The following is a 72,089-nucleotide window of genomic DNA, read 5'->3' on the forward strand; positions in this document are numbered from 1 at the left end:
AAAATCTAAAAAAAAAAAAAGAAGAAAGAAACCAATCAGTCCCAAGAGAGTGCTGAATTGACACACTATGATGATCAGAGACAAGCCAGGAGACAGCACACAGGACATGATCACAGAGACATGTACCATGGCATCTAGTGCCACTGCTGGTCCAGCCTAAATAGGGCCTAAGCAGGAGGCAGGTCCAAAGGAAATTCCAGTCCCAGGCACTGGACTAACAGATTGAGTAACATATCAGCCAAATGCCCATGCCTGCTTCCAGGGAACCAGCCACAACCATCAGTTGGGAGGCAAGTGATGGATGGCGGCACTTCCTTCCCCCTGCATGAAGAACAGAGGCCAGACCCCACCATCCACCATGTGACCAATAGGGCACCAGTCATACCTGATCTCATTACTTAATATTACTGAATTATTAAATCTGTTTATAAAATGTTACAACCTCTTTACCATTTTGTAAACAGTTCAAGAATTTGCTTTTTGTAAAAGCCATTTTTCTTGAGCCCCACCTCTGAAAGAATAATTCTCACATTCACCAAAAATTAAACAATTTTTCTTTTGAATAGTTATTTCTTCCTTCTTCCTCATTCCTTCCCTGCCTCTTTCCCTTTCTTACTTCCCTCCTTCCTTCTTTCCTTCCTCTAAGGCCTACAAGTCATGCTGTAGCTCAAGAGGAAGATAGTATTTTTTTCTTTATTTCAATTTTTGTGAGAGATTAATCAATATCTTTGTGTGCTTGATTATTTCCCCTAATGTCATATCTACATTGGCCCTGTATGAGATAACACAGATGGGACTCATCATTCATAACGGTGTTTTATTATAGCTCACTCAGCAGAACAACTAAATGGGCTAAGAGTGAATCAATCACAAGTTGTTCATCACCAGTGATTAATTAAAGAAAAGAGGAAGAACTGAAGACATTTTGAGGTTCTCCCCCAAGGCAAAATCTTGAGACTCTTGTCTTTATTAATCCACCATATTTTTTAGAATATATATTTTACTGTAAAGATACTGTACAAATTGGTTATACTATTATATGAATTAGGTCATGAATACATTTCCTATCGAGCATTGTTACCCCACCAATATAGACTTTACTACTATGTATGTAGTGCAATAAGGACTAATATCTTCCACTAGATCTTCCATTCAAAAACTGAACTGGAATAAGTAAGTCATTTGTACTGTAATGCATGGATCACACATACTGAGGGGGACTTAAGGAAGCAATAGAAAAAAAGTTGTTCTCATGTTCTTGCCTCCTATCATAATAATCTTCACTCAACTATTGTTCCCCTAACCATGTTGGAGATTATCTGAATCCAGTCCCAAAGGGACAGACTTCATATTTCTAAGAAGAGTTTATCAAATTACCCTGACACACCATTCCTTAATATAAAAGACACAAGTTAATAACTTCAATCTCTGAATTACTTGTTATAACTGGTTGTTTCCACATGCTTTGGATAATATTGAATGACACCATCCCCACTCAACACGATGAAAGTATGAGAAATGTTGGCTCAAAGAGAGCTGAAGAATGAAGAATGGTTTCCCATCATACCTAGCTTACCTCTGCCATGAAGGATTTCTCGTATAATTTACAGAGGTTTTCTGACAAAGATTTTCCTACATTGGGCTTCTTTCCTGGGTGAATGTTCTAATACTTGCTGAAGGTTGGCTTCTGGTTGAAAGACTTCCTCTCATGTTTATATTTACAGAGATTCTGTCATGTGTCCAGGTCTCTGATACCTATACAGATGGGACTTCTGGCAAAATGTTTTCTATACTCATATTTTCTTTGTTTTTTTTGGGGGGGGGGTCCAGTCATGGGGCCTGCACTCTGGGCCTGGGTGCTGTCACTCAGCTCTTCTGCTCAAGGCTAGAACTCTACCACTTGAGCCACGGTGCCACTTCCGTATTTTTTCTTTTTGCTTATGTGGTGCTGAGGAATCAAACCCAGGGCCTCAGGCATGCAAGGCAAGCGCTCTACCACTGAGCCACCTTCTCAGCCCCTCTCTACTCATGATTTCTTTCCTGTCTCTGCTCTCACATATGCTGAGGACTCACTTCTGATTGAAAGTCATTTCACATATGTTCTATGCACTACTTTCTTTTCTCCTATGTGAGTCAGTTCTCTGATGAACATGAGGTATTCCTTTCAGATCAAAGGATTTCCATATTTGTAATATTTTTAAGATTACTCCGCTGTGTTCATCCTATGAACTTGGATCCATGACTACTTGGTAAAGGACTTTCCACAATTGTTACATTTGTATTTTCTCACCTGTGTCTGTTCTCTGATGCAAACTGAGTTAGGACTTTTCCTTGAAAACCTTTCCATTTATATTTCCTACATAGGATTTCTCTCCTCTTTGTGTGAGGGTGTGTGTGTGTGTGTGTGTGTGTGTGTGTGTGTGTGTGTTAGATGTTCTATGATGAACCCTGAGCTGTGTCTTGTAGTGGGAGGACTCCACATCTGCTATATCATAAGTTATCTATCGTGTATTGGTTGTGTATTGCAATTTCAATTTTCTTACAAATCAAAGACTTTCCCATTAGGTACAATCCTAAGTTATTTCATTTGTGTGATTCAACTTATGTGTGTTAAGCTGTGACCTCCAGGTCTTTCCACACTGGTTGCATTCATAAGATTTCTCTCCTTTTGTTCTGTGATGGATGTTAAGTTGTGCTTTCCCGGTGAAAGAATTTCCATGCCTGCTACATACATAACATTTCTCTCTGGTGGGTTTTTTTCTGATGGAGAGAAAGGTGTATGTTCTGGGTGAAAGACTTTCCACATAGCTTAATTCATAAAATTTCTCTCCTGTGTGTGGTCTCTGGTTGACAGTAACGTGTAGATCTTGGCTGAAATACTTTCAACACATATGACATTCATAAGGTTTCTTTCCTGTGTGTTTTCTGATGGACAGTAAGGTATGACTTCTTGGTGAAAGACTTTCCACACATGTTACATTCATAAGGTTTCTCTCCTGTGTGTGTTCTCTGGTGGACAGTAATGTCTAGCTTTTGGGTGAAAAACTTTCCACACACATTACATTCATAAGGTTTCTCTCTTGTGTGTGTTCTATGGTGGACAGTAAGGTTTTACTTCCAGATAAAAGACATTTCAAACATGTTACATTCAAAAGGTTTCTCGCCTGTATGCCTTCTCTGGTGGAGAGTAAGGTGAGACTTCTGGGTGAAAGACTTTCCACACACATTACATTCATAAGGTTTCTTTCCAGTGTGTCTTCTCTGGTGGACAGTAAGGTGTAATTTCTGGGTGAAAGACTTTCCACACAGGCTACATTCATAAGTCTTCTTTCCTGTGTGTGTTCTCTCGTGGACAGTGAGTTTTGACTTGTTGGTGAAAGAATTTCCACACACATTACATTCATAAGGTTTCTTTCCTGTGTGTCTTCTCTGATGGATAGTGAGAGCTGACTTCTGGGTAAAAGACTTTCCACACGTGTTACATTCATAAGGTTTCTTTCCTGTGTGTATTCTCTGATGGATAGTGAAAGTTGACTTCTGGGTGAAAGACTTTCCACACATATTACATTCATAAGGTTTCTCTCCTGTGTGTGTTCTCTGGTGGTCAGTAAGATATGCCTTGCAGGTGAAAGACTTTCCACAAATGTTACATTCAAAAGGTTTCTCTTTTGTGTGTGTTCTCTGGTGGACAGTAAGCTTTGATTTCTGGGTGAAAGACTTACCACACATGTTACATTCATAAGGTTTCTCTTCTGTGTGTGTTCTCTGGTGGACAGTGAGGTTTGACTTCCAATTGAAAGACTTTCCACAAATGTTACATTCATAAAGTTTCTTTCCTGTGTGTGTTCTCTGGTGGAGAGTAAGGTTTGACTTCAAGGTAAAAGACATTTCACACATGTTACATTCAAAAGGTTTCTCATTTGTGTGTCTTCTCTGGTGGACATTAAGGTATGCATTACTGGTGAAAATCTTTCCACACATTTTACTTTCATATGGTTTCTTTCCTGTGTGTGTTCTCTGAGGAACAATAGGATGTGTCTTCTCAGTGAAAGACCTTTTACATTGTTTATATTCTTCAACTACAGAAGACACATGAGGACCATAGGCAGCACACATCTTAACAGGTTCACTGAAAACACCCATGTTCTGACATTCAGTGACCTTTTCTTTCCTCATGCCTAAGGAGTTCCCATTATTCTTAATCAGTTCTGACTTCTGTTTTGAGCTCAAATTAAAACTTCTTATAAGTCTCACTTTTTCCTCCCCTGGGTTACTATTCATGACTGCTACTTCAGAGTGATATTTATTGTGACTTTTCTGACAGGTGCTAATCACATCCTCCATTTCTGGGACATCTACAATGAAAAACAGAAAAATAGAAAAAAACTAAAATGAGATCCATAAATTCCATACTGTAAAGGTATTTTCTCACATTTTAACTGTTACAAGATTTTCAAATATCAAAACATTGTTTTCTGCAGAATATAAACTTTTCTCTGCAACGTACTACCTATGAATATAGTACTGACATTTTACAATGGAAAATAATGTTTTTCTCTATTTCAGATTTTTCTAGGAAATATTTACTCAAATTATTCATCTATGTACTCTTAATGCTTCCATTCTGTATCTCACCCTATGCCCAGCAAAATTCACAAGATATTGTCCTGATCAGAGAATAGCAGCACTAACATTCTCCTATTTTCCTCCTACCTGCATAATACTAGTTTAAAAGAAAATGAGATCTCCTTTTGTACATTTCTTATTCTTTTTCTCTTAAAGAATGACTTCTCTACAGGCAAAGAGAATTGCTAACATTAACAACACTGGCACACCAAATTCAGTTTGTCTCCACGTGAATTTTGGATTAACAATTCCTTGAGACAAAGGATCATCTACTTCTCTGCCATACATGACTCAGGGGCATAGGAATACTATTGCTCTGTACAGCTCAAGATAAACAGACCAACTGGGCTCAGGACCCATCATCACCATTCAAGAAGCTTTAACTCACCTGTAAAATTCTTGTCTGAGGCTTCTCTTATCCATGGATCTGCACCTTGCTCCAGCATCACAATCAATTTAGGTTTAGAAACACAGTGCCCTGTGATTAAGAAATAGTGGAGAACTATTGCTCTTGCTGGGTCATCATTAATGTAAGTTCGCAGATATCCTGTTCACAAGGTTGCTCCTAAATCTAGTTTCTCAATTGTTTTTTTGGGGGTGGGGATCCAGTTGTGGGGCCTAAACTAGGCCTGGAAGCTGTCAGGCAAATCTTTAGCTCAAGGCTAGCACTATACCACATGAGTCACAACGCCAATTCCGGCTTTTTTTTTCTACTTATGTGGTGCTGAGGATTCGAACACAGGGCCTCATGCATGGAAGGCAATTCCTCTACCACTGAGCCACCTTCCCAGCCCATGGTTTCTCAATTCTTAATAGCTCCATGGTGGAGTAGCATCCAGCTTTGGGTTTATTTTGCCAACTGTGTGGCGTGAACTCAACTCTTTTCTAAGAGCTAGCATTCTACTAGTTTGAGTCTTGGCTACATTTCTAGTTTTTGAATGGTTAACAGGAGATAAGAGTCTCATGGTCATTTTTCTACAGCTGCTGGTTTCAAACTGAAACCTGCAGATGTCAGCCTCTGGATTATCTAGGATTCGTAGCTTGAAGCACTAAACCCTGTATAAGGTTTGGCTTACAAATACACACTTTCACCTACTGATTTCCAGAGCATACTGTCAGTAGTAATGTATGTTCTATTCTAGACTGTAGATCCACCTATAATAATTACCCAAGTCTGGGAAGTCAGTCTCCTATTAGTGGATCATAGCTTAGAACTTCTGTCCAACTACAGATTTGCCTTCTTAAAGAATGAGAATAAAATTAGCTCTTGAGTTACATATGATGAAGTTGAAGTTTCCCTTAGAAAAAAATGACACTTTCCATGGCCTGGAATCTTTTTTTTTTTTTTTAAATGTAAAGGTTCAAAGGCTTACACCTGTAATCCTACATTTAGGAGGTGAGATCAGAAGAAGCCGGATTGAAACCAACCTGAGCACAGAAACACAGAATATACCCCAAAACAAAAGTTAAAATTGAATTGTGGCTCAAGCGCTAGTGTCAAAGACAAAAAACACCAAGCTCTGACACTCAAATTTGACTGCCTTTTATACTAGCAGTTTTTTACCTGGGAATGGACTGGAATCTTCTCCCTAAATAACATAAATAGTCTAATGTCTACTAAAATAAAAGCACTTGATCTTCCAAGTAAAAATAACCTTTGCTCACCCAAGGACATGAGGTTGCTATAGGTCTCCAGCATTACATCTCTATGAAGGGTCCTCTGACCAGGATCCAGATCCTGCCACTCCTTCCAGGTGAAGTTCACAGCCACATCATCAAATGACATCAGCTTCTGTAATGACACATTTCCATCAAGAAATTATACCTGGGTTATGAGAATTCCAACTTGGAATTTCATTATGCTGCAGGTATGCTTTTGTCTTACATAAAATGTTTGCAGCTAGCTTTTTTATTTATTCACTGGGAGAATTCAACACCAAACTAGAAATATTTGACAATACATAAACCTGGTCATTAAAATACACAGATTTGCAGGGCGCTGGTCGCTTATGCCTGTAATCCTAGTTATTCAGGAGGCTGAGGTCTGAGGATCAAGTCTCAAGGCCAGCGAGGCAGGAAAGTCCATGAGACACTTATCTCCAATAAACACTAGAAAATGAAAGTAGCACTGTCACTCAAGTGGTAGTAGACCACTCTCCTTGACCTGAAGAGCTGAGGGAAAACAACCAGACCCAGAATTCAAGCCCCAAGACCAATCAAAATTTACAGTTTCCATAATGCATGAAATCACATTTCTGCTGATAGCAATAGAGACAAAATAAAAACTCTAAGGAGACAATAATCTGGCATGATAACATTAAGTCTCAGGAGGTGTCTGAAAAATTATACTTTCATTTTTGATAAAATTTTAGTATAATACAATGGTAATAATGAATTAAACCAATAATTTTCCTGCATTTACAAATACTGCTTCACCATAAATCCTATTTAGACCTTCTATTAACAAGTACTCTCAAAAGCAAGCAGCACACATTCAGGATATCACGTGGAATACAGAACATAGAACATTGCTAGATGTATGAAAAGCAGTGTCCATATGAATATTAAAAAATACAGTAAAAGTACTCCAGAAAGTAACTAATGATTGATTAGGCCCTTATAAGATTTAATTGAGTTCCCACATAAAAATATCCGTGGTTTACCATGGCTGGTTTAAATACTAAATATTGAAATGTGGTCATAGATACCCTGATATTTCTTCCTATGTAAAAACGAACTGCTACCAGGAAATTTTGTAAACTTTGTCTACATTCTACAATACAAAATATAGGTGAGGGAAAAAAATGTTCTTTGAGAAGGTTTTCATTTTAATAGGCCTTCATGGAAGGTGGAGACAAATATAGAGAAGCTGAAGGAACACTCAAGATGACAAAAATGATTAATATGATCAAATGCTCAATTGCATCACATATTCCTGAGTCCTTTCTCCAGTAGATCTCTAAGGATATATATTCACTTGTGTTAGTTAATAGTGAAATTCCTCAGAGATCAAAATCAATTAGTGAGCAAACATCAGTGAGATTTTGCTACAAGTGATATTTATAATTGAGAACATCTCGTCACTGTATTATTTTTATTTCAACACTATTTCCTATCTTACACTGGCAGTTAATTAAAATATTCAAAAGTAGTTGGAAGGAAAAACAAACCTGAATAGCAAATCAAATGAAGTTAGACCAACACAAAATCAGGAGGAAACAGATTTTCTTGTAGTGTATCAATTGGTAGAAGGAAGTACTTTTCTGTAGGGAACTCTAAAGTTGAGCTGAAGGGGAAAAGGTTTGAGAGGTTGGAATTCCAGCCTGACAGCACTGAGAGAACTGAGAGCTGGCTGCAGAAGGGTTAAAAGAGAATTCTGGAGAGGGTTAAGAGACTGGAGTGCAGGCCATTTCCTTACTGTTGGAAAGATAGCATCTGAAACTGAGGTGCTGTTGACCTTTATGGCTAGGTAAGGTGAACTCCATGTCTGGATTTTCTCTGGGCCACAGTCTTCTATCTCAGGAGAATAAGGAAACATGTTTTCCTCACAACCTGTTATGGCTCTGAGTGTACTATTAATATAGATACTTCAATTTTGCATGTTATCAATGGTAATCTTTCCTGTGTGCACTCAAGGAACTATGCTGGCTTGTTGGCGCCCAGGGATAAAGTGCCAGAGAGCCTTCAGAACCCTGGTTTCCCCAAAGTCTATCTGTTTATATTTTTATGTTTCTCTAATTTTCTTTGTTTCTGGAATCCTGTAGAACTCTCTAGGAAACAATTTTCCTGTACTACGGGTAAGAAAAATGTCAATCCTAAAAGCCATGTCATCAACATAAAGTTGATCACTAAGAAAATCTTGTTCCAGAAAGATCATTTGAAGAAAAGAAACAACTGAGACACATATGGAGGAAAGAGGGAATGAAAAAAGAAAAAGATAGAAAGATAGATACAAAGAGAGAGAAAGAGAAAAATAACCAACACTAGCGAGTAGAAAATCAAAAATAGAGAGAGAAAATAGAGGAAAGAAATCTTGTGAGAATACTTTAGAAAACAAACAGGAATTTGTAGAAAGACCATACAGCTTAGCAACAAATACAGGCAAAGTTTCAAGGAAGACCAAGACCATGAAGCAGTCCAAGAAGTATATTTGGAGAGTAATTTAAGTACATATAGGTTAATCATTCCTTAAGAAGGTGTGTATGACCACACTATTTCAGCAATTCCAGGAAAATTTCATTGAGATAGGTTAATGTTACTCATGAGGATGTGATCTGGTGGCAATCTATCCTTCACCTTCCATGAGAAGTAAACTGCTTGGTGTCATTATATCACATAACAGGTGTGACTACATTTTATGACAAGATGAAACCTAGACATTCTGAAGCCAATCTGAATTCAATTTAGAAAGAATATAACCATTTAATCTGCTAAACCTACAAGCAATCTTTACCTGCTAATTTACAAGCCATCTTTACCTGATTTATGAATATGTTCCTGAGGTTGAATCTGTGTGGTTGGTATTGTTTCTAATTCTTGGACATCTTTAGGTTCATATAATGGTATGGAAAACAAATGAAAACTAAAAAAATCAACTCACCAGAGATCCATTCATTCTGTCTCGCTGGTGACAATGAGTAGAAGATTCTGGAAACATGGCTGGGATATAAGGGAAATGATGCATTCAGAAATGAATCTGTGAGATTTTGGGCCCAGAATTTCCTCTTGCAAACATGATACATGGGCGGGAAAACCGTAAAGCCTTCTCTTTTTTTAAATTTTTATTAATTTTTTTTTATTGTGAAAATGTAAAGCCTTCTTATAAGAGAAGAATCTTTAATGTCTCAAGAAGAGCATTAAAGTGTCCAATAAACACAAATCCAGTCCATTTCATGATAGATAGATATTATTAAACCAACTAATTTCTATGTTTATGTACACACTAAATTGGAAACAATGAATGTTCCAACGGAAATTATTGAATAATTGAAAGCAAAAACATATCATATGTCCACTAAAAGTAGTTATTACTGAATATACTTCGGGATGTAGGAACTGCTTTTTTTTTTCCTTTTTTTTTTTTTTTTTGCCAGTCATGGTGCCTGAACTCTTGGCTTGGGCGCTGTCCCTCAGCTCTTCAGCTCAAGGCTAGTGCTCTACCACTTGAGCCACAGCACCACTTCCAGCATTTTCTGCTTATATAGTACTGAGGAATCGAACCCAGGGCCTCATGCTTGCAAGGCAAGCACTCTAACACTGAGCCACCTTTCCAGCCCGTGAACTGCTTTTTAATGAAAAAGTATCCTAGGAATCCATTGGATTTTGTGTTCTACCTCATTCATTTACATATTTAAACACTGTGGAAAGCATGTATGATGTAACACAGTAATTTTCACCCAAAGGTAGATAGAAAAATGTATATAGAATATATTTCTTATGTTATCCTATTTCAATAATGGGTGTCAAATGGCACATTTCACTCTACCCATTGGACACATATGCAATAATTAGCAATTTGCAATTTAAAATGCTTTGGCCAAAGGGACATGAATAAAGATGAGGTAACCCAGGTTTGAGAAGTCCCTAACGTTCATTTCCCTAAATAGTCATGCGAAGAACCTTGGCCATCCTAAAGATACAATATAAAATAATCGATATAGGTGTGACACACCTGAAGATAAGTAACACCTACAAAACATACAACCTTGAGTAAGACATATTACCTCAAGTTTTCTTCTGTGAATTTTCTTTTTAGGCCACATGTCCCAGACCAACACTTTCTGTACTACCAGGCACAACCAACTGATTAGAGCTAGCATTAGCAAATCCATAGATGGCACACTTAATGTAAGTTTGCATGATGACGTACTAAAAATAATAGTGGTAACAGGCTGAATCAATTACCAGAGTATTAGGGATTACTGCAGGAATAGATATTTTCAGTCATAACAATTATTCCAACATCCCAAACCACAGCCTCAGATATCCTTTGATAACTATGCTCTGGCTTATTCCTCAATCCAGCTCATCACGCCTCCTAGAAATTTGTTTAAATCTTGCAACAACACAAAGTGATTGAGAGTGGTGTAGGAAAGAATACCACGTGAATCTTGTGCTCAGGGAAGTAGCAACTATTTTTCATAAGGCAAAGGAAGCTAGGAACATCTTCCCCTTCCTTGCTTGTTTTTCTGCTTCTTCCCTTTAGGGCTTCTCAGAATTGACAGGGTCTGTCCATTTATGATGGAGATTCCTATTCATAGGATGCTCTGCTTCAAACATTGCTAGGCTTCATTCCTAAAAATACAGGACCAATATCCAATATTCCATGTACAACTGTCTCTAGAAACAGAGTCGAATACAAACACTTGTGAACTCAAGCCAGGAGATTAGAAACTCAAGCCAAACACATTAAAATATCTCTAGGAGAAACAACACAGAAGCTCCAAATACACCTTCAATGTAAGAGGACTCAAGGCAGGCACACACCTCACAATTTCACTAGAATTCTTTCTGTACTCCTCTTACACCTAGGCAAAGCAAATAAAGTCATATGGGTTAATAGAAGAATCTCTTGGTCTTGGAGGACAAATGCACAGCTATTGGGCTCTCCTTATCTGCAGAATCACCCAGCTTGCTCTCAGATATTTGGGAACCAGGTTCTTGAGCCTCAGGGCCCAGAGCCTAATGACAGCACAAACTCCTGAACTTCAAGCAAATTATCAACTCCAAACTGCAGAAAAGTCTGGAGGGGGAAGTAGGAGCTTTAACTGAAGCATAATGCTCTCCCTTTGAGCTGACGAACTCAGGAATGGTGATTGCAGGCCCAGAGTTTAAGCCTCACTAATGACCAAACAGAAACAGAAAAAGAAAAAGAAATCCGTGGAATGGAGACTCCGGCAGCAATCCCACAGTTCCTACCTGACATCAGTTCCAAAGCCTGAGATTCCTTCAAGGTATAGCTCCCAAGCTCCACTGCACAGAGCTGGGCGCCGGCCTCGTGGCTGCCACCTATGGAAGCCCAAACTTTACTTCAGGGCACTTCCAGCAGCAAGGCAAAGGGAAAGAACCCAGAAGAAGCCGTCTTAAAATGCCCACGGTGGGCGGGGAGACGCATGCGCAAAAGGGTCTTCTGCCCCATCCTTGCCCTCCAAACAGCAAATAGAACCCAGGACTTTCAAAGAAAATGTCCTTCTTGAAGACTACAATTCCCACAATGCTCGGCACCATCCTGGTCACAAGAGGGCATGGATGTATTGGGACTTTTCTCTCCCTGCTGTAGGAGCTAAGTTGAATTTTACTTGAAAAACAATATTTCCTTCCTGAAACCAGCCACAAAATGTAAATATATGGGGACAAGTGCATGCATTGACTGTTTGGTTCTTTGTTCTAATAATGAAATTGAGTTTATGTGACTGTTGCTCATACATTCCTTTTTGTTCCATTCCTGTGTTCTGCTGAATGTAAATTATATCTCTGTTTTGTCTTAAATTGTTTAATACCTCTCCTCTCATCTTACAAAGGTACTCACAGACACTCAACTTATACCAGGTCAATTCCCATTGCTGTAACGTACACAAAGGCTTAGAATAGGAAGATTGAGAGTGGATATGCAGTATAATCCGTGCGTTGATTTGCCTTTCTAAAAAATCTATCAATTAATTTTCCAGAAAATCCCCAATTCTATCTATTAAATCAAAAGGACTTTTAGATTGTTTCTGAAGTTTGCTTTTCATCTAAGGGTGTTATGATTGTTGTTTTTGCTATTGGTCCTGTGGCTTGAACTCAGAGCTTGTGCACTATCTGTGTGAATTTGCTGTGCTCTATTTGCATGTCCTTTAATAATTTCTTCAGGTAAGTAGTGAAAAGTTTCCTCACAGGGATTCTTAAGTACATGGCACATTACCCTGATTTTCCTACAAAGAGAGTGATTTGTGGGTCAGAATGAATGCAGGTGTGTAGAAGAGTGAAGTTTAGGGTAGGTCTATGTTGATGTGAAGCTTAATCACTTGCAAACCAGTCTGATTTTGTCTTTTCATTTTTGCATGTGAAAATCTCTTTAATATTCTTACCTCCTCTCTGAAACTTAAAATTCCTCTCAGTAGCTTTAGGCTACATATCTAGGGGACCTCAGACTTGTCTTCTAAGACCTTATCCATTAATCTGTGGAATAAATCTTTTGTCTCCTGCCACAGTCTCATCAGAGCCAAAGCAAGACTTCTGTGGGCCAATGGGATGATAATTAAGGAGACAGAGAGTGGGCTGATGGCACAATTCTGCTATGTCTCTCAAATGCTTGTGTAATATTGGTCTAAGCCCACTCTGCCAAAAAGGGCAAACAGCACACTTCTTTCCTCATTCTATTTCAATCTATGTTTTCCACCAAAGCTTCCCTTCACTTAAAGCTCCAGGCCAATCAGCTAGAACACACACTTCCTCAGACCATAAAGGGCAAGGACTTGCAGTCCTGAGGGTGGGAGTCAATGGCCCTGAAGCCTTTGCTCACATTTTGCCTGCTCCTGCAGGCACCCCAGAGTCTGCAACAGTCTCTCTCTCTCTCTCTCTCTCTCTCTCTCTCATGATCAGAGATCCTATACTTGTCTCCTAAAGTTTATTGTGATTTTTGATGATCCTTTACATACAACATAATTGGGATGGATTGGATGGGAAACTTTCCTACCTAATTTTATTTCTCCAGTGTATGGGTTTTACATTTCCTTTTTGTGGAGCTGAACTATTCCTCATGAAAAATGGAAATCAAAGGGCATATTTGGATGTATAGAATTCAATGTAAAAGCACCTCTATTAATATAAAGAAAACCTAATTTCATTCTGTAAAAGTAAATTCCTAAGAGGCAAGGAGAAAAGGATTAGGAAAAACTGGAGTGCTTCCAAGACTACCTGTGAAGTGTAGTCTTCATTTTTCAAGCCTATATTTCTGATGCATTTATTTATACTTTTATCATTTTTTTGTTTGTTGTTTGGTCATGGCACTTGTACTCTGAGCCTGGGAACCATCATTGAGCTCAAGTGCTCTACCGTATGAGCCATAACACACTTCCAGATTTTTAGCGATCACTGGAGATAAGTGTCTCACACATATTGCTGGCCAGTCTGACTTTGAACCGAGATCCTCAGTTTCAGCCTATTGAAAAGCAAGGATTACAGACATGAGGGACCAGCACCCAGCTTACATTTCTTGTGTTTTATGTCCCAACCCTGGAGCTTGAACTCAGTGCATGGACACTGCCACTGAACTTCTTTTGCTCAAGACCAGCACCCTACTACATGAGCCACATTTCCACATTCTGTTTTTTCTCTGTATGTGTTAGTGAGGAGTTGAACCAGGGCTTCATGCATGCTAGGTAAGCATACCACCACTGCTTGGGCCAGCCACAACACCAGCAGTGCTCCAGAAGAACAAGGGGATAATAATGGAAGAGACAGAGACAAGGCTAATGATGAATCTCTCTTTATTTGAGCGACAACCTTAGCTATAGACACTTTCTATATCTGTCCAGTGATTGCATCACTTTATTCTAGGACTCAACCTGGCAACAACTGCAGATTATATGCATTCTTCCTCATTCTACTTCAACCTTTGTCCACCAAACTCCTACGTAAGGCCCCAGGCCCAGAAGCTAAAAGGAACACTCCCAGAATCAATCAGTTAAGTATCTGTAAATACCTGATCCTATGGTTTGAACTCTGGGCCTGAACACTAACCCTGAGCTCTTCCCCCCAAGTTGAGCTCTCCACAACTTGAGCCACAAGGTCACTTCCATTTTTCTGGTGGTTAATTGGAGTTAGAGCTCATGAACTCTCCTGCCAGAGCTGGCTTTAGACCAGCATCCTCAGATCTCAGCCGCCTGAGTACCTAGGATTACAGGCATGAGCCACTGGGACCCAGCTGCAAATACCTTTTTAAACTGAGAGGAGAGATATTCAAATTTTTAAGCCAAAATTTATGTTCAGAGGAACATACACTTTGAATAAACACAAAATCAATAACCATGGAGTCTTATAACATCAATTACATTAATAAACTAAGAATTAAAAAGCCAAATTATCTAATGCTCCTAATACAATTCTTTGTTTTGGTTGATCTCACAATGTTTCAAGAGGTAAATGGATTTTTCAAGAGGAAACTCACCTTAGTTTCCCGCAGTTTGCAGAGAAAAGTCCCCATGAAACCAAGCACACTTAGGACCAAGTCTCTGGCGCCAGTCCAAACCCTGTAACAAGCCCACTTCCTCTAGTTGAATGCCTGGTATTATGGGAATTGTAGTTTCTATTGGGGCACAGATCCTTTGAAAGTGTGGAGGGGGGCTGGGGTAAGGCATTTGAGTCTCCTTGGTGTTGGTGTTTTTAGTTTGCAAATTCGGGTTTCTTTCCTTTTACCTTGCTGCTGGAAGAGCTCTGAAGTACAGCTTTGCACTCCATAGTTAGAGCCAAGAGGTAGAAGCCCAGTGCCTCTTCTTCATGGGAACTTGGGAGCTGTAACTTGAAGCAATCTGAGTCGCCAGCCAGAGTCTGCCCTTAGCATCTTTCCCTAGTCTGGGGTTGATGATATTTTATGGGCTCTTGGGTTTGTGCTGCCATTAGCACTTGTTCCTCCAGCTGTCAGAAATTGGCTCACAAACCTCTGGTCCTGTAGACATGGAGAGTCAGGAGTTGTGCGTTTATACTACTGAACCTAGAGATTCTGGTACTAACCCATGTGACTTCATAAACTCGCTTTTTGTGAATTGAAGCCTATGAATAGTAAATATTCCTTGAAAAAATATCTTATATAAACACATTGATCCTCTTTTCACCCTGTGCACTTCCTATGGCTTTTGAAACTTTCAAAATGCTGCTGGCACATATATACTCCAATGATTGTGTCTGTTCTTAACAAATTACAATTTCTCCACTAATATAATTAGCCTATTTTACATCACTTAAATTGAGAGAGACTGGCTGGGCAGGTGGTTCAGTGGTAGTGTGCTTGCCTTGCATGAATAAGTCCATGGGTTTGATTCCTCAGAACCACATAAGTAGAAAAAACTCACATTGCACTGTGGCTCAAGTGGTAGAGTGCTAGCTTTGAGTTTAGGAGCTGAGGAACAGTTCCCAGGCTCAGAGTTCAGACCCAATGACAGCCAAAATGAATGAGAGAGACTTTCTATATATGTATTCCAAATCAATTGTTAAAATATAATTTGAATATAATACAATGACCTTGATATATGTGCTTGTCCTGATTCTAGAACTCAAGGTCTGGAAACTGACTATGAAATTATTTGGCTACTTTATTGGAGATAAGTCTCTCAGACACTCTTGTACCCATGACTTCAATTTGTCATCCTTGTAGTGATCCTTTAGGTCCATCCCAGGGGACCACAAGCAAGCACAGGAGAAAGATTATTATAAGGTTTACTAGAAAGACAGTATTTCCCAGGAGAGGGAGCACATGCATCTGTCTCTCTTCAGGTAGCAACAGGAGCTGGGGGGCAAGAAGTTAGGTAGGTGCATGCTCAGGTAGGTGTGGGTAGAGAGAGGGAGTGGTCAACAGTATGGAGGGAACTCTCGGTCTGGGAGGAGCTCAGGTCTGGGTGGAGCTGAGGAGCAAAGGTGGGGATAATACTAACTTTCCTCAGATCTCAGCCTTCTGAGTAGCTAAGATTACAGCCATTAGACATGAGAGTGCAGTTACAATGTCCTCTTTTAAATTCAGATTCTATTCTAATAAAATAATATGAAATAGAAAACTTGAAAATTTTAAGGCAGGATGTTCAGTCACTAATGTGGATGAAGTCGGTCCAAATCCCAAAACAAACAGCAAATACCCCACCATGAAATTTGTAACACTCCTCACCTTAAGTATCGTGAATGTGAACACTTAGCCTATAATAAATTCACTTTAAGTTTTTCAAAGTAAGAAAACATTCTTGTGATGTAGGAAAACCCAGTACTAATGTGCAAAACCTGCTTTTAAAGGATTCATATGGTCTTTCCTATCAAAACCTACCTCACTGAAGTAAACAGAATAGATTTTCTCTTTTTGTAAATGTCACTGCAAAGTTTATGTATTTTTTGTTATCAATTACCATTGTGGGTAAGTGTAAGAAACAGAATGCTGGATAAAAGAATTTCCTGTATACCAACAATTATGAGCAAAAGCACATCCCTATATAAGTTGTTTCTTTTAAATTTTATGGATCTACATATTGGGGTGTACTTTCTGTTAATATTGTTTAGTAACACATAAGACTTCACTCTTCTGTGGATTTGTCTTTAGTGGAGACTTTAGTGCTCTACTTGATTCAGGAATGTTTCTTCTCTCATAAGAAGGCTTTATGCTTTTCCAGTCCACTATCATGTTCTGACCAGAAACTTCGAGGGTAAAATCACACAGGTTCTTTTCTGACTCTCTCATTTGGCTTCTCTCCAAGACATGGCTCCAGAATCTTTACTCATTGTCAACAGCAAGAAAGAATGAAAGGATCTCTGATGAGATTCTTTCATTTCTCACTCTTTGACATTCCATGTTATGAATCTAACTGTGTCCAAAATTGAAAAACAGAAAGAAAAAAAAAGATTCAGCTTTAGGAACAGGTTTCTAAAAAAGCTAAGGATGGCTTGTAGATTTAGTAGATGATCAAATCTTGCCTTCTAAGTTAAGTGCAGATTTGCTTTAGTTTGTTTCTCATTTTTTCATGTGAGGACAAAGTTACTTCACTTTTTTGTGATTCAATGACACCTAGAAGGTAACTTCTCATGGAAGGTAAAGGTTGTCTAGAATCTGGTCAGGCATCACATCCACAAAAATAACATTAGACTATCCTAATGAAGTTTTAATGGATTTGCTGAAAAAGTGTGGTCAAACATAATTTTGACTGCTGTACAGGACTGAGTGTGTTATAAGTAGTTCAATTAATCTCTGTAAATACTCTTGGACTTCTTTGTGGTATTTGTCTTTCTTGAAACTTAGTCCGTATTTGATGGTATTTATAGAAATCTTTATTTTTCTCTAAGTTACATACAAGTGTAGAAGTTCTGGACCATATTTCTATGTAATTCTATATTCAGTTCTTTTTAGGACTTTTTGTCCCATCTTTGATAGTTTTACATACCTGAGAGAAATGCACCAAGTTCATATTGTTGTCACATCTCTCTTAGCTTTTGTTAGACTTTGGAAGGATTTTTTTGTTTTGTTAAAAACTATGGCCACACTAACATGTATAAAATGGTTATTTTATTGTACTTTAGATTGGAATTTTCTCATGACTATTGATACTACTTTTATATTTTAATCTTCAGAATAATTTTTTTAAATGCAAAAACGAGAGAAACATAGAATAAGTTTTCCAGTACATGTAGGCAGCAGTTGGAGCAGGGAGGGAAAGCAGACATGGTAAAGGAGAGGAATATGGTTTGATAAAAGTATATTTGTGTGTGCGTCTATATGTGTGTTTGTGTGTTGTGTTTATCAATGAAACTTGCTGATAGTGGGTTTCTTGTTTTCATTTGCTCATTTCATCTTGTTTTTGTTGTTTTTGTTTGAGATTCCTGGGGCTAGAACTCAGGGCTTGAAAACTGTTCCTGAATTACATTATGCTGAAGGCTACCACTCTACCATTTGAGCTACAGCACCATTGCTTTTAGGGGTGTTTGGGGGCTGTTGTTGTTTATTAGGTACTGAGATATCAAACTTAATGTTCCATGCATGCTAGGCAAGTACTTTATCACTAAGCCACATTGCCAGCCCCAACCACACTGTTTTAAGAAAGGAGGCAGGGCTGGGAGTGCGGCTCAGTGGTAGAGTGCTTGCCTTGCTACATGAGGCACTGGGTTCCATTCCTCAGCACCACATCAGCAGAAAATTCATTGTGACTTATCACCAATGAAATGCCAGAAAACTAGAAGTGACATTCTGGCTGGAAGTGGTAGCATGCCAGCCTTTAGTGAAAAGCCTAGCGAATATGCCAGGCCCTCCCTGAGTTTAAATCCCACAGCTAACAATTGAAAGAAAAAAGAAACAATCCCAAACGAACAAAAACCTAATTACTTGCTCATGGCGTTTGTTCTTCTATTTTTCTTTGTAGTTGTCACTGAATACTTCCTGTCACTCCATTTTCTACTTTCTTCCTTTCACTTTGAGGGGTTGAACCTTTGGACTTGCACATGGAGAGTGGATACTACATACCAACCTATTCTTTCTTCTTTTAACATAAAAAGTGTGCTTATAGGACAGGGAAGGTAGCTAAGTGGTACAGTGCTTGCATCGCAGGAATGAGGAGCTGGGTTCTATTCCTCAGGTTCTCATACACAGAAAAAGCCAGAAGTGGTGCTGTGGCTCAAGTGCTACCCTTGAGCAAAAGCAGTTCAGGAACAGCACCTGACCCTTGAGTTCAAGCCTAAAGACCAGCAAAACAAAAAGTCTGCTCATTTAAATTAATCAATGCTTCCTCTGGAATTTAAATGACAAACTTACAAGTGAGATAAGTTCACTTTCAATAGTATTGTCCTTCTGTGCAGAGAGTTCAGGGACAGCACATAGAAGAGAACCTAGGCCTCTGCTGTCATTTATAAACTAGCTGTTGTACAACATTAAGCATCAACACATACATTTCTGTTCTTATTATTTTGAACACAATGGAATTTGTAGGGGTAGATAAAAATAAGTGAAGGAAACCCTTCCTTTTCACCTATTTGTTGTGATAATAATGGATCTATTTTGCTGTGCACTCAAGTCCCATACTTGTCATTTAAGTTCTCTCAGAACTACTTTTCAATTTCTTTTCTTCTTAGGAAATACACATTCACACACATCCTGAAGAATTTTTACTAGTTCATCTAACAATGTTTTACTACCAATTCTTCTAGTCCACAAGTAATTGTATCATCTACATAGGACAAGACTATTATATTAGGCCACTGACTTCTCTGACAGGTCCCTGTGTCAACAGTCAGCCCTGCAGGAAACACGTGTGCACCTTGGCCCATGCTGCAGGTGCCATGCTGTGCTGGTGGTGGACTGATGGGTAGCACATACCCTGCTCTGGGCTTCTCACTCCTGTCCCAAGGGGCTTGCCAGGTTTGCCTATTGCATGAAGACTTTGCACGGCCCTCCTCTCCTCAGCTGGCTCCTTACCAAACTTTTCTTTCCTATACCTTCCATTTTGAGTTCAGGCATAGACCGTGAGCCAAACCAACTTCCACCACATCAGATGAAGTCTCCACATCAAACGTTTGGTAACAAACATTTAAGTTAAAATGCACATATAAAGTTTTGGCTGGGTTTTTCTCAGGTCCCATACACAAATGAGGCAAAGATGGTTGGCTGTGGATGCTCCAGGTAGTCATCTACTCAAAGTACTGAGACCTGTATAACAGGGTCTTCATACAAGGGTGTAAGTGATCAAGAAAAATGAAAGAAAAAAATTTAAAGGAACTTCTCAATTCATTGAGGGAACAGAAAAAAATATACACTTAATAAGCTAAATATGGGAGGAAAAATGACCTAGAGCTGGACAAACATAAAGATATAAGTGCTCAAGGTAATGCAAGAGGACTTTGGGTGGTCCCTGAAGGCCTAGTGAAAATCCTATGATAGCCTTGATCAGTACCCAGTGTGTTCTGTATCCCAGCTTCTGTCCCTTCCAGTCACTCTGAGGTGCATCATTCCAGGTTAACCTGAGGAAGAAACAAGGGCTCTCCTAACATCTTGTTCTGTTTTTGGGATCAAGATTGCTTGGGAATTGGAGGTTCTTGGTTAAATACTGAGATCTCTGGAGAGCAAACTCTTCAGGGTCCTGACTTTGAGTCATATTACCTGACCCTGCTGATGATATCAGAATTTTCTCTAAAATAAATATGACTTCATTTGTATACTTTATCCAGTAACATTCACTGAATGGCTATTGAAAATAATCTAATTTAGAGCTGAAATCTTCATACAAAGGCAGAACTCTTCTAAAGCCTAATTTTGAAAAGGGCCACAGGATGAACCATGTGGTAGGACCCTTGACATTCTGAAAACTTATGTAAATTAACCCACTCTTCGTGATTGTGTCTAGGGTGAATATGTACCTAAGTCATGGTTCACCACTTCTCTTCTGAGGACATAGCTTTTAGAATGAGCTGAAACTAAATATCCTGTCATTCACTCCTGGGAGTGGCCTTGAAATAAAGTGCAATCAGAAAGAGAAAACAACAAAAATGCTTAAACACATCTGAAGAGCTCAGATTGAAAAGAGGTTTTCTCCTACATCTATGTGCACACATCACAAGATCACAGTCTTCTCGTTCAAACATATTGGTATTCTGGGACCTTAAATCATCACTACTTGATACTTCTTTTCTTATGTTGCTGGTTCAAGGATACTGAAATATGTGGCCACATTTTATATGTTGAGATCTCTCTTTGAAAGTCTCATTCCCTTTACAGACGTGGACCACATTGTCCTGCATAGTATCTTGAACCTCTACAAGGACTTATGAACTAGTCAGAAACATAAAGGTATGTGCTTGTGGATTCACTTGACAAAAGAAACCAAAATATTCGTACAATCTATCATTCCCCTGGCTTATAAGACATTTCAATATCAACCTCAATTGAGGACAATGACTATACACTATCGAGGACTTTAGGCTTAAACAAGAATGGTAACTTTTTTGCACGAGTGCCAACAACCCATTTTCCAAAATATCTTCCCTGGCCCTGGAGTTCTTTCTACTCAGGGCCCGGGTACTGTCCCTGAGCTTTGGTAATAAAGGAACAAAATTGTTGACAGTCTATCAACTTCATTCACAGCACTACTTGTGGGAAATTTGGTGATAATTGGCCATAACACTTTTACAGCTATTCCTACCTAGTTTGCCTTTCAACTGTGATCTTTAAACCTCATACTCTTGAGCAAGTAAGAATCCCGATGTGAAGCACCAGTGCCCTGTTAGATTAGGAGATCTTAATTACTTGATCCAAACAGGACTCATGGTGTCCACATAACAGGATATAAAATTCATAACATCATATAGCCATATGCAAAGGTCCTTTTACAATCACTTGGTAAAGGTCTGTTTACCTATCATTGGCTAAACCACACCCAAATTCTTCCACTAAATATTTGGAAGAATGTATTGGTTACACGTACCTCATTATTGGTCCTCAGGTTGAATTCTGGGGCAAAAATTTGTGAGGCTTCCTTTACCTTCTATACAAGATGACCTTTTGTATCACTGATTTTTCACCTTAGGGTCTTGCTTCTCTGCCTGGACCTTTCAATACACTAATTTTATAATTACATATCAGAAGTAGTAAAAAGATAGGAACATATAACCAGAGCCATGCTTTTATTGGCTAAGATACCATTTTCATGGAGCTTTTGCATGGGATGGCCTACAAAACTATCTAATTTCAGCTTCCTGAGTAGTTAGGATTCCACACATGAGGGAGTGTAATTGCTCATTTTTAATTGTTGGTCTGAAATTAAAAGAGGAAAGGGTACTTTACCAATTCAGTGAGCATTAAGTCCCTTTACTTCTGAATTCAAGCAAAGTGTTGGCCAAATGATAATAACAAAAATAATACAAAACATTAATAAAATATGTTATCATCAGGCATACTTTTAATGAATGTGGTATTTTGGTTCATAATTTGAGGTATATAACAGGCCTAGGTAGGACTCCAGTCTGTGAACCATCCCTTCTCAGAAAGCATACAGTTTGTAAACATGGGAGAATGAGCGATTTCCAAATGGATAGTGTGTGTGTGTGTGTGTATGTGTGTGTGTGTGTGTGTGTGTGTGTGTGTGTGTGTCTGGTACAAATAGGAAGGCCAAGGGCACAGGTTCCTCCCAATCCCATTTTTTTTACTAGGCCTCTGTAGATAAGCAGAAGGGTTTGCCTGGGAATGTAGCTCAGTGTCAGAGCACTTGCCATGCATGCATGAGGTCCTGGGTTCAATTACCCAGCACCACATAAGCAAAAAAAAGAAAAAAAAAGCTGGAAGTGGCACAATGGCTCAAGTGGTAGAGTGCAAGCCTTGAGCTGAAGAGCTGAGGGACAGCACCTAGGCGCAGAGTTCAGGCCACAAGACCGGACCCCCCACCCCAAAAAAGTAGAAGGGTGAACAGTGTGATGGAAGGGGTTAAGTGAGCACCTAGCTAAATCTTGCAATGTGAATTCCACTGTCCTTATCTTGTAAATGGAATCATAGGCAGGATTTAAGGATTCCTTCTTTTTATTGTGAAAATACTGTAAAGAAGAGTTATTATTTTTGAACAATTGAAATAAATACTGAAATTGTTGAAGCCACAGGAAGCCTGAGCTGAAGCACTGAAGGAAACCTCATGTTCCCAGAGAGAGATTTCTTCAGAACAGTCCACAGGGCTAGCTTTTATGGAGGCCAAGATGAGAGAATCTCCTTTGAAGCCAGCTCTGGCTGGCTTCAACTCAGTTCCTGAGTTCAAAACCTCATATTGGCACAAAAACATTCCTTCATGAATGTGTGAAAGTGTTGCTCTTCATGTAACCAAACAGCTCTAGACATATCTAGAATGACTGGCTTATATAGGATCAGGAGCCTTGGTCTTGGTTTATTAATTAAGCTCTTTCTGATGTAACAGAAATTGTTTCTTAATGCCTCCAGGATATCTTTAATTACATAACTATACAGTGGCATCGATCTTGGCTCTAGAAATTCTAAATTTAGGTCAACCTTTCTGTTTCTGTAAAAGAAGACACTATATTTGTTCGAAGCCACATTATGGTAGATGGAATACTGGAGTCTATTTCACAGCTAGCAGTCTGCAAGCAGCCTGAGGTAACAAAGACTTGTAGTCCACAAATACACTTAGACAGCTTGGAAATAGGACAGAAGGGGGGGGGAGAGAGAATAAAAACAGCACCGCAAAACCAATCAGCACCAAGAAAGTGATGAATTGGGACACTAGATGACGAGAGACAAGCCAGGAGAAAGCACACAGGACATGATCACAGAGACATGTGGCATGGCATCTGGTGCCACTGCTGGGCCAGCCTAAATAGGGCCTAAGCAGGAGGCAGATCTACAGGAACTTTCTAGTCCAGGCACTGGACTATCAGATTGAGTAACATCATCCAAATGCCCCTGCCTGCTTCCAGGGATCCAGCCACACCCATCAGTTGGGAGGTAAGTGATGGATGGGGCATTTCCTTCCCACTGCATGAAAACAAGATGCCAGACCCCACCATCTACCATGTGGCCAATAGGGCACCAGCCACACCTGACCTCCTTACTTAATATTACTGTATTATTAAATCAATTTATAAAATGTTACATCCTCTTTATCGTTTGTAAACATTCAAAAATTTGCTTTTTGTAAAAGCCATATTTCTTGAGCTCTACCTCTGAAACAATAATTCTCACATTCACCAAAAATTAAACATTCTTCTTTTGAATAGTTTATTTCTTCCTTCTTCCTCATTCCTTCCCTTCCTCTTTCCATCTCTTACTTCCTTACTCCTTCCTTCCTTCCTCTCAGGGTTTAGAAGTGATGCTGTAGCTCAAGTGGCAGGTGGTTTTATTTCTTTAACTTCAATTTTTGTGAGAGATTGATCAATATCATTGTGTGCTTGATTATTTCCCCTAATGTCATATCTACTTTGGCCATCTATGAGGTAACACAGGTGCGACACATCGTCCACACTGGTCTTTTATTATAGCTCACTCAGCAGAACATCTAAATGGGCTAAAACTGAAACAATCACAAGTTTTTCATCACCAGTGATTAATTAAAGAAAAGTGCAAGCACTGAAGACACTTTGGGGTTCTCCCCCAAGACAAAATGCAGGGCTGCGAAGGTTGGTCAGTGGTAGAGCGCTTGCCTTGCATTCTGGAGGCCCTGGGTTCAATTCCTCAGCACCACATAAGCAAAAAGAAAAAAAAAGCCAGAAGTGGTGCTGTGGATCAAGTGGTAGAGCGCTAGCCTTGAGCTGAAGAGCTGAGGGACAGCGCCCAGGGCCAGAGTTCAGGCCCCACGACCGGACCCCCCCCCCCAAAAAAATGCAGAGATTCTAGTCTTTATTAATCCATCATATTTTTAAAATATATATTTTATTGTAAAGATACTGTATCGATTGGTTATACCATTATATGAGTTAGGTCATTAATACATTTTCTATCGAGCATTGTTACCCCTCCAAGAAAGACTTTACTACTGTTTTGACTTTTTCTAGAAAACCTTTCCAATTTTTCTACATATGATTTTTCTCCTCTTTGTGTGTGAGGGTGTATGTGTGTCTGTGTGTTTTGTGTGTTCTGTGATGAACCCTGAGCTGTGTCGTGTAGTTCGAGGACTCCACATCTGCTGTATCATAAGGTCTGTATCCTGTATAGGTTCTGTATTGCAATTTCAATTTTCTTACAGATCAAAGACTTTCCCATTTGGTACAATCCTAAGTTATTTCATTTGTGTGAATCAACTTATGTGTGTTAAGCTGTCTTTCCACATTGGTTACATTCATTAGGTTTCTCTCCTTGTGTCTGTGATGGATGTTAAGTTGTGCCTTCCAGGTGAAAGAATTTCCATGCCTGCTACATACATAACATTTCTCTCTGGTTGGTTTTTCTCTGATGGACAGAAAGGTGTATGTTCTGCATGAAAGATTTTCCACATAGGTCACATTCATAATATTTCTCTCCTCTGTGTGCTCTCTGGTAAGTTGTAGCTTCTGGCTGAAAGTCTTTCTGCAAATATGACATTCACAAGGTTTCTTTCCTGTGTTTTTTCTGATGGACAGTGAGGTTTGACTTCCAGGTGAAAGTCATTCCACACAGGTTACATTCATAAGGTTTCTTTCCTGTGTATATTATCTGATGGACATTGATGCTTGACTTCCAAGAGAAGGACTTTCCCCACATGTTACATTCATGAGGTCTCTCTAATGTGTGTGTTTTCTGGTGCATAGTAAGGTTACCTTTATGGGTGAAAGAATTTCGACACAAGTTATATTCATAAGTTTTCTCTCTAGTATGTGTTCTCTGATGGAGATTAAGAGTTGATTTCTTGGTGAAAGATTTTCCACACATCTTACATTCATAAGGTTTCTCTCCTGTGTGTGTTCTCTGGTGCAGAGTAAGATATGCCTTGCAGGAGAAAGACTTTGCACACATGTTACATTCAAAAGGTTTCTCTCTAGTATGTGTTCTCTGATGGAGATTAAGATTTGATTTCCTGGTGAAAGATTTTCCACACATCTTACATTCATAAGGTTTCTCTCCTGTGTGTGTTCTCTGGTGCAGAGTAAGATATTCCTTGCAGGAGAAAGACTTTCCACAAATGTTACATTCAAAAGGTTTCTCTTTTGTGTGTGTTCTCTGGTGGCGAGTAAGGTTTGATTTCGCGGTGAAAGACTTTCGACACACGTTACATTCATAAGATTTCTCTCTATTATGTGTTCTCTGGTGGCGAGTAAGCATTGATTTATGGATGAAAGACTTTCCACACTTGTTACATTCATAAGGTTTCTCTCCTGTGTGTGTTCTCTGTTGGAGAGTAAGACATGCCTTCCAGGAGAAAGACTTTCCACAAATGTTACATTCAAAAGGTTTCTCTTTTGTGTGTGTTCTCTGGTGGACAGTAAGGTATGTCTTCCAGGTGAAAGACTTTCCATGCTTGTTACATTCATAAGGTTTCTCTCCTGTGTGTGTTCTCTGGTGGTGAGTAAGCATCGATTTCTGGGTGAAAGACTTTCCACACATGTTACATTCATAAGGTTTCTCTCCTATGTGTGTTCTCTGGTGTCTAGTAAGATATGTCTTGCATATGAAAGATTTTCCACAAATGTTACATTGAAAAGGTTTCTCTTTTCTGTGTGTTCTCTGGTGGACAGTAAGGTATGTCTTCCAGGTGAAAGACTTTCCACACATATTACATTCATAAGATTTCTCTCCTGTGTGTGTTCTCTGGTGTCTAGTAAGATATGCCTTCCAGAAGAAAGACTTTCCACACATGTTATATTCATAAGGATTCTCTCCTGTGTGTGTTCTCTGGTGTCTAGTAAGATATGCCTTCCAGGTGAAAGATTTTCCACACATGTTACATTCATAAGGTTTCTCTCCTGTGTGTGTTCTCTGGTGTCTAGTAAGATATGCCTTCCAGGAGAAAGACTTTCCACAAATGTTACATTCAAAAGGTTTCTCTTTTGTGTGTGTTCTCTGGTGAACAGTAAGCTTTGATTTCTGGATGAAAGACTTTCCACAAACGTTACATTCATAAGGTTTCTCTCTAGTATGTGTTCTCTGGTGGACAGTAAGCTTTGATTTCTCGGTGAAAGACTATCCACACTTGTTACATTCATAAGGTTTCTCTCCTGTGTGTGTTCTCTGGTGTCTAGTAAGATATGTCTTGCATATGAAAGATTTTCCACAAATGTTACATTGAAAAGTTTTCTCTTTTGTGTGTGTTCTCTGGTGGACAGTAAGCTTTGATTACTCATTGAAAGACTTTTGACACATGTTACATTCATAAGGTTTCTCTCCTGTGTGTTTTCTCTGAGGGACAACAGGGTGTTTCTTCTCAGTGAAAGACTTTTCACACTATTTACATTCGTAAACTACAGGAGACACATGAGTACTATATGCAGCACACATCTTACCAGGTTCACTGAAAATACCTATGCTCTGACAGCCAGTGACCTTTTCTATCCTCATCCCTAAGGAGTTTCCATTATTCTTAATCAGTTCTAACATCTGTATGGAGCTCAAATGAAAACTTCTTATAAGTCTCACTTTTTCCTCCCCTGGGTTACTATTCATGATTGCTACTTCAGAGAGATATTTATTGTGACGTTCCTGGCAGGTGCTAATCACATCCTCCATTTCTGGGACATCTAAAATGAATAATAGAACAATAAACAAAAACATAAATGCGATCCATATATTCCTTAAAGTAAAGATATTTCCTCACATTCTGTTACAATATTTTCAAATATCAAAGCATTGCTTTATGCAGAATGTATATATTTCTCTGCAGTGTAGTAATTCAGAAAGTAGTACTGACATTTTACAATGGAAAATAATGTTTTTCTGTATTTCAGATTTTTATATTTTTTAAAGGAAATATTTACTCAAATTATTCATCTCTGTACTCTTAATGCTTCCATTCTGAATCTCCCTCTATGCCCAGCACCACTGATAAGAAATTGTCCTGATCCTATTTTCCTCCTACCTGCAAAATACTAGTTTAAAATGAGATCTCCTTACTACATTTTTTATTGTCTTTTTCTCTTTATGAATGACTTCTCTACAGACAAAGGGAATTGCTAACATGAACTACACTAGAACATCAAATTCAGTTTCTCTCCACGAGAATTCTGGATTGACAATTCCTTGAGACAAAGGATCACCTAGTTCTCTTCCATACATGACTCAAGGGCACTAGGAATACTATTGCTCTGTACAGCTCAAGAGAAACAGACCCACTGGGCTCTGGACCCAACATCACTATTCAAGATGCTTTAACTCACCTGTGAAATTCTCTTCTGAGTCTTCTCTCATCCATGGTTCTGCACCTTGCTCCAGCTTCACAATCAATATAGGTTTAGGAACACAGTGCCCTGTGAGTAAGAAAGAGTGGAGAACTATTGCTCTTGCTGGGTCATCATTAATGTAATGTTGCAGACATCCTGTTCACTGGGTTGCTCCTAAATCTGGTTTCTCAATTGTTTTATTTTTTGGGAAGTGGGATCGGTTTTGGGGCATGAACTATGAGCCTGGGAGCTGTATCATACCTCCTAAGCTCAAGGCTAGCACTCTACCACTTGAGCCACAATGCCAATTCTGGCTTTTTTTTTCTGCTTTTTTGGTGCTGAGGAATCGAACACAGGGCCGCAAGCATGCAAGGCACGGGCTCCACCACTGAGCCACTTTCCCAGTCCATGGTTTCTCAATTCTTAACAGCTCCATGGTGTACTTTCCCCCAGCTTTGGGTTTATTTTCCCAATGTGTGGCTTGGACTCAGCTCTTTTGCTCAAATCTAGCATTCTACTACTTTGTGTCTTGGCTACATTTCTAGTTTTTGAATGGTTAATTGGAGATAAGAGTCTCATGTTCATTTTTCTACAGTTGCTGGCTTTAAACCAAAATCCTCAGATTTCAGCCTACAGAGTATCTAGGATTCCAAGCTTGAAGCAATGCAACCTATGTCAGGTTTGGCTTACAAATACACACTTTCACACTTTCACCTACTGATTTCCAGATCATACTGACAGTAGTAATGTATATTCTATCTAGAGTGTAGATCCACCTATAATAATCACCCCAAGTCTGGAAAGTCAGTCTCCTATTAGTGGATCATAGTTTAGAACTTTTGTCCAACTACTGATTAGAAATCTTAAAGACTGAGAATAAAATTAGCTCATGAGTTACACATAATGAAGTTGAAGTTTCCCTTAGGAAGAAATGACACTTCCCATGGACTGGAACCTTTTTTTTTTATTAAACAAAATGTAATGGTCCAAAGGCTTACATTTCTAACCCTACATTTAGGAGGTAAGATCAGAAGAGGCAGGCTTGAAACCAACCTGGGCATGGAAACTCAGAATATACCCCAAAACAAAAGCCAAAATAGAGTTGTGGCTCAAGCAGTAGTGTGAAAGGCAAACAACATCAATCTCCCAGACCTGAATTTGGCTGGCTTTTATACTAGCAGTTTTTTTACAAGGGAATGGACTGGAATCTTATACCTAAATAACATAGTCAAATGTCTACTAAAATAAAAGCACTTGATCTTCCAAATAAAAGTGACCTTTGCTCACCCAAGGACATTAGGTTGTTATAAGTTTCCAGCATTACTTCTCTATGAAGGGTCCTCTGACCAGGATCCAGATCCTGCCACTCCTTCCAGGTAAAGTACACAGCCACATCATCAAATGACATCAGCTTCTGTAATGGCACATTTCCATCAAGAAATTAGATCTGGGTCATGAGAATTCCAATCTGGAATGTCATTATCCTGCAGGTAGGCTTTTGTCTTACATAAAATGTTTGCAGCTGGCTATGTTATCTTTTCACTGGGAAAATTAAATAGCAAATTAGAAATATTTGACAATACATAAAACTGGCCATTAAAATACACAGATTTGCAGGGCACTGGTAGCTTATGCCTGTAATCCTAGCTATTCAGGAGGCTGAGGTCTGAGGATCAAGGTTCATGGCCAGCCCAGGCAGGAAAGCCCATGAGACACTTATCTCCAATAAACTACCAGAAAACTGAAAGTAGCACTGTGACTCAAGTGGTGGAACACTCACCTTGACCTGAAGAGCTGACGAACAATAACCAGGCCGAGAATTCAGGCCAGAAGACCAATACAAAGTTACAGATTCCCTAATGCATGCAAACACATTTCTGCTGCTAGTAATAGAGACAAGATAAAAATTCTAAGGAGACAATAATCTGGCATGATAACATTAAGTCTAAGGTGGTGTCTAAAAAATTATATTTTTTTTGATAAAATTTTAGTATATATCAGTAGGTAACAATGAATTAAACAAATATTTTCTCTGCATTTACATTTATTGCTTCACCATAAATCCTATTTAGACCTTCTATTAACAAGTACTCTCATAAGCAAGCAGAACACATTCAGGATATCACATGGCATACAAAACATAGAACATTACTAGATCAAAGAAAAGCAGTGTCAACATGAATGTTAAAAAACAGTAACAGTACTCCAGAAAGTAGCTAATGATTTATTGGGCCCTTATAAGACTTGATTTAGTTCCCACATAAAAATATCCAAGGTTAACCATGTTTGGTTTAAGTACTAAATATTGAAGTGTGGTCTTAGATACCCTGATATTTCCTTTCTATGTAAAAAAGAATTGGTACCATGAAGTTTTGTAAAATTTGCCTACATTCTACAACACAAAATATAGGTGGGAGGGGAATAAAATATTCCTTGAGAAGATTTTCATTTTAATAGGCCTTCATGGAAGGTGGAGGCAAATAGATAGACGACTCAAGGAACACTCAAGATGACAAAAATGATAAATATGACCAAATGCTCAAATGTGTTAAATATTCCTGAGTCATATCTCCAGTCGATCCCTAAAGATATATTTCCACTTTTGTTAGTTAATAGTGAAATTCCTCAGAGATAAAAACAATTCCTAGCAAATATCTGTGAGATTATGCAACAAATAATATTTCTAATAGAGAATACCTCATCACTGTATTATTTTTTTTTTATCAAAACTACCTATCTTATACTGGCAGTGAATGAAAATATTTAAAAGTAGTGGGATGGAAAAACAAAACTGAATACCACAACAAATGAAGTTAGACCAAAGATAACAGAAATAGGTGAAATCAAATTTTCTTGTAGTTTATCAGTTGGAGGAAGGACGTACTTTTCTGTATGGAACTCTGAAGTTGAGCTGAAGGGGAAAAAGTTTTGAGAGGTTGGAATTCCAGCCGGACAGCACTGAGAGAACTGAGAGCTGGCCACAGAAGGGTTAAAAGAGAATTCTGGAGATGGTTAAGACACTGGAATGCAGGCCTTTTCCATACTGTTGGAAAGACAGCATCTGAAACTGAGCTGCTGTTCACCTTGAAGGCTAGGTAAGGTGAACTTCATGTCTGCATTTTCTCTGGGCGCCAGTCTTCTGTCTCAGAGAATAAAGAAACATTTTTTCCTCACAACGTGTTGTGGCTCAGATTGTAATATTAATATAGATACTTCAGTTTTGCATGTTATCAATGGTAATCTTCCCTGTGTGAACTCAAGGAACTTTGCTTGCTTGCTGGCAACCACAGACCAAGTGCCAGAGAGGCTTCAGAACCCTGGTTTCCCCTAAGTCTATCTGTTTATGTTTTTGTGTTTCTCTAATTTTCTTTGTTTCTGGAATCCTGTAGAACTCTCTAGGCAACAATTTTCCTATACAGTGGGTAAGAAAAATGTCAATCTTAAGAGCCATGTCAGCAACATAAAGCTGATCACTAAGAAAAACTAGTTCCCAGATAGATCATTGAAGAAAAGAAAAAACTGAGAGACATATGGAGGAAAGAGAGAATGAGTAAAGTAAGAAAAAATGATTCAAAGATAGATACAAAGAGAGAGAAAGAGAAAAATAACCAACCCAATTGAGTAGAAAACCAAAAGTATAGAGAGATTACAGAGGAAAGAAATCTTGTGAGGATACTTTAGAAAACAAACAAGATTTTGAAAAAAGACCATAAAGTTTAGCAACAAATATAGCCTCAGCTTCAAGTAAGACCAAGACCATGAAGTAGTCCTAGAAGTATGTATGGAGAGTAATTTAAGTACATATAGGTTAATCATTCCTTAAGAACACACCAAGGTGCATATGACCACACTATTTCAGCAATTCCAGCAAAATTTCATTGAGATAGTTTAATGTTACTCATGAGAATGAGATCTGGTTGCAATCTACCCTTCTCCTTCCACGAGATGTAACCTGCTCCGGGGCACTACATCAGGTAACAGGTATGACTACATGTTATGACAAGATGAAACCTAGACATTCTGAAGCCAGTCTGAATTCAACTTAGAAAGAATATAACCATTTAATCTGCTAAACCTACAAGTAGTCTTTATCTCCTAATCTACAAGCAAACTTTTTCTGCTTTATGAATACATTCCTGAGGGTGAATCTGTGTGGTTGGTATTGTTTGTAATTCTTGGACATCTTTAGGTTCATATAATGGAATGGAAAACAAATGAGAAATAAAAAAGAAACTCACCAGAGATCCATTCATTCTGTCTTGCTGCTGACAATGAACAGAAGACTCTAGAAGCACGGCTGGGATATAAGGCAAATGACACATTCAGAAATGAATCTGTGAGATTTGGGGTCCAGACTTTTCTCTTGCAAATATGATACATGGGCTGCAAAACCATAAAGCTGTCTTAGAAGAATCTTTAATGTCTCAGGCAGAGCATTAAAGTTTCCAAGAAACACAAATGCAGTCCATTTCCTGAAAGATAGATATTATTAAACCAACTAATTTCTATGTTTATGTACACATTAAATTCGAAAAAATGAATGTTCCCACAAATATTATTGAATACTTGAAAGCAAAAACATATCACATTTCCACTAAAAGTATTTATTACTGAATATACTTCGGTATGTAGGAACTGCTTTTTTTAATGCAAAGGTACCCTAGGAATCCATTGGAATTTGTGTTCTACCTCATTCATTTACATATTTTAACACCAGGGAAAGCATGTAAGATGTAGCACAGTAGTTTTCACACAATTTAGAGAAAAAATGTCTACAGAACATATTTCTTGTGTTATAATATTTCAACAATGGTTGTCAAATGGCACATTTTACTGTACCCATTGCACACCTATGCAATGACTTGCAATTTCCATTTAACATGCTTTGGCCAAAGGGACATGAGTAAAGATGAGGTAAACCCAGGTTTGAGAAGTCCCTAATGTTCATTTCCCTAAACAGTCTTGGAAAGAACCTTGACCATCCTAAAGATACAACATAAAATACTCTATGTAGGAGTGACACACCTGAAGATAAGCAACACCTACAAAGCATACAACCTTGAGTAAGACATATTACCTCAAGTTTTCTTCTGTGATTTTTCTTTTAAGGCCAAATTTCCCTGACCAATACTTTCTTTACTACCAGGCAAAACCAACCAATAAGAGCTAGCATTAGCAAATCCTTAGATGGGACATTTAACATAAGTTTGCATGATTACATACTAAAAATCATAGTGGTAACAGGCTGAATAAATTAGCAAGAAGAGGATTAGGGATTACTACATTAATAGATACTTTGTCATAACAATTACCCCACCATCCCAAACCACAGCCTCAGGTATCCTCTCATAACTTGGCTCTGGCTTATTCCCCAGTCCAGTGCATCACAATTCCTGCAAATTAGTTTAAATCTTGCAACAACACAAAGTGATTGACAGTGGTATAGGAAAGAGTACCATGGGAATCTGGTGCTAAGGGAAGTAGCAACAATTTTTTAATAGGCAAGGGAAGCTAGCAACATCTTCCTCTTGCTGTGCTTTTCTTCTTCTTCCCTTTAGGGCCTCTCAGAATTGACAAGGTCTGTCCATTTAGGATGGAAATTCCTATTCATAGGGTGCTCTGCTTCAAACATTGCTAGGCTTCATTCCTAAAAATACAGGACCAGCACTCACTACTCCAATATCCCATGTACAACTGTCTCTAGAAACAGGGTCATGTACAAATACTTGTGAGCACAACCCAGGAGATTAAAAACTCAAGCCAAACAGATTAAATTATCTCTAGGAGAAACAACACAGAAGCCCCAAATACAACTGCAATGTAAGAGGACTGAAGGCAGGCATACATCTCACAATTTCACTAGAATACTTCCTGTACTCCTCTTACACCTGGGCAAAGCAAATAAAGTCACATGGGTTAATAGACGAATCCCTTGGTCTTGGAGTACAAATGCATGGCTCTTGGGCTCTCCTCGTCTGGACAATGACCCAGCTTGCTCTCAGACATTTGGAAACCAGGTTCTTGCATCTGAAGGCCCAGAGGCTAATGGCAACACATACTCCTGAACCTCAAGCAAATTATCAACTCTAGATTGGAGATAATTGTGGAGAAGGAAGTAGGCGCTTTGGCTCAAGTATAAAGCTCTCCCTCTGAGCTGAGGAGCTCAGGAATATTGCTTGCAGGCCCAAAGTTCACGCCCCAACAAAGAAACGGAAACAGAAAAACAAACAGAAACCAGTGGAGGGGAGACTCCCGCGGCAATCACACAGTTCCTACCTGACATCAGTTCCAAAGCCTGAGATTCCTTCAAGTTACAGCTCCCAAGCTCCACTGCACAGAGCTGGGCGCCAGCCTCCTGACTTCCACCTGTGGAAGGCCAAACTGTACTTCAGGGCACTTCCAGCAGCCAGGCAAAGGAAAAGAATCTGGAAGAGGCAGACTTAAAACGCCCGTGGTGGGCGGGGAGACAAATAAGCAAGAGCATCTTCTGCCCCACCTCCACCCTGCAAAAAACAAAAACAACCCAGGACTTTCTAAGAAAATATCCTCCATGGAGACTACAATTCCCACAATGCTCAGTGCCACCCTGCTACACACCTAGGAACAAGTGTGCTCTTGTGCATTGGGACTTTTCTCTCCCTGCTGTGGGAGTTAAGCTCAGTTTCTTCTTGAAAACCACTGTTTCCTCTTGAAATACATAAGACCAACCAGAAAATGGATATATATGGGGAGAATTGGATACATTGGCTTTTTGATTCTTAGTTCTAATAATGAAATTGAGGTTGTTAGGTTTTTAAAAAGAGATAACCGAGTAAAAACTGCACCAGCACGCACGTGGTATTCAGGTAAGGGGTAGGTTTATTCAGTAGACCTGCTGGGACCAGGCAAGGTTGGCACTCCACGTGGCTGAGAAAGGCCTGGCAATGAGAGAGAGCTGGGAAAGAGAGGAAAGAGCTAGAAAAGAGCAGAGAGAGGGGTAAGAACAGTAGCACTCACGTGGTATTCAGGTAAGGGGTAGGTTTATTCAGTAGACCTGCTGGGACCAGGCATGGTTGGCACTCCACGTGGCTGGGAAAGAGAGAGGAAAGAGCTAGAGCAGACAGAGAGCAGAGAGAGCTGGAAAAGAAGAGCAAGAGCAAAAGAGCTAGAAGAGCAAGAGCAAGAGCAAGAGCTAGAAAAGAAGAGCAAGAGCAAGAGCTAGAAACGAACAGAGAGAGAAAAGAGAGAGTCTGGGCCTGGGCTAGGCCTTATCTATGGTATGGGCGGGGAAAGGTGTGGCCACATCAAATTCAGATGTGACCTCAGCGGATGCAGATGTGACCTCTTCCAGGTGTCCCAGTTGCCTAGGTAACGCAGGTACTGGGTGGAGACTTTGCTGCGAGGAGGGTGGAGTCTGCTAGCCATCCAGGAGCGGACCTTACATTGGTTATGAGACTGCGTTGCTTATACCTTTCTGTTTATTCAATGCCTGCATTCTGCTGAATGTAAATTATCTCTGTTTTGTCTTAAATTTTTTTAATATATCCCCTCCTACTTTACAAAGATATTGCCGGGCGCCTGTGGCTCAAGTCTGTAATCCTAGCTACTCAGGAGGCTGAGATCTGAGGATCACGGTTCAAAGCAAGCCCGCACAGGAGAGACCATGAGACTCCTATATCCAATAAACCACTAGAAAACCGGAAGTGGTGCTGTAGCTCAAGTGGTAGCCGCAGGCCTTGCTTGAACTGAAGAGCTGAGGGACAAGTGCCCGGGCCCAGAGTTCAAGCTCCACAACCACCAAAAAAAAAAAAAAAGATATTCACAAGGATAAACTTATACCTGTGTCATTTCCCATTGCTGTAATGAAAACACTGGCATAAAATAGTGAGATTGTTAGGTAAGTATGCAGGATAATACTTCTGGTGATTTGGATTTCACAAAATCTAACAATTAATTTTCCAGAAACTCCCCAATTCTATCGATTAAATCAAATGAATTTTTGTTTTTGTCTGAATTTTGCATTTCATTTAAGGATTTTATGTTTTGTTTTGTTGGTGGTCCTATGGCTTGAACTCAGAACTTGGGCACTGTCTGTGAGCATTTGCTGTGCTCTATTTGCATTTCCTTTAAGAATTTGTTGAAGTAACTAGTGAAAAGTTTCCTCACGGGATTCTTATGAACATGGCACATCACCTCCATTTCCCTTCAAAGAGATAGTGGTTAGGGGGGTCAGGGATGAATGCAGGAGGGATAGAAGAGTGAAGTTTAGGCTAGGCTATGTTGATGTGAACCTTAATCACTTGCAAAACAGTCTGCTTTTGTCTTTTCCTTTTGCATGTGAAAATCTCTTTAGACTTCTTACCTCTTCTCTGATCCCAACAGTTCCTCTCAGTTGCTTTAGGCTACATATCTAAGGGACCTCAGACTTGTCTTCTCAGACCTTATCCATTAAAATGTGCAATAAATCTTTTGTCTCCTGCTGCAATCCCATCAGAGCACAAGCAAGGCTCTGAGAGCCAATGGGATGATAATTAAGGAGACAGAGAGATGGCTGATGACACAGTTCAGCTATATTTCTCAAATGCTTGAGTAATATTGGTCCAGACCCACTTTGCCCAAAAGTGCAAACAGCACACATCTTTCCTCATTCTATTTCAATAGATCTTTTCCACCCAAGCCTCCAGACAGTTAAAGCCCCAGGCCAAAAAGCTAGAACACACACTTCCTCAAACCAACAAATGGCAAGGACTTGCAGTGCTGAGGGTGGAAGTCAATGGCCCTGAAGCCTTTGCTCACATTTTGTCTGCTCCTGGCAGGCACCCCAGGGTCTACAACAGTCTCCCTCTCTCTTATCAAAGAACCTACCCTTGTCTCTTACATGTTTATTGTGATTTTTTGTAATCCCTTCCATAAAAAATAATTGGAAAAGATTAGATTGGAAACTTTCGCTTTTGATTTTAGTTCTCCAGTGAATGGGTTCAACATGTCTCTATTGTAGACCAGAACTATTCCTCATGAAAATGGGAATCAAAGAGCATATTTGAATGTATAGACTTCAACTTAAAAGCACCTCTAACAATATAAAGAAAAAATAATTTCATTCTTTAAAACTAAATTCCTGGGAAGTGGCACTGTGGCTCAAGAGGTCGACAGCTCACCTTGTGATGAAGAGTTGAGGGACAAGTGCTCACGCCCAGAGTTCAAGCCCCACAACCAAACAAAAAAATCCTCCCTAAAACTAAATTCCTGAGAGACAAAGAGATAAAACTGGGGTGCTTCCAACAGTACCTGTGAAATGTAGTTTTCTTTTCTTTTCTTTTCTTTTCTTTTCTTTTCTTTTCTTTTTGTTGGTCATGGGACCTGAACTCTGGGCCTTGGTACTGTTCCTCGGCTCTTCAGCTCAATGCTAGTGCTCTACCACTTAAGCCACAGTGCCACTTCTGGCTTATTCTGCTTATCTGGTGCTGAAGAATCGAACACAGGGCCTCATGCATGCAAGGCAAGCACTCTACCACTGAACCATCTTACCATCCCTGAAATATAGTTTTCATTGTTCAAGCCTACATTTGTGATGAATTTCTTTATTCCTTTATCCTTTTGTTTTGTTTGGTTTGGTTTTTGGTTATGCTACTTGAACTGTGAGCCTAGGAACCATCCTTTAGCCCTTCAGCTCAAGCCAAGTGCTCTACATTGTGAGCTAAAGCACCAATTCTGGTTTTCTGGTTTTTATTGGAGATAAGTGTCTCACAGACATTGCTGCCCAGGCTGACTTTGGACTGCGATCCTCAGGTTTCAGCCTTTTGAATAGATAGGATTAAAGACATGAGGTACCAGCACCCAGCTTGCATTTCTTTTCTTTTATGTCCTAGCCTTGGGGCTTGAAGTCAGTGCGTGGACACTGTCCCTAAATTTTTGCTCCAAACTAGCACCCTAGTACTGGAGCCACAATTCCACATTCGGCTTTTTCTATGTATGTGATACTGAGGACTTGAACCAGAGCTTCATACATGTTAGGTAAGTACTCTACCACTGTTGCAGGACAGCCACAACACCAACAGTGCTCTGGAAGGGCAATGGGATGACAATGGAACAGACTGAGAGAAGGCCAATGATGAATCTCTCTTTATTCCAGCAATAACCTTAGCTATAGACACTTTCCAGATTGGTCCAGTGCTTGCATCACATTGTTCTAGTACTCACTGAGTCAACAAGTGCATACCATATGCATCTTTCCTCATTCTAGTTCAACCTTTGTCCAACAAACTCCTAGAGGTAAGCCCCTAGGCCCAGAAGCTAAAAGGAACACTCCCTCCTACAAAAAGGGCAAGTACTTATAGCCCTGAAGGTTGGAGTCCATGGTTGTGGAGCTTTTGCTCACACCTTGCCAGCTCCTGGCACCTCAGGGTCTGCACCACTTCCCCCTTTTCCATTTTGTAAATTGAGCAAGTGTCTATCAGCCTGAACCTGGAAAATCAGCAAATCATTCATCTGAGGAAGAATGGAAGAAAAAAGAAATACCAAAACAATTAACAGGAAAATGCCTAAGAAATAGCAAAAAGAGGGCTATTTCCCCAGGCGAATCCCTGCAGGTAATGGAGAACTGTTACAGCTAAGCCTGCATGGTGGAGTGACCAATACCAGATATCTGACCCTGAAGCTCGTAATGCCTAAGCTTAAATTATCAGAGGGCAAACATTCCTCAAATATGTCACTGGATATTGGTACAAGTCATATTTCCATCATATTTAAGAGGGAAAACACAGATGTACTGACAATTAGCATGACACATAATCTTTAACTGGCTCTTTAGCAGGTCTATGTGATCATCAACATACATCATTGCTGTTTCCAAATCATAAAATATATCACAATCATTTTATCTACTCCCACCTGAATATCAAGCGTCCAAAAACATTTCAAACTAAAGTATTAACATGTTTTTCTGTATATATGGTTTCTACAAGGATCACAGGAGAAGCAGTATCACTAGCCATAAGAGTCTGGGTAGCAATCATGTGGGCAACCAATATTCCCCAAAATCGGCAGCAATGGCTAAGAGTCCCCTGAACCTCAATAGCAAACCAACACCCAAACTTATTATAGGATGGTTCTATCAACATGCAATGTAAGTTAAGGGGATTGCATAGTAAGCTAGGATTACTCATGCAGTTAGTGAGAACATAATTGTTCCTGCAAGAGGCATGAAACAACACCCCACCCTTGAAAACCATACCCAGCCCAACTACTAGCATGTATGGATACATAACACAAGCTTGCACAGTAAATGATACAAAACCATGAAACAGGACAGGTCTCTGAAACAGAGGTATGGGATGGTGAGAGGCATTAGTTCAAATAGGCCTCATGGCAGCAGTCAGGCTCAAGTTGTCAGGGTGAGCTTGTCCATACAAACTGACAAACATGGGAGCCAGCAAGCTACCACTGATCGCATCACTCCTCTGAGACCAGTCCTACCTTACATACTGGGAGACTCCTACCAGCAGACCAGTGGACAAGATGTGAATTCCACAGGCCCTCCAGGGTGATGGATCATCACAACCATGGGAATCGCTGGGCATAGTGGAACCCAAGAGGGATGCACCACATCTCCTGCCAAAGGAACTCTACAAGTTTTATGCATAAGCTCCATCTTTTTCCATTGGTTCACCTTTTCCTCCAGATAAATCAGAACCATAATCTATCCCTGAATACCTTACCATACTAGTACCTTCTACATCAGGATCTGCAATAGTCAAAAACTGTGATCAAAGAAGTAAAGGATATATTATTTTTATAATAATGAGACTAATGTCTGTGAGGAATGAACAATTCAAAAATAATGTAGGAAGTAAATTGTATTTATACTAGTACAATAAACATAAAACTTAGAAATGAATGTCTGAAAAATGTAACCAAGAACAATGACAACTATGGGACACAGCTAGTCTAGGAAGCAGCCATTTTTACCTGATCCTTATGTCCTTGCCTCTCAGGAACTTACTTTTAACTTTTACAGAAATAAAGAATTATTTTTCCTTCATATTTTATAGGTGCTCCATAGTTGCCATCTATACATCCAAATGTGCCTCACAATCTCCATTTTCATGAGGAATAGCTAAGGCCCAATAAAATAGGGATGGAAAACGCTTACACTGGAGGACTGAATATCAGGCCTGAAAATTTCCTACACAATCCTTCCCAGTCATGATGTAGGGAAAGGATCATCAACAATCACAACAAATCATTCAGAGACAGCTTAGGATGTCTGATATGAGGGAAGGAGGCAAAAGATTTATTCCACAGTGTAATGGATGCAGCCTGGGAAGACAAGTCTGAGGTCCCCTAGATATGTGGGTTAGTCTTGCTGACAGGAACTTTTAGGTTCATAGAAGAGGTAGAAAATCAAAACAAAATAGGATATGCAAAACAGAAAAGTAAAAACAGACTGGTTTGGAGCAAGTAATGAAGCTTCACATGAACCTGGACATGCCCTGACCTCTACCTCCTCCCTCATTCATCCTGATCTACCTACAGAACCTTTTTTTTTTGAAGAGTCTTGGAGGAGGAGTACCATTTTCTAAGAAACCCCTGGGAGGAAACTTTTCACGAGTCCCCTGAAGCAATTAATAAAAGAAAGGCAAGTAGAGCACAGCAAATGCTCACAGACAGTGCCCAAGCTCTGAGCTCAAACCACAGGACCAACAACAAAACGAGGGAAAAAAAACTTTTTAAGGAAAGGCAAATTTCAGACACAAATAAGCAAAAACTCCTTAAAATTTCATAGATGGAATTTGGGAGTGTCTGGGAAAGTCATGAGTAGATTTTGAGAACTGTATTTAATTCAAAGATTATAAAGTATATCTGTCTTTAAATTCTGTTTTTTTATTCCAAAATATATATAATAATATAAATATAAGAGCAGGGAAAAATGATGCCAGAATCAATCAGTTTACTGTCTGCAAGTACTTTTTTTTTTTTTGATCAATCTTGTGTCTTGAACCCAGCCTGAGCACTGTCTCTGGGTTTTTCAGCTCAAAATCAGCTCTCTACCACTTGAGCCACAAGGCCACTTCCATTGTTTTGGTAGTTACTTGGAGATAAGGCTTATGAACTTTCCTGCCCAGGCTGGTTTTGAACTGGGATCCTCATATCTCAGCTTCCTGAGACCTAGGATTACAGGCATGAGCCATTGGCACCCAGCTGCAAATACCTTTGTAAAGTGAGAAGGGAGATATTCAAAACTTTAAGGAAAAACAGAGACATAATTTACATTCAGCAGAACATACTTTTTGAACAAAAACAAATATAAAAACTACGTAGTTTCATAACCTCAATTATATTAAAAGAACTAAGAATTAAAAGCCCAATTATGCAATGCTCCTAATACATTTGTGTTTTTAATTGGTCTCACAATATTTCTGTTGGTAAACTGAATTTTCAAGAAGAAACTCACCTAAGTTCCCTCAGCTGAGAGAGAAAGGTCCCCATGCATCTTTGCGCACTTAGGACCAAGTGACTTGTGCCAGTCAAAACCCTGTAACAAGCCCACTACCTCTAGGTGAGTTGTGCATGCATTCTGGGAATTGTAGTTTCTATTGGGGCATAGATACTTTGAAACTGTGGGGGGGGGGGTGGGGAGGGGATGGGGTGTGGAGGGAGGAAGAGGCACCAGTCCTTCCTTGCCCACTGTTGGTGTTTTTATTTTGCAAATTCAGGTTACTTTCCCTTGCTGCTGGAAGTGCTCTGAAGTACAGCTCTGCACTCCATAGTCAGCCATGGTTCCAGAATCTTTATTCATTTTCATCAGCAAGAAAGAATGAAAGGATCTCTAGTGACATCGTTTTTTTTCTCACTTTGTTTGACATTCCATTTTATGAACCAAAGGGCGCCAAGATTGAAGAAAAGAAAAAAAAAAAGATTCAGTGTCAGGAACATGTTTCTAAAAATGCTAATGATGTAGGCAGGCGCCTGTGGCTCACACCTGTAATCCTAGCTACTCAGGAGGTGAGAGCTGAGGATCAGGGTTCAGAGCCAGGGTGGGCAGGAAAGTCTGTGAGCCTCCTATCTCCAATAAACCACTAGATAACGGGAAGTGGCGCTGTGGCTCAAGCGGTAGAGAGCTCACCTTGAGCTGAAGAGCACAGGGACAGCGCCCAAGCCCAGAGTTCAAGCCCCACGACTGACCAAAAAAAAAAAATGCTAAAGATGGCTTGGAGATTTAGCAGATTATAAAATCTGACATTCCAAGTTAAGTGCAGATATGCTTGTTTGTTTCTACTTTTTCTAGTGTGAGAGAAAGTTGTCCCACTAGTTATGTGATTCAGTGACACCTAGGAGATGACTTCTCATGGAGGGTGAAGGATGGCTAGCAACTGCTCAGACATCACATCCTCATATGGAATAGTAAACTATCCTAATGAAATTTTACTGGATTTGCTGAAATAGTGTGGTCAAACATAACTTCAAATATTCTACAGGACTGAGTGAGCTTTAAGTACTTCAATTAATCTCTGTAAATACTCTTGGACTGCTTTGTGGTCTTTGTTTTACTTGAAACTTAGGCTGAGTTTGATGGTATTTATAGAAATCTCTGTTTTTCTCTATGGTGCTCTCATAGGAGTTCTCTTACCTATTTTCCCAATTCATTCTATTTTTCATGTTTACTAGCTTTCTTTCTTTCTTTTGCATTATATTTATTTATTGTGAAAATACTATTCAGGGAGGTTACAATTACATGGGCAAGATAGTGAGTACATTTCTTATCAAGCATTGTTGCCTTCCACTTTGTTTCCCTTTACCATACCTTCTTTCTTTTTTATTTTTCAGTCGTAGGTCTGGAACTCTGGGCCTAGGCGCTATACTTAAACTCTGCAGCTCAAGGCTAGTACACTACCACTGGTGCCACATCGCCACTTCCAGTTTTCTAGTGGTTAATTGGAGATAAGTGTCTCACAGATGGTCCTGCCTGGGCTGGCTTTGAACCTCTATGCTCAGATCTCAGCCACCTGAGTAGCTAGGATTACAGGCATGAGCCACCACCATGTGGCTTCACTAGCTTTATTTCTCTCTTTCTTCTCTCATTGTCTATTTTTCTCTCTGTCTCTTTTTCTCTTTCATTCTCTCAGCTTCTCTTTCCTCCATTTTTCTCTTAATTTTTCTTTTCTTCTTATGGTTTATCTGGGAAGTAGATTTTCTTACTGATCAGTTTTCTTTTGGTGACGAAGCTCTTAAAATTGACATTTATCTCATGCATTATACAGGAAAATTGTTGCTAAATATAAAATAATTTGAGTTTCCAGATTCTATTATCTTTCTCTGGTTTAACCTCAATTGCTGTGGTTCCTGCAGTTTTCCTTTTTCTTCTTGCTCTGCTTGCATATTTGCATTCACTGATATTATAAGATAGAAGCTGGTTGTGAAAATAAACAATTCAGGGACTCTGGTGTCTTTTATTTAGCTTATTTTACTTAAAGTTCATCCCTGCCATAAAATGTAGTAAAGTTTTCTCCTTTGAACACATTTATAGTTTTACATGCTTCAATGTTTTGCTTATTGTGAGTAGAGTTTGAGAAGTGATTCTCCAAGCATGTGTTGTACTCCCTGCTTTATCTGCTGTTGCACACAAGCATAGAAATGCTGGACCATATTCCTATATAATTCTATGTTTAGCTCTTTTTAGGACTCTACGTACCATCTTTGATAGTTTGTTTGTTTCGTTGGTTAATCAAGAGGTTTGAACTCCGGGCCTGAGTGTAGACTCTCAGCTCTTTAGCTCAAGGCTAGCGCTATACCACTGGAGCTACCTGATTTTCTGGTGTTTTTATTGGAGATAAGAATTTCACGGATGTTCCTGCAAATACTGGCTTTGAATCGTGATCCTCAAATCTCAGCCATCTGAGTAGCTATGATTACAGGTGTGAACCACGGGCGACTGGCTTCATCTTCGATAATATTATATACCCAAGAGAAATGCACCAAGGTTCACATTCTTTTCACATCTTTCCTAGCATTTTTAGACTTTGAGAGTATTTTTGTTGTTTTTATTTAAAACTATATCCATACTAGCATGTATAAAATAGTTATTTTATCAGAATTTTGATTTGAATTTTTCTCATGAGTACTGATATTAAACTACTTTTATATTTTAATGTACTACATGTGTATGTCCTTTTGGAAAAGTCTCTTCAATCTTTTTCCCATTTTAAAATTAGATTTTTTTGGTGTAGGTGTTTCTAGAAGGATTATCCTTATATTTTCTAATTCATATTGGTTAAAAATCCATTTAGAGATATATGCAAATACTTCTCTCATACCATGCTTTTTTTCCTTTATTGGTAGTGTTTTTCAACATACAAAGTTTTCATTTGTATTTATTACTCATTTATTTATTTATTTATGTACTTATTTACTTATTTATATATTGTAGGACATGGGGCTTGAACTTTGGGACTGAATGTTGTCCCTCAGCTCTTAAATTCAAGACTAGCACTCCACCACTGTGGCCACAGCACTACTTTTGGTTTTCTGGTGATTCACTGCAAGGAAGAGTATCACGGCTATACCTGCCCAGGCTGACTTTGAGACCCGATCTTCAGACCTCACCTTCTTCAGTTCCTAAGATTACAGGTGTGATCCACCAGAGACTCACATTGTTTGTTTGTTTCTTTGTTTTTTCCATGATGTACTTTTGGAGTTCTATTTATGGGTTACTGTCAAATCTTACTTTCTTATTTTTTTCCCTCAGTCGTGGGTCCTGAACTGTGGAGCGGGGTGCTTTTGCTCAGCTCTTCAGCTCAAGGAGAGTACATTACAAACTGAAGCAAAAGAACACTTCCAACATTTTTGCTTATGTGGTGCTGAGGATTCAAACCCAGGGCCTCATGCATGCTAAGCAAGCACTCTACCACTGAGCAATCTTCCCAGGCCAGTTACTGTCAAATCTGATGCCATGAAGTATTCCTCCCCTTCTCTCTTCTCTTCTTTTCCCTTTCCCTCTGTTCCCCTCCTCTCCACCACTCTCTTCTTCCTTCTTTTCCCTAACCTTTTGCTTCCCTTCCCCACCTTCTCCACTCATCTTCTTTTCCCTTTATATCTGAGATGAAGACGTGCTAGTATCACTACAGTTAGGTTTCTAACTTAGAAACACATGTAATACACATAACTCATGGTTTCCTTGAGCTACTATTGGAGCTTGAACTGCAGGTCTCACAGTCAGTCAACTTCCTCACTCACTGTTGGCACTATCACTTGAGCCATACCTCTAACCTGTTCATGAGCTGCTTAGTTTGAGTTGCCTATCCAGGCTGGCTTCCAGACCTCAGTTTCCTCCTCAGTAGCTAGGCTGGTAGCTAGGCAAGAAGTACTGGCCTTGATTTTTCTTACCTCAACATTTAACATTAAGACTTAATTGGATACTACAATGAAACAGTTTATTGTTACTGGTTTATGCAGAATTAATGTGCAACCTAAACTGAAATAGTTTATCTTTCAAATTAAGTGTTGTAATGTGTTTCTAACAATTGTAACTGTTCTAACTGTGGTAGATTTTCTTCACTAAGCAAATCGCTTATGATGAAGGTATTATTTTATAATTAATGCAATTTAATGTTATTGTGGAGGTGATGTATAGAGAGATATAATGATATGAGTGAGGTAAAAATACCCTTCTTTTCATAGAGTTTCTTCCATGCCTTCATTCTCTCCCAAACTCTCCCTCCTATCTCTACTCTTGAGTTGTATATTTTACTTTCATCACCCTATTTCCCTCACATTCTATGGCTCTGCCACACCCACCAGAAGATATACATGTGAATACACCATACAAAATTGAAACCAATTTGTTTTTATTTCCCAAGTGAAGAAAATGGCTCCCTTTAATATTGAATAAATCCCAATGATAGCAGACATATATTTTTTACATATCCATTCTAGTTTCCTTCTGTTTGTTTTACTGTTAGATTATTAGAAACATATTGTTGGATTTTATCCTGTATTTATGTCATATTTTTCATACTCATTTCTAGACAATTTCTCTTCAGATCTATTCTCAGTGTGTCTGTCTTGGTAAACAAAACAGCTTAGTGCTTTATAAGCAGCATTTAGTAAAGATAATGCCATCCATGTGTGTGTTTCTAGTGACCGTTTGTCTAGTTAGGCAGTCATTAAGATGAATATTACTTCTCCAATCATAATGATAGATTAAAGAAATTATCATTCTTTGGCCTTTTAATCATGTCTTTGTAGACTTTGGTTTTCAGCATAGAACTTTTCAGCATACAGATTTATAATTTGCCTGTTATTATCAATGCTCTGTATCTGTGGTAACACAATTTGTGCTGAGGTTCTTTTCCTTTCCTATTATGACTACTTGTATTTTTTAGTATTGATTATTGCTTATGGTATGTTTATATTGATTTACTTTTATTTCTTGATAATTAATGTATGTCTCTTTGGCTTATTGAGTTTTTGGAGTATGTTTTCTTCTGTTCAAATCAGACAGTACCTGATATATTTACTATTTTTATATTACAATATTAACATGGTTTCATTTTAGTGATTACTTTACTATTTATTATGTTTGTCTCATCTGATATGTATTTCTGAGTTTGCTTTCATGTAACCTGTGCACATTGTTCTATACAGTGCAAATCACCTCTAATATAATCTCCAGGGAATCTTCTATACACTGTAAATCACCTCTGATACCTATTACAATTTAAATCCTACTAAATAGTTGTTACAATGACTTGTTCATAGGATAATGCCAGTTTTTTCAAAGATTGCATGTTTACTATAGGTGCCATATTTGTCAAGTCTTTGGGTTCTATGGTTTGTTGAATCTGTGCAACAAACAAATATGCAAGACCTAACATATTCCTTTGAATATGCTACTGTAGGGGCTGGAAAGGTGGCTCAGTGGAGAGTGCTTGCCTTGCATGCATGAGTCCCTGGGTTAGGTTTCTCAGCACCACATTAATAGAAGAATCTGGAAGTGGTGCTGTGGGTCCAGTAGTAGAGCATTAGCCTTGAGCTGAAGAGCTGAGGGACAGAGCCCAGGCCCAGAGATCAAGCTGCATGAATGATGAAAAGAAAATACATACCACAAATAACATAGTGTATATAATAATATTTAAAGGTGCTGGACACAAGTGTCTCATGGTAGTAAACCTGAGACCTGAGGATTGAGATTTCATCCACCCCTTTCAGAAAAGTCAATGAAACTCTTATCTACAATTAATCACCTAAAAATCCAGGGGTAGAAATTGATAGATGGCTCCAGTGATAGATCCTTAAGATAAAATGTTGAGGGACAGCACCCAGACAATGAGATCAATACCTAATATTGGTATATTTTACTGTGTTATATGGAAATAAATGCTGCTTTCCAAAGGGGATGGAATTGTGCAAAAATGCATATTGTTCAACAAGTAATGAAATCAATGAAATCAATTGAGTAATCAGTCAAGTAATGAAATCAATACCTGGCTTATGTAACTTTGACATACATATATACCTCTATGTATATATATATATGTACATATATATACACACACATATGTATATATACATAGATGTATATATGTATATATACATAGAGGTATATATGTATACACACATATGTATATATACATAGATGTAAATATGTATGATATACATACATATGTATATGTATGTACATACATATGTATATGTACATATATATGTATATATAGACATACAGATATATGTATGTACAGATGTATATGTATATATATATCACCTTTACAATAATTTATTTGGGGGTGGTCTGGTCGTGGGGCCTGAACTCGGGGCCTGGGCCATGTCCCTCAGGTCTTCACTCAAGGCTAGCACTCTTCCACTTGAGCCACAGTGCCATTTTCAGCTTTTTATTTTCTTTTTGCTTATGTGGTACTGAGGAATTGAACCCAGGGCCTCAGGCATTCAAGGCAAGCAATCTACCACTGAGCCACCTTCCCAGCCCCCACAATAATTTTGATAAGAATGCAAAAACAACAGAAACATACAATAAGTTCTCCTATGGATGTAGGTAGCATTTGGAGCCCGGAGGGTGAGCACACACAGTAAAGGAGGTGAATATGGTTTTAAAAAAAAAGTGTTTGTGTGTGAGTGTGTGTGTGTGTGTGTGTGTGTGTGTGTGTGTGTGTATGGTGTTTATCAATGAAACTTGCTGACACTGGGATTTTTGTTTTCATTTGCTCATTTATTGTTGTTGTTTGACATTCCTGGGGCTTGAACTCAAGGTGTGGAAACTGTTCCTGAATTTCATTATTCTGAAGGCTACCACTCTCCCAGTTGAGCTACAACACCAGTGCTTCTAGGGGTGTTTGGTAGTTTTTGTTGTTTGTTAGGTATTGAGATATCAAACTTAGTGCTCCATGCATGGTAGGCAAGCACTTTATCACTAAGCCACATTGCCAGCCCCAACCACACTGTTTTAAGACAGGAGGAAGGGCTGTGAGTGTGGCTCAGTGGTAGAATGCTTGCCTTGCTACATGAGGCACTGGGTTCCATTCCTCAGCACCACATCAGCAGAAAATTCATTGTGAATTATCACCAATTAAATGCCAGAAAACTAGAAGTGACATTCTGGCTGGAAGTGGTAGCATGCCAGCCTTTAGTGAAAAGCCTAGGGAATATGGCAGGCCCTCCCTGAGTTTAAACCACACAGCCAACAATTAAAAGAAAAAAGAAACAATTATGAACAAACAAAAACCTAAAAACTTGCTCATTGCCTTTGTTCTTCTATTTTTCTTTGTTCTTGTATCTGTATACTTCATATCATTCCATTTTCTACTTTCTTCCTTTCACTTTGGGGGATTGAACCTTGGGAATTGCACATGGAAGGTGGATACTCCATACCAACCTATTCTTTCTTCTTTTAACATAAAAAGTCTACTTATAGTACAAGCAAGGTAGCAAAGTGGTATAGTGCTTGCATCGCATGAATGAGGAGCTGGGTTCTATTCCTCAGGTCCACATGCACAGAAAAACCTGGAAGTGGTGCTGTAGCTCAAGTGATAGAATGCTACACTTTAGCAAAAGCAGCTCAGGGACAGCACCTGGCGTCTGAGTTCAAGCCTAAGGAGGAGCAAAACAAAAAGTCTGCTCATTTAAATTAGTCAATGCTTCCCCTGCAATTTAAAAGACAAACTTACAAGTGCCCTTTTAGATCAGGAGATCTTAACTACTTGATCCAAGCAGGACTCATGGTTTCCACAGAATACGATATAAAATTCATAACATCATATTGACATAGGCAAAGGTCCTTTTGCAATCACTTGGTAAAGGACTGTTTACCTATCATTCTGTAAACCACATCCAAATTCTTCCACTAAATAATTGGAAGAATGCATTGTTTGCACAGATCATAATAGCGGTCCTCAGGTTGAATTCAGGGACTAAATTTGTGAGGCTTCCTTCACCTTCTATACTAGATGCCTTTTTGTATCACTGATTTTTCACCTTAGAGTCTTGCTTCTTTGTCTGGGCCTTTCAACACACTAATTTTATACTTACATAGCACAAGTAGCAAACAAGATAGGCACATATGACCAGATCCATCCTTTTATTGGCTAAGAAACCATATTCATGAAGCTTTTGCATTGGATGGCCTACAAATACTACCTTTCTAATTTCAGCCTCCTGAGTAGCTAAGATTCCACACATGAGGGAGTGTCATTGCTCATTTTAATTGCAGGTTTTAAATTAAAAGAAAGAAAGGGTACTTTACCAACTCAGTGAGCAGTAAGTCCCTTAAATTTTGAGCTCAAGCAAAAGTATTTGCCAAATGATAATATTGAATGACACCATCCCCACTCAACACGATGAGAGGATGAGAAATGTTGGCTCAAAGAAAGCTGAAGAGTGAAGAATGGTTTCCCTTCACACCTAGCTTACCTCTGCCATGAAGGATTTCTTTGTATAATTTACAGAGGTTTTCTGACAAAGATTTTCCTACATTGGGCTTCTTTCCTGGGTGAATGTTCTAATACTTGCTGAAGGTTGGCTTCTGGTTGAAAGACTTCCTCTCATGTTTATATTTACAGAGATTCTGTCATGTGTCCAGGTCTCTGATACCTGTACAGATGGGACTTCGGGAAAAATGTTTTCTATACTCATAATTTCTTTCCTGTTTTGCTCTCACATATGCTGAATACTCAGTTCTGATTGAAAGTCATTTCACATATGTTCTATGCACTACTTTCTTTTCTCCTATGTGAGTCAGTTCTCTGATAAACATGAGGTATTTCTTTCTGATCAAAGTATTTCCACATTTGTAATATTTTTCATTTTATTTTTTTGTGAACATACTGTACAGAGGGGTTACAATTACATGGGCAAGATAATGAGTACATTTCTTATCAAGCATTGCAGCCTCCTCCTTTGTTTACCCTTCACACCCCTTCCCAGCCCCCCACCCCACCAAAGTTGTAAAGTTCATTTTCGACATGACAACTTGTACTTCTCATTGTTGCAACGGGTCCACCTGTATGCTTAAATGACTTGCTCTTCCCCTTCTCCTCCACAAATTATACCGACATCAAATATAGTGAAAGCAGGGATTATACTGTGGGGGAGGGAAATACAAAGCAACAAAGAAATAATCTTATAAATGCATTAGAAACAAATGCATGAAAGAAAAAAAACATTTAAATACATAGCTAAGGGTTCATTTTCTTAACACCACATTATCTGACCTTTTCTGCTTGACTCATACATACACTAGATATTGCAAATAATAGGTCCCATGGTTTCCCTTATTCACATTTGTCATATTTTTAAGATTACTGCGGTGTGTGTGTGTCCTATGAATTTGGATCCATGAATACTTGGTAAAGGACTTTCCACAATTGTTACATTTGTATATTCTCGCCTGTGTCTGTTCTCTGACACAAACTGAGCTAGGACTTTTTCTTGAAAACCTTTCCATTTATTTTTCCTACATAGGATTTCTCTCCTCTTTGTGTGTGAGGGTGTGGTGTGTCTGTGTGTCTCTGTGTTTTGTGTGTTTTATGATGAACCCTGAGCTGTGTCTTACAAGTCAAAGACTTTCCCATTTGGTACAATCCTAAGTTATTTCATTTGTGTGAATCAACTTATGTGTGTTAAGCTGTGACCTCCAGGTCTTTCCACACTGGTTGCATTCATAAGGTTTCTCTCCTTGTGTTCTGTGATGGATGTTAAGTTGTGCCTTCCAGGTGAAAGAATTTCCATGCCTGCTACATACATAACATTTCTCTCTGGTGGGTTTTTTTCTGATGGACAGAAAGGTGTATGTTCTGGGTGAAAGACTTTCCACATAGCTTACATTCATAAAATTTCTCTCCTGTGTGTGCTCTCTGGTTGACAGTAACGTATAGATCTTGGCTGAAATACTTTCAACACATATGACATTCATAAGGTTTCTTTCCTGTGTGTTTTCTGATGGACAGTAAGGTATGACTTCTTGGTGAAAGACTTTCCACACATGTTACATTCATAAGGTTTCTCTCCTGTGTGTGTTCTCTGGTGGACAGTAAAGTTTAGTTTCTGGGTGAAAGACTTTCCACACACGGTACATTCATAAGGTTTCTTTCCTGCGTGTGTTATCTGGTGGATAGTAAGGTATGACTTCTTGGTGAAAGATTTTCCACACATGTTACATTCATAAGGTTTCTTTCCTGTGTGTATTCTCTGATGGACAGTGAGAGGTGACTTCTTGGTGAAAGACTTTCCACACATATTACATTCATAAGGTTTCTCTCCTGTGTATATTGTCTGGTGGTCAGTAAGATATGTCTTGCGGGTAAAAGACTTTCCACAAATGTTACATTCATAAGGTTTCTCTCCTGTGTGTGCTCTCTGGTGGAGAGTGAGGTTTGACTTCCAGGTAAAAGACATTCCACAAATGTTACATTCATAAGGTTTCTTTCCTGTGTGTGTTCTCTGGTGGAGAGTAAGGTTTGACTTCGAGGTAAAAGACATTTCACACATGTTACATTCAAAAGGTTTCTCATTTGTGTGTCTTCTCTGGTGGACAGTAAGGTCCACTAGAGATTTTACTAGTGAAAATCTCTCTACCCATTTTACTTTCATATGATTTCTCTCCTGTGTGTGTTCTCTAAGGGACAATAGGGTGTGTCTTCTCAGTTAAAGACCTTTTACATTGTTTATATTCTTCAACTACAGAAGACACCTGGGGACTATGTACAGCACACATCTTACCAGGTTCACTGAAAACACCCATGTTCTGACACCCAGTGACCTTTTCTGTCCTCATGCCTAAGGAGTTCCCATTATTCTTAATCAGTTCTGACTTCTGTTTTGAGCTCAAACTTCTTATAAGTCTCACTTTTTCCTCCTCTGGGTTATTATTCATGACTGCTACTTCAGAGAGATACTTATTGTGACGTTCCTGACAGGTGCTAATCACATCCTCCATTTGTGAGACATCTAAAATGCAAAACAGAAAAATAGACAAAAACATAAATGAGATCCATAAATTCCTTACTGTAAAGGTATTTTCTCACATTTTAACTGTTACAAGATTTTCAAATATCAAAGCATTGTTTTCTGCAGAATATAAACTTTTCTCTGCAACGTAGTATCTATGAATGTAGTACTGACATTTTATAATGGAAAATAATGTTTTTCTGTATTTCCAATTTTTTCGATTTTTTTCTAGGAAATATTTCTCAAATTATTCATCAACGTACTCTTAATGCTTCCATTCTGAATCTCACTCTATGCCCAGCACAACTCATAAGCTATTGTCCTGATCAGAGAATAGCAGCACTACCATTCTCCTATTTTCCTCCTACCTGCAAAATACTAGTTTAAAAGAAAATGGGATCTCCTTTTGTACATTTCTTATTGTCTTTTTCTCTTAAAGAATGACTTCTCTACAGACAAAGAATTCCTAACATTAAATATACTGGCACACCAAATTCAGTTTGCCTCCATGTGAATTCTGGATTGACAATTCCTTGAGACAAAGGATCACCTAGTTCTCTGCCACACATGACTCAGGGGCACTAGGGAAACTATTGCTCTGTACAGCTCAAGATAAACAGACCAACTGGGTTCTGGACCCATCATCACCATTCAAGATGCTTTAACTCACCTGTGAAATTCTTGTCTGAGGCTTCTCTTATCCATGGATCTGCACTTTGTTCCAGCATCACAATCAATTTAGGTTTAGGAACACAGTGTCCTATGATTAAGAAATAGTGGAGAATTATTGCTCTTGCTAGGTCATCATTAACGAAAGCTCGCAGACATCCTGTTCACAAGGTTGCTCCTAAATCTGGTTTCTCAATTGTATTTTGGGGGTTGGGGGGCCCAGTTCAGGGGCCTAAACTCTGGTTCTGGGCACTGCCCGGCATATCTTCAGCTCAAGGCTAGCACTGTATCACATGAGCCACATAGCCAATTCCAGCTTTTTTTTTTCTGCTTATGTGGTGCTGAGGAATTCAACACAGGGCCTCATGCATGGAAGGCAATTCCTCTGCCACTGAGCCACCTTCCCAGCCCATGGTTTCTCAATTCTTAACAGCTCCATGGTGGAGTAGCATCCAGCTTTGGGTTTATTTTGCTAACTGTGTGGCTTGAACTCAGCTCTTTTGCTAAAAGCTAGCATTATACTAGTTTGAGTCTTGGCTACATTTATAGTTTTTGAATGGTTAATTGGAGATAAGAGTCTCATGGTCATTTTTCTACAGCTGCTGGTTTCAAACTGAAACCTTCAGATGTCAGCCTCCAGACTATCTAGGATTGGTAGCTTGAAGCACTAAACCCTGTAGCAGGTTTGGCTTACAAATACACACTTTTACTTATTGATTTCCAGAGCATACTGCCAGTAGTAATGTATGTTCTATTCTAGACTGTAGATCCACCTATAATAATTACCCAAGTCTGGGAAGTCAGTCTCCTATTAGTGGATTATAGCTTAGAACTTTTGTCCAACTATTGATTTGCTTTCTTAAAGAACGAGAATAAAATTAGCTCTTGTGTTACATATAATGAAGTTGAAGTTTCTCTTAGAAAAAAATAACACTTCCCATGGCCTGGAAACTTTTTTTTTTTTTTTAGAAATTGTAATGGTCCAAATGCTTACACCTGTAATCCTACAGTTAGGAGGTGAGATCAGAAGAGTAAGGCTTGAAACGAACCTGGGCACAGAAACTCAGAATATACCCCAAAACAAAAGTGAAAATAGAATGGTGGCTCAAGCACTAGTGTGAAAGACAAACAACACCAAGCTCTCAGACTCAAATTTGACTGGCTTATATACTAGCAGTTTTTCATCTTGGAATGGACTGGAATCTTCTCCCTAAAGAACATAAATAGTCTAATGTCTACTAAAATAAAAGCACTTGATCTTCCAAGTAAAAATAACCTTTGCTCACCCAAGGACATGAGGTTGCTATAAGTCTCCAGCATTACATCTCTATGAAGGGTCCTCTGACCAGGATCCACATGCTGCCACTCCTTCCAGGTGAAGTTTACAGCCACACCATCAAATGACACCAGCTTCTGTAATGGCACATTTCCATCAAGAAATTAGACCTGGGTTATGAGAATTCCAACCTGGAATTTCATTATGGTGCAGGTATGCTTTTTTCTTACATAAAATGTTTGCAGCTAGCTTTGTTATCTATTCACTGGGAGAATTAAATACCAAACTAGAAATATTTGACAATACATAAACCGGGTCATGAAAATACACAGATTTGCAGGACGCTGGTGGCTTATGCCTGTAATCCTAGCTATTCAGGAGGCTGAGGTCTGAGGATCAAGGTTCAAGGACAGCCCAGGCAGGAAAGTCCATGACACACTTATCTCCAATAAACCACCAGAAAATGAAAGTAGCACTGTCACTCAAGTGGTAGCACTCACCTTAACCTGAAGAGCTGAGGGAAAACAACCAGACCCAGAATTCAAGCCCCAAGACCAATAAAAAATTACAGTTTCCATAATGCATGCAAACATATTTCTGCTGCTAGCAATAGAGACAAGATAAAAACTCTAAGGAGACAATAATCTGGCATGATAACATTAAGTCTAAGGAGGTGTCTGAAAAATAATGTTATCATTTTTGATAAAATTTCAGTACATACCAGGGTAAAAATGAATTAAACCAATATTTTTCCTGTTTGGCACATACTGCTTCACCATAAATCCTATTTAGACCTTCTCTCAAAAGCAAGCAGCACACATTCAGGATATCACATGGAATACAGAACATAGAATATTGCTAGATCTATGAAAAGCAGTGTCCACATGAATATTAAAAAAAAAAAAAACCAGTAACAGTACTCCAGAAAGTAACTAATACTTGATTAGGCCCTTATAAGATTTAATTGAGTTCCCACATAAAAATATCCGTGGTTTACCATGTTTAGTTTAAATGCTAAATATTGAAATATGGTCATAGATACCCTGATATTTCCTTCCCATGTAAAAAAGAACTGTTACCATGAAATTTTGTAAACTTTGCCTACATTTTACAATACAAAATATACGTGGAGGGAAAAAAATGTTCCTTACAAGGTTTTTATTTTAATAGCCCTTCATGGAAGGTGAAGGCAAATATAGAGAGGCTCAAGGAACACTCAAGATGACAAAAATGATAAATATGACCAAATGCTCAAATGCGTTACATATTCCTGAGTCCTTTCTCCAGTAGATCTCTAAGCTTATATTTTCACTTGTGTTAGTTAATAGTGAAATACCTCAGAGATCAAAATCAATTAGTGAGCAAACATCTGTGAGATGTTGTGACAAGTGATATTTCTAATAGGGAACATCTCGTCAATGTATTATTTTTTTTCAACACTAGTTCCAATCTTATACTGGCAGTGAATTAAAATATTCAAAAGTAGTGGGAAGGAAAAACAAACCTGAATACCACATCAAATGAAGTTAGACCAACACAAAATCAGGAGAAAACAGTTTTCTTGTAGTGTATCAATTGGTAGAAGGAAGTACTTTTCTGTAGGGAAATCTAAAGTTGAGCTGAAGGGGAAAAGATTTGAGAGGTTGGAATTCCAGCCTGACAGCATTGAGAGAACTAAGAGCTGGCTGCAGATGGCTTAAAGAGAATTCTGGAGAGGGTTAAGAGACTGGAGTACAGGCCTTTTCCTTACTGTTGGAAAGACAGTATCTGAAACTGAGGTGCTATTGACCTTGAAGGCTAGGTAAGGTGAACCCCATGTCTGCATTTTCTCTGGGCAAGAGTCTTCTGTCTCAGGAGATTAAGGAAACATGTTTTCCTCACAACCTGTTGTGGCTCTGATTGCACTATTAATATAGATTTCATTTTTGCATGTTATTAATGGTAATCTTCCCTGTGTGCACTCAAGGAACTATGCTTGCTTGCTGTTGCCCAGGGACAAAGTGCCAGAGAGCATTCAGAACCCTGGTTTCCTCTAAGTCTATCTGTTTATGTTTTTGTGTTTCTCTAATTTTTGTTTGTGGAATCCTGTAGAACTCTCTAGGCAACAATTTTCCTATACTATGGGTAAGAAAAATGTCAATCCTAAGAGCCATATCAGCAACGTAAAACTGATCACAAAGAAAACCTTGTTCCAGATAGATCATTTGAAGAAAAGAAACAACTGAGACACATATGGAGGAAAGAGGGAATGAAAAGAGAAAAAAAATGATAGAAAGATAGATACAAAGAGAGAGAAAGAGAAAAATAACCAACACTAGTGGGTAGAAAATCAAAAATAGAGAGAGAAAATAGAGGAAAGAAATCTTGTGAGAATACTTTAGAGAACAAACAGGAATTTGTAGAAAGACCATAAAGTTTAGCAACAAATACAGGCAAAGTTTCAAGTAAGACCAAGACCATGAAGCAGTCCAAGAAATATATATGGAGAGTAATTTAAGTACATATAGGTTAATTATTCCTTAAGAACATACGAAGGTGTGTATGACCACACTATTTCAGCAATTCCAGGAAAATTTCATTGAGATAGTTTAATGTTACTCATGAGGATGTGATCTGGTCGCAATCTATCTTTCACCTTCCCTGAGAAGTAACCTGCTTGGTGTCATTACATCACATAACAGGTGTGACTACATTTTATGACAAGATGAAACCTAGACATTCTGAAGCCAATCTGAATTCAACTTAGAAAAAATATAACCATTTAATCTGCTAAACCTATAAGCAATCCTTACCTGCTAATTTACAAGCCATCTTTACCTGATTTATTAATATGTTCCTTAGGCTGAATCTTTGTGGTTGGTATTGTTTTTAATTCTTGGACACCTTTAGGTTCATATAATGGAATGGAAAACAAATGAAAAATAAAAAAATCAACTCACCAGAGATCCATTCATTCTGTCTTGCTGCTGACAATGAGCAGAAGATTCTGGAAGCATGGCTGGGATATAAGGTAAATGACCCATTCAGTAATGAATTTGTGAGATTTGGGGCCCAGAATTTCCTCTTGCAAACATGATACCTGGGCTGGAAAACCATAAAGCCTTCTTTTTTTAAATGTTTATTTATTTTTTATTGTGAAATCGTAAAGCCTTCTTATAAGAGAAGAATCATTAATGTCTCAAGCAGAGCATGAAAGTGTCCAATAAACACAAATCCAGCCCATTTCATGATAGATAGATATTATTAAACCAACTAATTTCTATGTTTATGTACACATTAAATTGAAAAAAATTAATGTTCCCACTGAAATTATTGAATAATTGAAAGCAAAAACATATCATATTTCCACTAAAAGTAGTTATTATTGAATATACTTCGGGATGTATGAACTGCTTTTTTAATGCAAAAGTATCCTAGGAATCCATTCGATTTTGAGTTCTACCTCATTCATTTACATATTGAAATACCATGGAAAACATGTATGATGTAAATCAGTAGTTTTCACCCAAAATTAGAGAGAAAAATGTATTCAGAATATATTTCTTATGCTATACTATTTCAATAATGGGTGTCAAATGGCACATTTCACTCTAACCTTTGCACACATATGCAATGATTAGCAATTTGCCATTTAACATGCTTTGGTCAAAGGGACATGAGTAAAGATGAGGTAAACCCAGGTTTGAAAAGTCCCTAAAGTTCATTTCCCTAAACAGTCATGCGAAGAACCTTGACCATCCAGAAGATATAACATAAAATAATCGATATAGACGTGACACAACTGAAGATAAGTAACACCTACAAAGCATACAACCTTGAGTAAGACATATTACCTCAAGATTTCTTCTGTGATTTTTCTTTTTAGGACACATGTCCCAGACCAACACTTTCTGTACTACCAGGCAAAACCAAGCATTTAGAGCTAGCATAAGCAAATCCATAGATGGCACATTTAATGTAAGTTTGCATGATTACATACTAAAAATAAGTGTTAACAGGCTGAATAAATTAGCAAGAAGAGGATTAGGGATTAATACATGAATAGATACTTTCAGTCATAACAATTACCCCACCATCCCAAACCACAGCTTCAGGTACCCTCTCATAACTATGCTCTGGCTTATTCCTCAATCCAGCTCATCACGACTCCTAGAAATTGGTTTAAATCTTGCAACAACACAAAGTGATTGACAGTGGTGTAGGAAAGAGTATCACCTGAATCTGGTGCTCAGGGAAGTAGCAACTATTTTTGCATAAGGCAAAGGAAGCTAGGAACATCTTCCCCTTCCTGTGCTTTACTGCTTCTTCCAATTAGGGCTTCTCAGAATTGACAAGGTCTGTCCATTTAGGATGGAGATTCCTATTCATAGGGTGCTCTGCTTCAAACATTGCTAGGCTTCATTCCTAAAAATACAGGACCAGCCACTCACTACTCCAATATCCCATGTACAACTGTCTCTAGATACAGGGTCGAATACAAACACGTGTGAACTCAAGCCAGGAGATTAAAACCTCAAGCCAAACAGATTAAAATATCTCTATTAGAAAAAACACCGGAGACCCAAATACAACTTCAATGTAAGAGTTGAGGCACACACGTCACAATTTCACTAGAATTCTCCCTGTACTCCTCTTACACCTGGGCAAAGCAAATAAAGTCACATGTGTTAATAGAAGAATCCCTTGGTCTTGGAGGACAAATGCACAGCTCTTGGGCTCTCCTCATCTGCAGAATCACCCAGCTTGCTCTCAGATATTTGGGAACCAGGTTCTTCCACCTCAGGGCCTAGAGCCTAATGACAGCACAAACTCCTGAACCTCAAGCAAATTATCAACTCCAGACTGGAGAAAAGTGTGGAAGGGGCAGTAGGAACTTTAACTGAAGCGTAATGCTCTCCCTTTGAGCTGAGGAGCTCAGGAATGGTGCTTGCAGGCCCAGAGTTTAAGCCCCACCAACGACCAAACAGAACCAGAAAAAGGAAAAGGAATACGTGGAGGGGAGACTCCCGCAGCAATCGCACAGTTCCTACCTGACATCAGTTCCAAAGCCTGAGATTCCTTCAAGTTACAGCTCCCAAGCTCCACTGCACAGAGCTGGGCGCTGGCCTTGTGGCTGCCACCTAAATTCTAAACTTTACTTCAGGGCACTTCCAGCAGCAAGGCAAAGGGAAAGAACCCAGAAGAAGCCTACTTAAAATGCCAATGGTGGGCGGGGAGACGCATGCTCAAAAGGATCTTCTGCCCCACCTCCATCCTCCAAAACAACAAAAACAACCCAGGACTTTCAAAGAAAATGTCCTTCTTGAAGACTACAATTCCCACAATGCTCGGCACCATCCTGGTCACAAGAGGGCATGGATGTATTGGGACTTTTCTCTCCCTGCTGTAGGAGCTAAGTTGAATTTTACTTGAAAAACAATATTTCCTTCCTGAAACCAGCCACAAAATGTAAATATATGGGGACAAGTGCATGCATTGACTGTTTGGTTCTTTGTTCTAATAATGAAATTGAGTTTATGTGACTGTTGCTCATACATTCCTTTTTGTTCCATTCCTGTGTTCTGCTGAATGTAAATTATATCTCTGTTTTGTCTTAAATTGTTTAATACCGCTCCTCTCATCTTACAAAGGTACTCACAGACACTCAACTTATACCAGGTCAATTCCCATTGCTGTAACGTACACAAAGGCTTAGAATAGGAAGATTGAGAGTGGATATGCAGTATAATCCGTGCGTTGATTTGCCTTTCTAAAAAATCTATCAATTAATTTTCCAGAAAATCCCCAATTCTATCTATTAAATCAACAGGACTTTTAGATTGTTTCTGAAGTTTGCTTTTCATCTAAGGGTGTTATGATTATTGTTTTTGCTCTTGGTCCTGTGGCTTGAAATCAGAGCTTGTGCACTATCTGTGAGCATTTGCTGTGCTCTATTTGCGTGTCTTTAATAATTTCTTCAGGTAAATAGTGAAAAGTTTCCTCACAGGGATTCTTAATTACATGGCACTTTACCCTGATTTTCCTACAAAGAAAGTGATTTGGGGTCAGAATGAATGCAGGTGTGTAGAATAGTGAAGTTTAGGGTAGGTCTATGTTGATGTGAAGCTTAATCACTTGCAAACCGGTCTGATTTTGTCTTCTCATTTTTGCATGTGAAAATCTCTTTAATATTCTTACCTCCTCTCTGAAACTAAATGTTCCTCTCAGTAGCTTTAGGCTACATATCTAGGGGACCTCAGACTTGTCTTCTCAGACCTTATCCATTAAGCTGTGGAATAAATATTTTGTCCCCTGCCACAGTCTCATCAGAGCACAAGCAAGACTTCTGTGGGCCAATGGGATGATAATTAAGGAGACAGAGAGAGGGATGATGGCACAATTCTGCTGTGTCTCTCAAATACTTGTGTAATATTGGTCTAAGCCCACTCTGCCAAAAAGGGCAAACAGCACACTTCTTTCCTCATTCTATTTCAATCTAGCTTTTCCACCAAAGCCTCCCTTCACTTAAAGCCCCAGGCGAATCAGCTAGAACACACACTTCCTCATACCATAAAGGGCAAGGACTTGCAGTCCTGAGAGTGGGAGTCATTGGCACTGAAGCCTTTGCTCACATTTTGCCTGCTCCTGCAGGCACCCCAGGATCTGCAAGTCTCTCTCTCTCTCATAATCAGAGATCCTATACTTGTCTCCTAAAACTTATTGTGATTTTCGGGTGATCCTTTACACACAACATAATTGGGATGGATTGGATTGGAAACTTTCTTACCTGATTTTATTTCTCCAGTGTATGGGTTTTGCATGTCCGTTTTGTGGAGCTGAACTATTCCTCATGAATAATGGGAATCAAAGGGCATATTTGGATTATAGACTTCAACTTAAAAGCACCTCTGATAATATAAAGAAAACCTAATTTCATTCTGTAAAAGTAAATTCCTAAGAGGCAAAGAGAAAAGGATCAGGAAAAAGTGGAGTGCTTCGAACACTACCTGTGAAGTGTAGTTTTCACTTTTCAAGCTTATATTTCTGATGCATTTATTTATACTTTTATCCTTTTTTTGTTTGTTGTTTGGTCATGGCACTTGTACTCTGAGCCTGGGAACCATCACTGAGCTCAAGTGCTCTACCATGTGAGCCACAACACACTTCTGGATTTTTAGTGGTCACTGGAGATAAGTGTCTCACACATGTTGCTGGCCTGTCTGACGTTGAACGGGGATCCACAGTTTCAGCCTATTGAAAAGTGAAGATTACAGACATGAGGGACTAGTACCCAGCTTACATTTCTTGTGTGTTTTGTCCCAACCCTGGGCTTGAACTCAGTGCATGGACACTGTCACTGAACTTCTTTTGCTCAAGAATAGCACCCTACTACATGAGCCACATTTCCACATTAAGCTTTTTCTCAGTATGTGGTACTGAGGACTTGAACTCAGGGCTTCATGCATGCTAGGTAAGCATACTACCACTGCTGGGGCCAACCACAACTCCAGCAGTGCTCCAGAAGAACAAGGGGATGATAATGATAGAGACAGAGAAAAGACCAATGATGAATTTCTCTTTATTCCAGCAATGACCTTAGCTATAGACATTTTCTCTATGTGCACAATGCTTGCATCACATTTTTCTAGGACTCAATGTGCCAGCAAGTGCAGATCATATGCATCCTTCCTCATTCTAGTTCAACCTTTGTCCACCAAATTTCTACAGGTAAGCCCGCAGGGCCAGAAGTAATAGGAAAACTCCCTCATATGAATAGGGCAGTAGTTGTGGAGATTTTGCTCACACCTTGCCAGCTCCTGGAACCTCCAACATCTCTCCTTTATCATTTTGTAAATTGAGCAAGTGTCTAATAGCCTGAACCTAGAAAAAGCAGCAGATCATATATCTCAGGAAGAATCGAAGAAAATGGCTTATGAAAAGAAGGAAGAGCAAAAGGCGTAAGAAATAGCAAAAGGTGTGTTATTATCCAGGTTGAATCCCTGCAGGTAATGAAGAAGTGATGCAGCTAATTCTGGGGGTGTGCTACCTATAGGGTGCAGTGACCAATATCAGATATCTGACCCTGAAGCTGCATAATGTCTAAGCTTAAATTATCAAAGGACCAGATTCCTCAAATATGTCACTGGATAGTGGTCCAAGTCATATTTCCATCATATTTAAGAAAGATAACACAGATGTACTGGCCATTAGCATGACACATCATTTTTAACCACATCATTAGCAGGTCCACCTGATTATCAACATATATCACTGCTGTTTCCAAATCATAAAACTTATCACAATCTTATCATGTTGTGCTGTATATATTGTTTGCATAAGGTTCACAGCAGAAGCAGTAGCACTAGCAAGAAGAGTTGTGATACAATAAGGTTGGCAACCAATATTCCCAAAAATAGGCAGCAATGGCTAAGAGCCCTCTAAAGCTCAATAGCAAACAGAGACCCAAACTTAATCTACCATCATTGTTCTATCAACTACACAGGCAACATAAGTTAAGGTAATTGAATAGTAATCCCAGAGGATTTATAAGGTTAGTGAAAATACAATTGTTCCTGCAAGAGGCATGAAACACCACTCCACCCTTGAAAACAATACGCAGCTCAACTACCAGCCTGTACAGATACATAACACAAGCTTGCACTGTAAGTGATCAAAGAATCATGAAACAAAACAGGTCTCTGAAGCAGAGGTATGGAATCAAGACAGGCATTCATGCAAATAGGCCTCAAGGCAGCATCCAGTCTACAATGTCAGGGTGAGCTTGTCCACACAGGCTGACAAACATGAGGTCCAGTAAGTTACCACTGATCACATCACTCCTCTGAGACCAGTCCTGCGGTGAATATTGGGAGGCTCCTAACACCAGAACAGCAGACAAGAATTGAAGTCCACAGGCCCTCCATGGTGGTGGATCATTACCAACAAAGGAATCTCTAGGAATACTGGAACCCAAGTGGGGTGCACCACATCTCCTGCCAAAGGAATTCTACAAGTGCTATGCATAAGCTCCATATATTTTCCATTCATTCACCTTTTCTTCCAGAGGAAGTCAGAACCATAATCTATACCTAAATACCTTACCATACTTGTACCTTCTACCTCAGGATCTACAACACTCAATAATTGAGATCAATGCAATAAGAGGATATAATATTTGTATAAGAAATAGTCAGACAAGTCTGTGAGCAATGAACAATTCAAAAATAATGTAGGAAGTAAATTCTATTTATACTAGGACAATAAACATAATACTTAGAAATGAATGTTTGAAAAATGTAACCTTGAACAATGAAAACTATGGGACACAGCTAATCTAGGAAGCAGCAAATTTTACCTGATCCTTATGTCCTTGCCTCTCAGGAACTTACTTTTAACTTTTACAGAAAGAAAGAATTCTTTTTGCGTCATATTTTATAGGGGCTCCAATGTTGCCATCTATACATCCAAATGTGCCTCATGATCTGCATTTTTATGAGGAATAGCTCAGGTCCACTAAAAGAGGCATGGAGAACCTATGCACTGGAGGACTGAATATCAGGCATGAATATTTCCTACACAAGCCTTCCCAGTCATGATGTGGGGAAAGGATCATTAACAATCACAATAAACCCTTAAGAGACAGCTTAGGATGTTTGATATGAGGGAGAGAGGCAAAAGGTTTATTCCACAGTGTAATGCATACAGTCTGGGAAGACAAGTCTGAGGACCCCTAGATATGTAGCCTACAGTTGCTGCCAGAAACTTCTAGGATCAGAGAAGAGGTAGAAAATCAAAACAAAACAGGGTATCCAAAACAGAAAAGTAAAAACAGACTGGTTTGGAGCAAGTAATCAAGCTTCACATGAACATAGACCTACCCTAAACTCTACCTCCACCCACATTCAACCTAATCTTCCTAGACAAGCATTTTTTGAAGTCTTGGGAAGGAGTACCATTTTCTAAGAAACCCTGGGAGGAAACTTTTCACTAGTTCCCTGAAACAATTAATAAAAGAAAGGCAAGTAGAGCACAGCAAATGCTCACAGACAGTGCCCATGCTCTGAGTTCAAGCCACAGGACCAACAACAAAACCAGGGGAAAAAACTTTTTAAGGAAAGGCAAACTTCAGACACAAATAACCAAAAACTCCTTGAAATTTCATAGATGGAATTTGGGAGTTTCTGGGAAAGTAATGAGGAGAGTTTGACAAATCAATTTAATTCAAAGATTATAAAGTATGTCTACCTTAAAATCCTGCTATCTTATTTCAGTATATATATATATATATATATATATATATTAGAGCAGGGAGAAATGATCTCAGAATCAATTGGTTAAATGTCTGTAAATACCTGATTGTGTGACTTGAACTCTGGGCCTGAGCACTATCCCTGATCCCTTCATATCAAGGTGAGCTCTACACCAATTGAGCAACAAGGCCACTTCCATTTTTCTGGTGGTTTAATGGAGAGAAAGCTCATGAACTTTCCTGCTCAAGTTGGCTTTGGACCAGCATCCTCAGATCTCAGCCTCTTGAGTCCCTAGGATTACAGGCATGAGCCACTGGCACACAGCTACAAATACGTTTTTAATGTGAGAGGGGAGATATTCAAAATTTTAAGGCAAAAGGAACATAATTTAAATGTACCAGAACACACATTTTTAACAATAATAACAACAAAAACATGGAGTCTCATAACCTCAATTACATTAATAGAACTAAGAATTAAAAGGCCAAATTATCTAAAGCTCCTAATATATTTCTTTGTTTTGGTTGATCTCACAAAGTTTCAGGAGGTAAACTGATTTTTCAAGGAGAAACTCACAGTTCCTGTAGATGGGAGAGAGAGTTCCTCATGCATCCATGCACACTTAGGACCAAGTGTCTGGCACCAGTGAAAACCCTGTAGCAGGCCCACTTCCTCTAGGTGAATGCATTGCATTATGGGAATTGTAGTTTCTATCAGGACACAGATCATTTGAAAGTGTGTTTGAGGGAAAGGGGAGAAAAGAGGCCAATGCCTCCTTGCTCACTGTTGGTGTTTTCAGTTTGCAAATTCGGGTTTCTTTCCTTTTGTCTTGCTGCTGGAAGTGCTCTTAAGTACAGCTTTGCACTCCATAGTCAGAGCCAAGAGGTAGAAGTCCAGCTTGTCTTCTTGGGAGGTATAACTTGAAGCCATCTGAGGATCCTAGGGAGAGTCCTTCCCCGGTCTGGGTTTGATGATATTTTATGGGCTCATAGGTTTGTGTTGCCATTAGCATTTGTTCCTCTGGGTACCAGAAACTGGCTCACAAACCTCTGGTCCTCTAGACAAGGAAAGTCAGGAGTTGTGCGCTTATACTCCTGAACCTAGAGATTCTGGTACTCCCCCATGTGACTTTATAAACTTGCTTTTTGTGAATTGAAGCCAATGAATCTTAAACATTCCTTGAAAATGTCTTATATAAACATATTCATCCCCTTTTGACCCTCTGCACTTCCTATGGCTTTTGAAACTTTCAAAATGTTGCTGGCACAGATATACTCCACATTATGTGTCTGTTCTGACACACTACAATTTCTCTACTGATATAATTAGCCTATTCTCCATCACTAAAATAAGAGAGACTGTCGGGTCAAGTGATACAGTGGTACAGTGCTTGCCTTCATGAATAAGTCCCAGGTTTGATTCCTCAGAACCACATAAGTAGAAAAAGCTTGCAGTGCACTGTGGCTCAAGTGGTAGAGTGCTAGCTTTGAGTTTAGGAGCTGAGGAACAGTTCCCCAGGCTCAGAGTTCAGGCCCCATGTCCGACCAAAAAAAAAAAAAATGAGAGACTTCCTGATTATGTGTTCCTAATCAATTGATCAAATAGAATTTGAATAAAACACAATGCCGTAGATATGTGTGTGCTTGTCCTGATTCTTGAAATCAAGGTCTGGAAAATGATCATGAAATTATTTGGTTCAATGATAATGTTGTACCACATAAGCCACATCTCAACATCTAGCTACTTTGGCTACTTTATTGGAGATAAGTGTCTCAGACATTCTTTTACCCATGGATTTATTTTGTGATCCTTGTAGGGATCCTTCATGTGTATCCTAGGGGACCACAAGCAGGCATAGGAGAAAGATTATTATAAAGTTTACTAGAAGGACCATATTTCCCAGGAGACAGAGCACATGCATCTGTCTTTCTTCAGGTAGTCACAGGAGCTGGGGAGCAGGAAGTTAGGTAGGTGCATGCTCAGGTAGGTGTGGGTAGAGAGAGGGAGTGGTCAGCAGTATTGAGGGAACTCTAAGGTCTGGGAGGAGCTCAGGTCTGGGTGGAGCTGAGGAGCAAAAGTGGGGATAATACTAACTTTCCTCAGATGTCAGCCTTCTAAGTAGCTAAGATTACAGCCATTAGACATGAGAGCCCAGTTACAATGTCCTCTTTGAAATTCAGATTATATCCTAAAAAATAATATGAAATAGAAAACTTGAAAATTTTTAAGGCAAGATATTCAGTCGCTAATGTGGATGAGGACAGTCCAAATCCCAAAACAAACAGAAAATACGCCACCTTGAAATTTGTAACACTCCTCATCTTAAGTATTGTGAATGTGAACACTAAGCCCATAATAAATTCTCTTTAAGTTTTTCAAAGTAAGAAAACATACTTGTGAATTAGAAAAACCCAGTACTAATGTGCAAACACTGCTTTTAAAGGATTCATATTGTCTTTCCTATAAAAAACACCTTACCGAAGTAAACAGAATTGATTTTCTTTTTTGTGAATGTCACTGCAAAGTTCATGCATTTTATATTAACAGTTACCATTGTGGGTAAATATAAGAAAAACCAGAATGCTGGATAAAAGAATTTCCTGTGTAATCAACCAACAAGTATAAGCAAAAGCACATACCTATATAAGTTGTTTCTTTTTAATTTTATGGATCTACATTTGTAGTGTATTTTCTGTTAATATTGTTTAGTAACACATAAGACTTCACTCTTCTGTGGATTTGTCTGTAGTGGAGACTTTAATGCTCTACATGATTCAGGAATGTTTCTTCTCCCATACGAAGGCTTTATGCTTTACCAGTCCAAGTATCATGTTCTGACCAGAAACTTCGAGGGTAAAATCACACTGGTTCTTTTCTGACTCTTTCATTTGGCTTCTCTCCAAGCCATGGTTCCAGAATCTTTACTCACTGTCAACAGCCAGAAAGAATGAAAGGATCTCTGATGAGATTCTTTTATTTCTCACTCTGTTTGACATTCCATGTTATGAACCTAACTGTGTCCAAGATTGAAAAACAGAAAAAAACAGATTCAGCTTTAGGAACATGTTTCTAAAAAAGCTAAAGGTGGCTTGTAGATTTAGCAGATGATCAAATCTTGGCTTCTAAGTTAAGTGCAGATTTGCTTTAGTTTGCTTCTCATTTATTACTTTAAGCACAATGTTGCCTCACTTTTTTGTGATTCAGTGACACCTAGAAGGTAAATTCTCATGGAAGGTAAAGGTGCCTAGAATCTTGTCAGACATCACATCCACAAAAATAACATTAGACTATCCTAATGAAGTTTTAATGGATTTGCTGAAAAAGTGTGGTCAAACATAATTTTGACTGCTGTACAGGACTGAGTGTGTTATAAGTAGTTCAATTAATCTCTGTTAATACTCTTGGACTTCTTTGTGGTATTTGTCTTTCTTGAAACTTAGTCTGTATTTGATGGTATTTATAGAAATCTTTGTTTTTCTCTAAGTTATGTACAAGTGTAGAAGTACTGGACAATATTTCTATGTAATTCTATATTCAGTTCTTTTTAGGACTTTTTGTCCCATCTTTGATAGTTTTTTACATACCTGAGAGAAATGCACCAAGTTCACATTATTGTCACATCTTTCCTAGCTTTTGTTAGACTTTGGAAGGATTTTTGTTGTTTTGTTTAAAACTATGGCCACACTAACATGTATGAAATGGTTATTTTATTGTACTTTTGATTGGAATTTTTTCATGACTATTGATACTACTTTTATATTTTAATCTTCACAATAAATTTTTTTTTAAGAATGCAAAACCAAAAGCAACACAGAGTAAGTTCTCCAGTGGATGTAGGTTGCAGTTGCTGCAGGGAGGGTGAGCAGACATGGTAAAGGAGAGGAATATGGTTTGATAAAAGTGTATTTGTGTATGTGTGTCTATGTGTGTGTTTGTGTGTTGTGTTTATCAATGAAACTTGCTGACATTGGGTTTTTTGTTTTCATTTGCTCATTTCATCTTGTTTTTGTTGTTCTTGTTTGACATTCCTGGGGCTAGAACTCAGGGCTTGAAAAGTGTTCCTGAATTTCATTATGCTGAGGGCTACCACTCTACCATTTGAGCTACAGCACCAGTGCTTCTAGGGGCATTTGGGGGCTGTTGTTGTTTATTATGTACTGAAATATCAAACATAGTGTTCCATGCCTGCTAGGCAAGTACTTTATCACTAATACACATTGCCAGCCCCAACCTCACTGTTTTAAGAAAGGAGGCAGGCTGGGAGTGTGGCTCAGTGGTAGAGTGCTTGCCTTGCATACATGAAGCACTGGGTTCCATTCCTCAGCACCACATCAGCAGAAAATTCATTGTCACTTATCACCAATTAAATGCCAGAAAACTAGAAGTGACATTCTGGCTGGAAGTCATAGCATGCCAGCCTTTAGTAAAAAGCATAGGGAATATGCCAGGCCCTCCCTGAGTTCAAACCCCACAGCTAACAATTGAAAGAAAAAAGAAACAATCCCAGACAAAAACCTAATTACTTGCTCATTGCCTTTGTTCTATTTTTCTTTGTAGTTGTAACTGAATACTTCCTGTGACTCCATTTTCTACTTTCTTCCTTTCACTTTGAGGGGTTGAACCTTCAGACTTGCACATGGAAAGTGGATCCTACATAGCAACCTATTCTTTCTTCTTTTAACATAAAAAGTCTGCTTATAGGACAGGGAAGGTAGCTAAGTGGTAGAGTGTTTGCATCGCATGAATGAGGAAATAGGTTCTATTCCTCAGATTCTCATACACAGATAAAGCCAGAAGTGGTGCTGTGGCTCAAGCAAAAGCAGCTCAAGGACAGCACCTGTCCCCTGAGTTCAAGCCTAAAGACCGCCAAACAAAAAGCCTGCTCATTCAATCCCACTTTTGGGCATTTACCCAAATGATCACAAACAAGGCCACACTAAAGCTACCAGCACAACTATGTTTATTGCAGCATTATTTACCATAGCTAAGACATGGAACCAACCCAGATGACCCTCAGTAGATGAATGGATCAAGAAGATGTGGTATATATACACAATGGAATTCTATGCCTCCATCAGAAAGAATGACATTTCCCCATTTGTTAGGAAATGGAAAGGCTTGGAAAAAATTATATTAAGTGAAGTAAGCCAGGCCTAAAGAAATATAGGTCCCATGGTTTCCCTTATTTGCAATATCTAGTATAGGTATGAGTCAAGCGGAAAAAGTCAGATAATGTGATGTTAGGAAAACGAAACCTCAAATATGTATTTTAATGTTTTTGTTTCTTTCATGCATGTGTTTCTAACGCATTTATAAGATTATTTCTTTGTTGCTTTGTATGTCCCTCCCCCACAGTGTAACCCCCGCTTTCACTATATGTGATGTCAGTCTAACATGCGGAGGAGATGGGGACAAACAAGTCGTTTAAGGATTAAGGTGGACCTGTTGCAACAATGAGAAGTACAAAATGTCATGTCAAAACCAGCTTTACAATGTCGGTTGGGGGGGGGGGTATGATTGGGTGGGAGGGAGGGGGGAGGCTGGGAAGGGAGGTGAAGGGTAAACAAAGGAGGAGGCTGCAATGCTTGGTAAGAAATGTATGCATTATCCTGCCCATGTAATTGTAACCCCTCTGAACAGTATGTTCTCAAATAAAATAAAATAAAATTTAAAAAAAAAAAAAGTCTGCTCATTTAAATTAGTCAATATTCCTCTGGAATTTAAACGACAAACTTAAAATAAGTTCACTTTCAATAGTATTGTCCTCCTTTCCAGAGAGTTCAGGGACAGCACACAGAAGAGACCCTAGGCCTCTGCTGTCATTTATAAACTTCCTGTTGTACAACATTAAGCATCAACACATACATTTCTATTCTTATTATTTTGAACACAATGGGATTTGTAAGGGTTGGTAAAAATAAGTGAAGGAAACCCTTCCTTTTCACCTATTTGTTGTGATAGTAATGGATCTATTTTGCTGTGCACTCAAGTCCCACATTTGTCATTGAAGTTCTCTCTGAACTACTTTTCAATTTCTTTTCTTCTTAGGGCACACACATTCACACACATCCTGAAGAATTTTTACTAGTTCATCTAACAATGTTTTACTACTAATTTTTCTAGTCCACAAGTAATTGTATCATCTACATAGGACAAGACTATTACATTAGGCCACTGACTGCTCTGACAGGTCCCTATGTCAACAGTCAGCATTGCAGGAAACACGTGTGCACCTTGGCCCATGCTGCAGGTGCCATGCTGTGCTGGTGGTGGACTGATGGGTAGCACATACCCTGTTCTGGGCTTCTCACTCCTGTCCCAAGGGGCTTGCCAGGTTTGCCTATTGCATGAAGACTTTGCACTGCCCTCCTCTCCTCAGCTGGCTCCTTACCAAACTTTTCTTCCTGTACCTTCCATTTTGAGTTCTGGCATAGACCGTGAGCCCAACCAACTTCCACCACATCTGATGAAGTCTCCACATCAAACTTTTGGTAACAAACATTTAAGTTAGAATGCACATATAAAGTTTTGGCTGGGTTTTGCTCAGATCCATATACAACTGAGGCAAAGATGGTTGGCTGTGGATGCTCCAGGTAGTCATCTACTCAAAGTATTGAGACCTGTATCACAGGGACTTCATACAAGGGTATAAGTGATCCAAAAAAATGAAAGAGAATTTTAAAAGAACTCAATTCATTGAGGGAACAGAAAAAAATGTACACTTAATGTTAAGCTAATTATGGGAAGAAAAATGACCTAGAGTTGGATAAACATAAAGGTATAAGTGCTCAAGGTAATGAAAGGTGTCCTTGGGTGGTCCCTGAGGGTCTAGTGAAAATCCTATGATAGCCTTGTTCCTTACCCACTGTGCTCAGTATCCCAGCTTCTTTCCCCTTCCAGTCACTCTGAGGTGCATCATTCCAGGTTACCCTGAGGAAGAAACAAGGGTTCATCCAACTTGTTCTCTCATTGGGATCAAGATTGATTGGGAATTGGAGGTTCTTGGGTAAATACTTAGATCTCTGGAGAGCAGACTCTTCAGGGTCCTGACTTTGAATCATATTACCTGCCCCTGCTGATGATATCAGAATTTTCTCTAAAACAAATATAACTTTCTTTGTATATTTTATCCAGTAACATTCACTGAAAGGCTATTGAAAATAATCTAATTTAGAGCTGAAATCTTCATACAAAGGCAGAACTCTTCTAAAGCCTAATTTTGAAAAGGGCCACAGGATGAACCATGTGGTTAGGAACCTTGACATTCTGAAAACTTATGTAACTTAACCCACTCTTAGTGATTGTGTCTAGGGTGAATGTGTACCTAAGTCATGGTTCACCACTTCTCTTCTGAGGACATA

At 38.9% G+C, this 72,089-nt stretch overlaps 1 pseudogene; it reads right to left on the reverse strand.

Annotated features, from left to right (window-relative positions):
- Positions 1-25,795: 25,795 nt before the first annotated feature.
- LOC122123318 lies at positions 25,796-29,530 on the reverse strand (annotated as a pseudogene).
- Positions 29,531-72,089: the final 42,559 nt, after the last annotated feature.

Source organism: Dipodomys spectabilis, unplaced genomic scaffold (assembly GCF_019054845.1).
Source record: "Dipodomys spectabilis isolate Male_0828 unplaced genomic scaffold, ASM1905484v1 ptg000227l, whole genome shotgun sequence".
Lineage (NCBI taxonomy): Eukaryota > Metazoa > Chordata > Mammalia > Rodentia > Heteromyidae > Dipodomys > Dipodomys spectabilis.